The sequence below is a fragment of the Nerophis ophidion genome, linkage group LG12 (genome assembly GCF_033978795.1).
Source record: "Nerophis ophidion isolate RoL-2023_Sa linkage group LG12, RoL_Noph_v1.0, whole genome shotgun sequence".
Classification (NCBI taxonomy): Eukaryota; Metazoa; Chordata; class Actinopteri; order Syngnathiformes; family Syngnathidae; genus Nerophis; species Nerophis ophidion.
Genome location: NC_084622.1, coordinates 16,699,855 through 16,771,943, shown reverse-complemented (window position 1 = coordinate 16,771,943; position 72,089 = coordinate 16,699,855). Strand labels below are relative to the sequence as shown.

The 72,089-nt window shown below is 38.5% G+C and overlaps 2 protein-coding genes across 2 annotated transcripts; both read left to right on the top strand.

Annotated features, from left to right (window-relative positions):
• Positions 1 to 21,180: 21,180 nt before the first annotated feature.
• ice2 (interactor of little elongator complex ELL subunit 2) lies at positions 21,181 to 47,465 on the top strand. Its single transcript, XM_061916945.1, has 15 exons — positions 21,181 to 21,314; positions 26,749 to 26,850; positions 26,924 to 27,251; positions 27,340 to 27,459; positions 27,523 to 27,657; positions 27,799 to 27,915; positions 28,109 to 28,268; positions 31,829 to 32,010; positions 35,176 to 35,887; positions 37,515 to 37,681; positions 39,681 to 39,810; positions 40,536 to 40,620; positions 42,649 to 42,699; positions 44,142 to 44,385; positions 47,187 to 47,465. The coding sequence occupies exons 1-15, from the start codon at positions 21,271 to 21,273 to the stop codon at positions 47,295 to 47,297; spliced, it is 2,688 nt and encodes an 895-aa protein (XP_061772929.1). The 5' UTR covers positions 21,181 to 21,270; the 3' UTR covers positions 47,298 to 47,465.
• On the top strand, positions 47,444 to 63,968 carry LOC133563037 (annexin A2-A-like). Its single transcript, XM_061916946.1, has 14 exons — positions 47,444 to 47,467; positions 47,532 to 47,694; positions 48,115 to 48,167; positions 48,240 to 48,327; positions 50,581 to 50,681; positions 52,381 to 52,494; positions 52,615 to 52,705; positions 57,055 to 57,134; positions 57,220 to 57,279; positions 59,874 to 59,967; positions 60,032 to 60,127; positions 60,201 to 60,259; positions 62,296 to 62,418; positions 63,782 to 63,968. Exons 1-14 carry the CDS (start codon positions 47,459 to 47,461, stop codon positions 63,839 to 63,841), a joined length of 1,191 nt encoding a protein of 396 aa, XP_061772930.1. The 5' UTR covers positions 47,444 to 47,458; the 3' UTR covers positions 63,842 to 63,968.
• The last annotated feature ends 8,121 nt before the right edge of the window (positions 63,969 to 72,089 follow it).

Below are 72,089 nucleotides of genomic sequence, written 5' to 3'. Positions count from 1 at the left end.
TAGAGAAGAAAAAAAAAGTAATGTTTATAGAATCTATTTTAAATAACATGTATGATATTGGTAGTTAGATTATTCTTAATTGTTCAATTGATAAGGCACTTTTAGTTCCACCTTTGTTTCTTTTAAGACGTGTATATTTACCTAGTGATGCGTTGCATGTGCACAAATACGAGTTGAACCGCGGCCACCGAGGCTGCGAGTCCTGGGAGCTGGAGGGGGGGGGGGGGGGGGGCGGGGGGGGGGGGTCTTGTCTGGCGGGGAGGAGGTGGGCGATGTATGCATCGGGGGTGGCGGCGAGAAGGCAGATGTTGGACACTCCCATCGTTTGGTGCTGTTTCTTTAAAGCACACAAAAACGCCATAAGTATGAGATGCAAATGACAAAAAAAGCAGTCCTTTCTAGAAGATAGTATTGCTGTACTCTGGAAACAAGAGCGGACACAATATAAGCTACAAACCCCGTTTCCGTATAAGTTGGGAAATTGTGTTAGATGTAAATATAAACTGAATACAATGATTTGCAAATCATTTTCAACCCATATTCAGTTGAATATGCTACAAAGACAACATAATTGATGTTCAAACTGATAAAAAAAAAGAAAAAGTGCAAATAATCATTAATTTTAGAATTTAATGCCAGCAACACGTGACAAAGACGTTGGGAAAGGTGGCAATAGATACTGATAAAGTTGAGGAATGCTCATCCAACACTTATTTGGAACATCCCACAGGTGTGCAGGCTAATTGGGAACAGGTGGGTGCCATGATTGGGTATAAAAACAGCTTCCCAAAAAATGCTCAGTCTTTCACAAGAAAGGATGGGGCGAGGTACACCCCTTTGTCCACAACTGCGTGAGCAAATAGTCAAACTGTCATGCTTGGACATGGATTGTGTGTGCTCCTTCGACGCAGATGGATTACAGAACGAGCCAGGCGTGAATCAAGGTACATGTTTTTATTCAAACACTATAATCAAAAATAATCAAACTAAGGGCGCTCACAAAGAGGAAGAAACCTGGCTAAACAGTACAAACGTGAAACAAAAACACCTGCTCGTTGGCATGAAAGACAATTTAACTATAAACTTAAACAGCACGATGGCAAGACTAAAGACATGAAACAAAATAGTGCACTGTGGCATAAATACATAAACAACTTACACGGCATGGAACGGTGGACTAGGACGTGAAGGTTTGAACAGCATGGGTAGGGTATGTGCGAGTGTGAAGATCCCAGGACGAAGACAAGAAAAGGAGTGACTTAAATAGCTTTGATGATTAGTGAAAACAGGTGAGGCTGAGAACAGGGACGTGACAGGTGAAAACTAATGAGGTTGGCATGGAAACAAACAAAACCAGGAAGTGCAAAACGTGACTGATTGTCCAAAATCAAAAACATAACATGACAAAACAAACCATGATCCATAGGTGTGACACAAACAGTTTAAGAACAACGTTTCTCAAAGTGCAATTGCAAGAAATTTAGGGATTTCAACATCTACGGTCCATAATATCATCAAAAGGTTCAGAGAATCTGGAGAAATCACTCCACGTAAGCGGCATGGCCGGAAACCAACATTGAATGACCGTGACCTTCCATCCCTCAGACGGCACTGTATCAAAAAACTGACATCAATCTCTAAAGGATATCACCACATGGGCTCAGGAACACTTCAGAAAACCACTGTCACTAAATACAGTTTGTCGCTACATCTGTAAGTGTAAGTTACTGTAAAGCTCTACTATGCAAAGCGAAAGCCATTTATCAACAACATCCAGAAACGCCGCCGGCTTCTCTGGGCCTGAGATGATCTAAGATAGACTGATGCAAAGTGGAAAAGTGTTCTGTGGTCTGACGAGTCCACATTTCAAATTTGTTTGGGAAATATTCGACCAAAGGGGAAGCAAACCATCCAGACTGTTATCGACGCAAAGTTAATAAACTAAGCACCTGTGATGGTATGGGGGTGCATTGGTGCCCAAGGCATGGGTAACTTACACATCTGTGAAGGCACCATTAATGCTGAAAGGTACATACAGGTTTCGGAACAACATGTGTTGCAATCCAAGCGCCGTCTTTTTCATGGACGCCCCTGCTTATTTCAGCAAGACAATGCCAAGCCACATTCAGCACGTGTTACAACAGCGTGGCTTTGTAAAAAACAGACAAAAAAAAAACCAGGTACTTTCCTGGCCCGCCTGCAGTCCAGACCTGTCTCCCTTGGAAAATGTGTGGCACATTATGAAACGTAAAACAGGACAGCGGAGACTGTTGAACGACTGAAGCTCTACATAAAACAAGAATGGGAAAGAATTCCACTTTCAAAGCTTCAACAATTAGTTTTCTCAGTTCCCCAACGTTTGAGTGTTGTTAAAAGAAAAGGTGATGTAACACAGTGGAGAACATGCCCTTTCCCAACTACTTTGGCACATGTTGCAGCCATGAAATTCTAAGTTAATTTTTATTCGCAAAAAAAATTAAGTTTATCAGTTTGAACATCAAATATGTTGTCTTTGTAGCATATCCAACTGAAGATGGGTTGAAAATGATTTGCAAATCATTGTATTCCGTTTATATTTACATCTAACACAATTTCCCAACTCATATGGAAACGGGGTTTGTAGAACGACTAGATTTTAGGGAAAAAAATATGCTAAAACTGGTGAATTTAGCTGTAAGACGTCCTAACTAAAGATTGTGTATATATAGAAAGTGGCAATTGAAATAAGTATTTTCTTCTGAACTCAACTTGCACTTCTTAAATTAAACATTGCCGCAGAACAGTTCCAGTTTCGATAAATCACAATGCGAGTGCTAAATTGAGTATATTTCCATATTTTCCTCCTGCCAGTACTGCGGGCCTTCTAATAATCAGCACATATTCGCACATATTATGCTTGCCATGAATTGATTAACGTGGACCCCGACTTAAACAAGTTGAAAAACTTATTGGGGTGTTACCATTTAGTGGTCAATTGTACGGAATATGTACTGTACTGCAATCTATTGATACAAGTTTCAATCAATCAATCAATCAAAATACTTATTTTGCACATTTAAGAGACACAATTCCCCGAATCTTTTAATACAAACCCCAAAACCAGTGAACTTGTAATGTGTAAATGGTGAATAAAAACAGATAACGATGCTTTTCAACCTACAGTATATTTAATTGAATGGACTGCAAAGACAAGATATTTAACGTTCGAACTGCAAAACTGAACTTTTTGCATACATTAGGTCATTTAAAATTTGATGCCTGCAACGTGTTTCAAAAAAGCTGCCACAAGTGGCAAAAAAGACTGAGAAATTCAATGAATGCTCATCGAACGCTTGTTTGGAACATCCTACAGGTGAGCAGGCTAATTGGGAACAGGTGGGTGCCATGATTGGGTATAAAAACAGTTTCCCAAAAAATGCTCAGTCATTCACAAACAAGGACGGGGCGAGGGTCACCACTTTGTCAACAAATGCCCGAGCAAATTGTTTAAGAAGAACATTTCTCAACCAGCTATAGCAAGGAATTTAGGGATTTCACCATCTATGCTCCGGAATATCATCAAAAGGTTCAAAGAATCTGGAGAAATCACTGCACGCAAGCGATGATATCACCTTAATTGCCAACCCTCCCGAATTTCAGTGCCCCTCCCGAAAATTTCCCGGGGCAACCATTCTCCTGAATTTCTCCGATTTCCACCCGGACAACAATTTTGGGGACGTGCCTTAAAGGCACTGCCTTGAGCGTCCTCTAAAACCTGTCGTCACGTCCACTTTTTGTCCATACAATCAGCGTGTCAGCACAGTCACATAATATATGCGGCTTGTACACACACATATAAGTGAATGCCACGCATACTTGGTCAACAGCCATACAGGTCACACTGAGGGTGGCCATATAAACAACTTTAACACTGTTACAAATATGCGCCACACTGTGAAGCTACACCAAACAAAAATGACAAACACATTTCGGGAGACTATCTGCACCGTAACACAACATAAACACAACAGAACGAATATTAAGAACCCCTTGCAGCACTAACTCTTCCGGGACGCTACAATATACAAAGTTAAAAGTTAAAGTACCAATGATTGTCACACACAGACTAGGTGTGGTCGAAATTTGTCCTCTGCATTTGACCCATCCCCTTGATCACCCCCTGGGAAGTGAGGGGAGCAGTGGGCAGCAGCGGTGCCACGCCCTGGAATAATTTATGGTGATTTAACTCCCAATTCCAAACCTTGATGCTGAGTGCCAAGCAGGGAGGCAATGGGTCCCATTTTTTTTTGGGTGTGTTATGGACATTTTGGTATGACTCGGCTGGGGTTTGAACTCCCAACCTACGAATCTCAGGGTGGACACTCTACCCCCACACACACCCATCTACCGAATTCGGAGGTCTCAAGGTTGGCAAGTATGGATATTACGGACCCTCCATCCCTCAGGCGGTACTGCGTCAAAAAGCAACATCAGTGTGTAAAGGATATCACCACATGGGCTCAGGAACACTTCAGAAAACCACTGTCAGTAACTACAGTTGGTCGCTACATCTGCAAGTGCAGGTTAAAGCTTCACTATGCAAAGCGAAAGCCATTTATCAACAACACCCAGAAACGTTGGAACATTAAATATCTTGTCTTTGCAGTCTATTCAATTGAATATAGGTTGAAAAGGATTCGCAAATATTTGTATTCTGTTTTTATTTACAGACTACACGACGTGCCAACTTGTGTACTTTTGGGTGTTGTACACGCAGACTGTTAAAAGATCGTGCTAGGAGATTACGTGGACGGAAATAAAGGTGCGTTGTGTTTCTAGTGTTGTAAACGTCGTTGAAAGAGGTCAGAATTGGGATTGAAAGAAACAAAACACAAATAAATTATATTTTTATGTTATTTTCCCTCTAAGTGTGCTATTGATACGGATCGTTTTTTAGGGATGCATTGTGGTTGTCTTCAGCCGTGTATTATCTTTGTGAAAGGCAAGGTTGTTTTTTTTTTGTTTATTTGCAAAGCCAAGTCAATTGTTCCATCCCGTGGAAGGAAAAGACACAGCCGAAACCTTTTTGTGTGGGAGTGACTCAGGCCTGCCTTCTCCAGCGCTGACGTAACAATGAAGCGAAAGTGAATATTCAAAGCCTTGTCTGGTCGTAAAAAAAAAAGCTTCTATTTTTGTAACATTTCTTCCCTCTCCGTCGGTTAATGAACTCGAGAAACGAGACAGCACTTAAGTATGCTCCCGCAATAATTAGATGAGCATTTGTTGGTACAATTAGGGCAGGGGTGTCCAAAGTGCGGCCTGGGGGCCGTTTGTGGCCCTGCAGCTAATTGCTTACTGGCCCGCCACACATTCTGGAAATGCTATTTCAAAAATAAAAAAAAAACACTTAAAAAAGTGGAATGAGGTGAAATCTAACTAGAAAAAGTTGGCTGTTTTTTTTCTTTTGTCTATCTTAATTTCTTTTTTTTTGCCATTGCGCCAAAAAAAAAAATTTGAATGAATTATTGACCTATTCAAGGCTCCAATTATTTCAAATATTTCACTTTAAAATGTTTCATGTGGAAAATATTGCATGTATTGTGTGGTTGCCATACAAAACATTGTTTTCTTTGACAAAAGAGCATAAAAAACAAACAAAACAAGGTTCAAACGTAAAATCGACAGATAAATCTGAAGTTGATCTTGTAACTTAAAGGGGAACATTATCACCAAACCTATGTAAGCGTCAATATATACCTTGATGTTGCAGAAAAAACACCATGTATTTTTTTAACCAATTTCCGAACTCTAAATGGGTGAATTTTGGCAAATTAAACGCCTTTCTGTTTATCGGTCCTTTAGCGATGACATCAGAACGTGACGTCACCGAGGTAATACAACCGCCATTTTCATTTTCTAAACATTACAAAAACCGGGTCTCAGCTCTGTTATTTTCCGTTTTTTTGACTATTTTTTGGAACCTTGGAGACATCATGCCTCGTCGGTGTGTTGTCGGAGGGTGTAACAACACTGACAGGGAGGGATTCAAGTTGCACCACTGGCCCGAAGATGCGAAAGTAGACATTTTACCGGCGATGACAGACATGGCACAGAGATTTATGGATAACCTGCAGATGCATTTGCAACGATTAAGTCAACGAAATCACAAAGGTGAGTTTTGTTGATGTTGTTGACTTATGTGCTAATCAGACATATTTGGTTGCGGCATGACTGCCAGCTAATCGATGCTAACATACTACGCTAATCGATGCTAACATGCTATTTACGCTAGCTGCATGAACATTTGAAACTAGATACCCACATTTAATGCAAAACAAACACTTACCAATCGACGGATTTAAGTTGCTCCAGTGTCACAAGATGCGAAAGTCCTGATCGTTTGGTCCGCACATTTTACCGGCGATGGTAATAAGGCAGCCATGCTATGGGCCACTTCATTAGGTACACCCACGCTATGGCCGGATAGCGTCAATAGCTATTCGTTCAATATCTTCAGTTTCTTCTTCAATTTTGTTTTCGCTATCTGCCTCCATACTCCGACCATCTGTTTCAATACATGCGTAATCTGTTGAATCGCTTAAGCCGCTGAAATCCGAGTCTGAATCTGAGCTAATGTCGCTATATCTTGCTGTGGTAACCGCCATGTTGTTTGTATTGGCAGCACTGTATGATGTCACAGGGAAATGGACAGTCGCATCGCAAATAGTGAAAATCAAGAACTTTAAAGCTTTTACTAGGGATATTCCGGGATGTGTAAAATTTTGAAAAAAACTTCGAAAAATAAAACAACCCACTGGGAACTGATTTTTATTGTTTTTAACCCTTTTGAAATTGTGATAATGTTCCCCTTCAAGTTAAAAAAAATAATAATAAAAATGAATCACTTCATGAGTGGGGCACCTTTTGGATCCCAAATATATTTAATGAGATTTTAAAAAGATTAATGAATTAAAATCAATGGTGTCCTGCATTATTGATATTTTTAAGGCTGTAATTACTTCACATCAAACATTGCTTTCTGAATATTTTTGGCAGTGGGGGAAATACTGCATTTTTCAGTTTTATTATAAAAAAACTAAGTTGTCTTTGACAAAAAAGGCATAATATCAATCCGAAGTTTATATATTGTAGAGATTTACTGTAAGCGTTAAATAATTAAAAATTAAAAATAATTTGACTTGTTTTTAACATTTTAACAGGGGTCGGGAACCTTTTTAGCTGAGAGAGCCTTGAAAGCCAAATGTTTCAAAATGTATTTCCGTAAGAGCCATATAACATTTTTCAACCCTGAATACAACTAAATTCGTGCATTTTTAAGTATGACCAACATTTGTAGAGTATAATAAGTCTCTTATTCTTTTTAACAACATTGTTATTCTAATAGTTAACCAATAATAAATATAATTTAATCTTACCATTAATGCGACATCTTGAACAGGTGCGGTAGAAAACGGATGGTTGGATTAAAATGCATGAGAATGTTTTATAATTTGAACGTTATTTTTGAAACTGTGATTACCAGCGGAATTATTAATTACTTATCGTGTTAAGCAATGTCAGCTAAGATTTATGCAGTCATCTGGCTCTAGAGCCATAGGTTCCCTACCCCTGGTTTAAGCATTAGACACCTTTTTACCTGCACTCTGCCTCCCGCTGTTTCCCACAGCTACAAAGCAATTAGCTACCGACTGCCACCTACTGATATGGAAGAGTATTACACGGTTACTCGGCATAGCTCGGTTAGGAGAGTGGCCGTGCTAGCAACCTGAGGGTTCCAGGTTCGATTCCCGCTTCCGCCATCCTAGTCACTGCCGTTGTGTCCTTGGGCAAGACACTTTACCCACCTGCCCTCAGTGCCACCCACACTGGTTTAGATGTAACTTAGATATTGGGTGTCACTATGTAAAGCGCTTTGAATCACTAGAGAAAAGCGCTATATAAATATAATTATCTGAGAGCCATATGTAGTCATCAAAAGAGCCACACCTGGCTCTAAAGCCATAGGTTCCCTACCCCTGACTTAGACCCTTTATGGCCACCGGGAGCCCTAAAGGTAAAAAAAAATAATCCATATACTTTGTTATGGTTTGAAAATAAAAAATATCAAAATGGCCCCTGCATGCTTTAATATTTCTGTGTGCGGCCCTCAGTGGAAAAAGTTTGGACACCCCTGAATTATGGGAAGGGAAGCATCAAACGTGCTATTTCCAGAATGCTTTGTTGTCGTGCTTCTGTTTTTGTCCAGTGTGTCTTTCTTGTGCTCGTAAAAGTGATAGACAAAAAAAAATGTTAAAAAAGTAAAAAAATAGTACCCTCAATGTGCCAAAACAGTCCAAAACGAGTGTGAGACATTCCAGCCAACTCAAGTAGCGACTTCTTTAAATAATTTTATTTTTAAAGGCAACAACGGGAAAAAAACGAGATCCCTTTAGAACCGTGTTCCTTGTTCCTGTCTTGCTCGCACACCTCATTCCTCCGCCCCGTGCAATTTAGTGCGAGGCGTTTAGCGACCACAACCGCCTCGCTGTCACCCCTCAGGGACCTTTTCATTTCTTTTGTCTTATTCTTTGTGTTCAGGGATGCTCCGCCGCCATGTGAATACTCATTCCGGGCCTCAGAGGCCAAAGGAACAAACGTTTTTACAAAAAAAAAAAGGATTAAAAAAGGTGTTATCAGGGTCCCTCTTTTCTTAGCCCAAACCAAATAATCTTATGCAATACTAAATCCGTGGTGGTTGGGGTCGGGAGTCTGGAAGTAATCGTCTCTGTTTTGATGCACAAGCCCTGCACCGCCAGTAAGAACCTCAAGTAGAACAAACTTTCCAGTCTGGAAAAGTGCTAGACAATCCAGGAAGGACGAGGGTGTGTACGCTCAGGGAGGAGGCGGCCGTTCGACGCGCACACCAGGTGGAATTTTCCTGTTAGTATTATTATTAGTAGTAGTATTTATTTCCTGCAGGAATCTTCCTTGTCATTAATTTAAAAAAATAAAAAATAAAAATAACCACTTATAACAGGGGTCGGCAACCCACGGCTCTTTAGCGCCGCCCTAGTGGCTCTCTGGAGCTTTTTCAAAAATATATGAAGAATGGAAATGATGAGGGGGAAAAACATATTTTTTCTTTTAATTATGGTTTCTGTAGGAGGAAAAACATGACATAAACGTCTCTAATTGCTATAAAGCACACTTTTTATATCAAACAGGCTTCATTGATTCGAGTATTTGGCGAGCGCCGTTTTGTCCTACTAATTTTGGCGGTCCTTGAACTCACCCTAGTTTGTTTACAACAGGGTTCACCAACCTTTTTGAAAGCAAGAGCTACTTCTTGGGTACTAAATAATGCGAAGGGCTACCAGTTTGATACACACTTAAATAAATTGCCAGAAATAGCCCATTTGCTCAATTTACCTTTAATAAATAAATCTATATATATTAAAAAATGGGTATTTACGTCTTTCATTCCGTCGTACATTTTTTTTCCTTTTACGGAAGTTTTTTTGTAGAGAATAAATGATGAAAAAACACTTAAATGAACGGTTTAAAAGAGGAGAAAACAGGAAAAAAATTCAAATTAAATTTTAAAAAATAGTTTATCTTCAATTTCGACTCTTTAAAATTCAAAATTCAACCGAAAAAAAAAGAAGAGAAAAACTAGCTAATTCGTATCTTTTTGAAAAAATTTTAAAAATAATTTACGGAACATCATTAGTTATTTTTCTTGATTAAGATTAATTTTGGAATTTTGATGACATGTTTTAAATAGGTTAAAATCCAATCTGCACTTTGTTAGAATATATAACAAATTGGACCAAGCTATATTTCTAACAAAGACAAATCATTATTTCTTCTAGATTTTCCAGAACAGAAATTTAAAAGAAATTCAAAAGACTTTGAAATGAGATTTAAATTTGATTCTACGGATTTTCTAGATTTGCCAGAATAATTTTTTAAAATTGTAATCATAATAAACTGGAAGAAATATTTCACAAATATTCTTCGTCGAAAAAACAGAAGCTAACATGAATAATTAAATTAAAATGTATTTATTATTCTTTACAATAAAACAAATACATTTACTTGAACATTGATTTAAATTGTCAGGAAAGAAGAGGAAGGAATTTAAAAGGTAAAAAGGTATATGTATTTAAAAATCCTAAAATCGTTTTTAAGGTTGTATTTTTTTCTTTAAAATTGTCTTTCTGAACGTTATAAGAAGCAAAGTAAAAAATAAATGAATTTATTTAAACAAGTGAAGACCAAGTCTTTAAAATATTTTCTTGGATTTTCAAATTCTATTTGAGTTTTGTCTCTCTTAGAATTAAAAATGTCGAGCACAGCGAGACCAGCTTGCTAGTAAAAAAATAACATTTAAAAAATAGAGGCAGTTGACTGGTAAGTGCTGCTATTTGAGCTATTTTTAGAACAAGCTAGCGGGCGACTCATCTGGTCCTTACGGGCGACCTGGTGCCCGCGGGCACCGTGTTGGTGACCCCTGGTTTACAATTTACATGTATAACTTTCTCCGACTTTCTAAGACGTGATTTATGCCACTTCTTTTTCTGTCTCATTTTGTCCACCAAACTTGTAACGTTGTGCATGAATGCACAAAGGTGAGTTTTTTTGGTGTTATTGACTTATGTGGAGTGTGCTAATCAGACATTAGGGTTAGGGTTGTAAGCTAATCAATGCTAACATGCTATTTAGGCTAGCTGTATGTACATATTGCATTACTATGCCTCATTTGTAGCTATATTTGAGCTCATTTAGTTTCCTTTAAGTCCTCATAATTCAATTTATATCTCATGACACACTATCTGTATGTAATATGGCTTTTTAATTGTTTGCGGCTCCAGACTGATTTGTTTTTGTATTTTTGGTCCAATATGGCTCTTTCAACATTTTGGGTTGCCGACCCCTGGCTTATAAGGAGACTGTGTGAGTGTTTTTCATGTGTAAAAAGAAGCAATACGGCCCCCGCGGCGTGATTACGGGTTTGATAGAGAGTAATAAATCCGCCGTGGTCGTCAAAAAGTGTCCAAATATGAACCTGCAAAGTCTCTCTCTGCACATAAGCGAGGGATTGATGTGTGCTGTTCAATCAGTGTGTAGTCAAATGCTCCTCTGTTGTCTCTATGTACAAAGCAATAGTGTGTGTGTGCGTGAGTGTGTGTGCCTGTGTGTGTGTTTGTTGTCAGTGAATAAGTTGAAAAAACACCCAGACAAGGCTTTAATAATTACAATAGGAACAAGGTTACGTGGAAGAGAAAGTGCTTCATTATCATTATTGTTATTTTTATGCTCAATCCATCCTCCAAGTCTGACATAACACCTTCAACAATGCAACTAGATATGATGTATTTTTTAAAAACAATAATAATAGCACCCTTAATACTGTTTTAATTTGAATTTATGTATTTATTTTTGCCACACACTAAAAAATGCTGGGTTTTTCTGATAACCCAATTTATGAGTTGCTCGTGTTGGGTTGAACTTTGGAGTTATTTTCAAAAAGAGAAATCCATTTTTGGGGGTTATAAGGGTATTACTTTAACTACGTTTATTGGTTTTCAAAATGATGAACCATTTTTGGGTTGTTTTTTGGGGTAATTGTTTAATTAAAAAGTTTCTTGAAGGGAACTTTATTATGGATTAATCTCATTAACATTATTAACAATCACCCAACATTGAGTTAAAATAACTCAAATTTGGGTTATATAATTCAACCCAATAGTTTGGTTGGGAATAACCCAACATTAAATTATCATAACTCAACTTCTGGGTTAAATAATTCAACCCAATAATTTGGTTGGGAGAAACCCAACATTAAATGATCATAACTCAACTTTTGGGTTATATAATTCAACCCAATAGTTTGGTTGGGAATAAGCCAACATTAAGTTATCATAACTCAAAGTTTAGGTTAAATAATTCAACCCAACAGTTTGGCTGGAAGAAACCCAACTTTAAGTTATCATAACTCGACTTTTGGGTAAAATAATTCAACCCGATAGTTTGGTTGGGAATAACCCAACATTAAGTTATCATAACTCAACCTTTAAGTTAAATAATTTAACCCAACAGTTTGGTTGGGAGAAACCCAACATTAAGTTATCATAACTCGACTTTTGGGTAAAATAATTCAACCCAATAGTTTGGTTGGGAATAACCCGACGTTAAGTTATCATAACTCAACTTTTGGGTTAAATAATTCAACCCAATAGTTTGGTTAAGAATAACCCAACATTAAGTTATCATAACTCAACGTTTAGGTTAAATAATTCAAACCAATAGTTTGGTTGGGAATAACCCAACATTAAGTTATCATAACTCAACTTCTGGGTTAAATAATTCAACCCAATAGTTTAGTTGGGAATAACCTAACATTAAATGATCATAACTCAACTTTTGGGTTGTATAATTCAGCCCATTAGTTTGGTTGGGAATAAACCAACATTAAGTTATCATAACTCAACGTTTAGGTTAAATAATTCAACCCAACAGTTTGCCCGGGAGAAACCCAACATTAAGTTATCATAACTCGACTTTTGGGTAAAATAATTCAACCCAATAGTTTGGTTGGGAATAACCCAACATTAAGTTATCATATCTCACCGTTTTGATTAAATATTTTAACCCAAAATGTTGAGTTAAAACTCATATATAACTCAAATAAGGGGTTCGTCTTTTTCTGAACCAGCAGGTGGGTTAAAGTTGAGTTATTTTCTAACCCAACATTTTTTAGTGTGCAAAAAGAGTGCTAAGTGATTATATTTGCATCTCCTTATCCTCTTCTTTAAGGTCAGCTCTTATGGTTCAATGCTCCACAATGGCGAGCGTTCCTGATGATACATTGTGTAGATCAGGGGTCTCCAAACTACGGTCTGCGGGTAGTCCAGAGTAAAAAAATAATAATTATTATTATTATTTTATTAAAGCACAAGTTGTAGAAAATGGATGGAAAGATGGATTTTATTAGTTTTTTTTTGTTTTTTTAATCTGTCCTTTCTAGCCCATCCATCAATCCATTTTCAACTGTTTGTTACTTTCGGGGTCTCCGAGCCGCTCAGGCAACTGCATTTTCCCATCGATAACAATGGTATATCCGTTAGAAAGTGCTCAATACTGGGGTAGGGCGGAATATTCGTTAGGTCAGGAAAAACACAGAGGCTATTTTATCCCTGCGAGCCTGTTTTGCAGGTTTCCCTGCTCTTCAGTGGAGGAAGAGGGACACCTGTGAAACAGGCTTGTGTGTGTGTATATATATATATATATATATATATATATATATATATATATATATATATATATATATATATATATATATATATATATATATATATATATATGTATATATATATATATATGTATATGTATATATATATACATATATATGTATATATGTATATATATATATACATATATATGTGTATATGTATATATATATATATATATTGTTATATATATATGTATTGTTTTATATATGTATATATGAATATATATGTGTATATATATGTATATATATGTGTATATATATGTATATATATGTATGTATATATGTGTATATATATATATGTATGTATATATATATATATATTGTTATATATATATATATATATATGTATATGTATATATATATAGTTATATATATATATATATATGTATATATATGTACATATATATATACATATATATATGTATATATATATACATATATATATGTATATATATATATATATATATATATATATATATATATATATGTATATATATATATATATATATATATATGTATATACATATATACATATATATATATATATATATATATATATATATACATATATATGTATATATATGTATATATATATATATATATGTATATATATATATATATATATATATATGTATATATATATATATATATATATATATATATATATATATATATATATATATATATATATATATATATATATATGTATTGTATGCTGAACAGGCTTGTAGGGATGACATAGCCTCCATGTTTTTGTTTTTCCTCCCCTAACGAATTACAAATTTTTTTATTTTTTTTTTATTCAAATTTTTTATTTTTTAACCCAATGCGGCCCCCGGGTCAAAAAGTTTGAGGACCCCTGGTATAGATGTTGCGTCACCCTTAAGAGACAAAAATAATTCCAAAGCACACCTAAAAAGGACTGGAGTAGGAAAATTGTTGTTTCTATCTGTAACTTTTAGCCATAATTGAATGTCAAGCAATAATACCCGTCTTTTTCCCCCCCTTTTTATTTGTGTTTATCTGCATGTAAATACACCTTATTTATCACATTTTGGGTTGTTTTTTTTGTATGTTGCATCTGGATAGTAAGTAGCTCCCAGGTGGAGAACACGGCTTGTCAAGATGGTTCTCTCACTCTTATCCTTCGCGCTCATCCTCACCATATTTGGAATTATTGATCACCTGTATAAAGGTAGCTTCCGTCTGCATAGGTAAGGGAACAAAAAAAATAAAATAAAATAACCGCGACCTACTAAAGCCAATGAGAATATTTTACGTGTTAATCAGCAGCGCCGTTTTGTACGACGACTCTAGTTTGCTTCCCCGATTTAGGATCAAGTAGGATTTAGGGTGGTTTATTTTGTGTGGTGCTAAGTAAGTTTGTAAACAAAGCAACATGTTGATTAGGCCGCCCTATTAGTTGGTTCATTTCCCAGTATTTGCCATTAGGACTCAATAGTTACCAAGGCAGTACCTGTATCAGCGTGCTGGTCTTGGGATAAATAAGGCACTTATTTCTTTCCGGCTTGTAGCAAAAACCGAGTGTCTGCTATTTAGCGAGCTATTTAAGGAGAAGAAAACAGCTGACGCAGCAGTGTTGTGTTTAATTTCACTCCCAGGGTGCGGTTTCTTTAAGGGTGCTCGTTGTCCGCTCATGTTTTGTCGCCCATTTTTGAAGGAATGCAGGCACGCACGGAAGGTCAACGTTTTCTCTCCACTCGGTAGCAATGTTCGCAATAATACACACTGAGTGCCTCTCGGTGTAGCAATGTTTTTTTTCAATTGTCCTTTTGGGGGGTTTTACACAATATGTACTGAAGTGACAATGTATTTTGTAGGATCAAACCTCACACACACACACACACACACACACTTTTATCTGTTTTTCTTTATGTGTGAAACATGTTAAATAGTTTCATTGTACAGACTTCACCTTGTTTGAGTGACACAACTCAGACAAATAAATGCTCATTTCACACTTTTTTTATGTTCTGGTGTTTTTCCACATGCTGTACATCAGGGGTGTCCAACCAAAGTGCGGCCCGGGGGCCATTTGCGGCCCGAAGGTCATTTTTAACGGCGCCATGGTACATTTTAAGAATACAATTGACAAAAATTTAAAACATAAAAAGTGGTATAAAAGAGCAAACAGGTGAAATGTAACAAGAAAATGTTGCAATGCTTTAATAACACAAAGCTGCCATGCAGGCTGTTGTTATTTCTTTAAAAAATGATCAATGTCATTTTGAATTATTGACTTATTCAAGGCTTCAATTACGTCACATTAAATATTGCACTTTGAGATATTTTTTGGGGAAAATGTTGCATATTTTGTGTTTTGCCATATACAAAACTGAGTTGTTTTTTTCAAAGAAGGGCCTAAAACAAACAAACAAAAACATAAACAACAATAAAACTTAAAATTGACGGATATATCTGAAGTTGATCTCGAGATTATTGTGCTAAAAGTAAACAGTAAAAAAAAGTATAATTTATTTTTTAACACTTTAATTAGTAGGACACTTTCGGATCCCCAATTATTTTAGTGTGATTTGTTTTTAAGTGTTATTTCTCAAAAAATAATAATGAATCAAAATCCAAAAATAAGGCTCCAATTATTATATAATCTCAAATATTCCACCTAAAAAAGTTATTGGGTGAGAATATTGCATATTTTGTGTTTTTTCCATTTTTTCCCTAATGTTGATCTAGAGATTTAAAACTTGAATAATAATGAAAATAATAATACTGAATAATGTCGTTTTTTTTTTTTTTTTATGACCAAAACCCTTTGGGGTCCCCAGGTTCATAACTGAGTGGAAGCCTAAATGTATATATATTTTTTTACATATATTGCATTGGTTTTTAAAATAAAAAATATGAAAATGGCCCCCGCCTGCTTTGATTTTTTAGTGTGCGGCCCTCTGTGGAAAAAGTTTGGACACCCCTGTTGTACATGAAGTATTTGTATCTTTTTTTTTGTGTTTCCGTTTCGTGTTCAGTGTCGGCTGTGTAATCGGGAGGATGGTTCAAGCAGAGGTGGAGAAACCGCGGGGGGCGGGTGGGGGAGAAAAAAAAAATGGGCGCCATTTTTAAAGTCGCGTGTTTGCTACTGATGTTCAATTTGGGGATGGATGCTCATGTACCTTTTTAATCCAGCTCTTTTCAACTATCTCCTTATAGCAAGTAGTCAATTCACACATGTAGTTTTTTGCTCCTTCTCGTCGGACGATTCTTAAATATGAAAAATAAGTATTTTGACTCATTTTTTGTAAATACGTCTGTAAAGAAAAATAAGAAGATTTAATGTTGTCTTTTAAATACTTTTCATTCTAATATGAATGTTGTTATATTGTACTTAGAAGCTGTACCTTTAATATTACCTTTATTAAAAGTGCATTGGACACATCGGTTTTAGATGTGCTTTATGTGCTGTTATCCCATAATAAAATTGACCGCTTGTAATGGGCTTTTCTTTCTTGTCTGCTTATTTTGTGGTGTCTCTTGCACATGCACATTGTTTAATTATATTCTCTATCACACACAAATTACACAATTTATCATTTCGACCAGGGATGTGAAACGGATCGGGCCGGCGAACAGCTTTTATCCGGTTTGCCAAGTATAAAAATGAGCCGAAATTTAAAAAAAAAAAAAAAAATTGCTGTTCTAAATGTGTCCACTAGATGTCACAATAGCAATTCTTTGTATCTTTATAGATGGCGCAACATACATATGTAGAAAATAAACCACATGATGTTGGTGCACCAGTCAAGGAAACTGATCAAACTACACAAATAACATCCTGTAATTTAATTTGGACATTTTTTTTCTATTTTGTGAGATTGAAAATTAACACCAATGAGTTGACTGATGAACATTGTCACACATTGTCACGTATTCAGGGAATGTAAATAACGACAAGTAAAGATAGAATACTATTAATCAATCAATGTTTATTTATATAGTCCTAAGTCACAAGTGTCTCAAAGGGCTGCACAAGCCACAATAACATCCTCGCTTCAGATCCCACATCAGGGGGATGTGGGATCTAACAGTCTCCCCTTCTAGGGGAGACTGGATGCCTTGGACGTCGAGTGGGTCTAGCATAATATTGTGAAAGTCCAGTCCATAGTGGATTTAACATAATAGTGAGAGTCCATTCCATAGTGGATCTAACATAGTAGTGAGAGTCCAGTCCATAGTGGATCTAACATAATAGTGAGAGTCCAGTCCATAGTGGAGCTAACATAATAGTGAGAGTCCAGTCCACAGTGGATTTAACATAATAGTGTGAGAGTCCAGTCTATAGTGGATCTAACATAGAAGGGTCAGAGTCTAGTCCATAGTGGATCTAACATAATAGTGTGAGAGTCCAGTCCATAGTGGATCTAACATAATAGTGTGAGAGTCTAGTCCATAGTGGATCTAACATAATAGTGAGAGTCCAGTCCATAGTGGATCTAACATAATAGTGTGAGAGTCCAGTCCATACTGGATCTAACATAATAGTGAGAGTCCAGTCCATAGTGGATTTAACATAATAGTGTGAGAGTCGTCCATAGTGGATCTAACATAGAAGGGTCAGAGTCTAGTCCATAGTGGATCTAACATAATAGTGAGAGTCCAGTCCATAGTGGATCTAACATAATAGTGTGAGAGTCTAGTCCATAGTGGATCTAACATAATAGTGAGAGTCCAGTCCATAGTGGATCTAACATAATAGTGTGAGAGTCCAGTCCATAGTGGATCTAACATAATATTGTGAGAGTCCAGTCCATAGTGGAGCTAGCATAATAGGGAGAGTCCAGTCCATAGTGGATCTAACATAATAGCGAGAGTACAGTCCATAGTGGATCTAACATAATATTACGAGAGTCCAGTCTATAGTGGATCTAGCATAATAGTGAGAGTCCAGGCCATAGTGGATCTAACATAATAGTGTGAGAGTCCAGTCCATAGTGGATCTAACATAATAGAGTGAGAGTCCAGTCCATCGTGGATCTAACATAATAGTGTGAGTCCAGTCCATAGTGGATCTAACATAATATTGTGAGAGTCCAGTCTATAGTGGATCTAACATAATATTGTTAGAGTCCAGTCCATAGTGGATCTAACATAATAGTGTGAGAGTCCAGTCCATAGTGGATCTAACATAATAGTGAGAGTCCAGTCCATAGTGGATCTAACATAATAGAGTGAGAGTCCAGTCCATAGTGGATCTAACATAATAGTGTGAGAGTCCAGTCCATAGTGGATCTAACATTATAGTGTGAGAGTCCAGTCCATAGTGGATCCAACATAATAGTGAGAGTCCAGTCCATAGTGGATCTAACATAATAGTGAGAGTTCAGTCCATAGTGGATCTAACATAGAAGGGTGAGAGTCTAATCCATAGTGGATCTAACATAATAGTGAGAGTCCAGTCTATAGTGGATCTAACATAATAGAGTGAGAGTCCAGTCCATGGTGGATCTAACATAATAAAGTGAGAGTCCAGTCCATAGTGGATCTAACATTATAGTGTGAGAGTCCAGTCCATAGTGGATCTAACATAATAGTGAGAGTCCAGTCCATAGTGGATCTAACATAATAGTGTGAGAGTCCAGTCCCTAGTGGATCTAACATAATATTGTGAGAGGCCAGTCCATAGTGGATCTAGCATAATAGGGGGAGTCCAGTCCATAGTGGATCTAACATAATAGCGAGAGTTCAGTCCATAGTGGATCTAACATAATAGTGAGAGTTCAATCCATAGTAGATCTAACATAATAGTGAGAGTCCAGTCCATAGTGGATCTAACATAATAGTGAGAGTCCAGTCCATAGTGGATTTTAACATAATAGTGTGAGAGTCGTCCATAGTGGATCTAACATAGTAGTGAGAGTCCAGTCCATAGTGGATCTAACATAATAGTGAGAGTCCAGTCCATAGTGGATCTAACATAATAGTGTGAGAGTCCAGTCCATAGTGGATCTAACATAATATTGTGAGAGTCCAGTCCATAGTGGATCTAGCATAATAGGGAGAGTCCAGTCCATAGTGGATCTAACATAATAGCGAGAGTACAGTCCATAGTGGATCTAACATAATAGTCTGAGTCCAGTCCATAGTGGATCTAACATAATAGTGTGAGAGTCCAGTCCATAGTGGATCTAACATAATAGAGTGAGAGTCCAGTCCATCGTGGATCTAACATAATAGTGTGAGTCCAGTCCATAGTGGATCCAACATAATATTGTGAGAGTCCAGTCTATAGTGGATCTAACATAATATTGTTAGAGTCCAGTCCATAGTGGATCTGACATAATAGTGTGAGAGTCCAGTCCATAGTGGATCTAACATAATAGTGAGAGTCCAGTCCATAGTGGATCTAACATAATAGAGTGAGAGTCCAGTCCATAGTGGATCTAACATAATAGTGTGAGAGTCCAGTCCATAGTGGATCTAACATTATAGTGTGAGAGTCCAGTCCCTAGTGGATCCAACATAATAGTGAGAGTCCAGTCCATAGTGGATCTAACATAATAGCGAGAGTTCAGTCCATAGTGGATCTAACATAGAAGGGTGAGAGTCTAGTCCATAGTGGATCCAACATAATAGTGAGAGTCCAGTCCATAGTGGATCTAACATAGAAGGGTGAGAGTCTAGTCCATAGTGGATCTAACATAATAGTGAGAGTCCAGTCTATAGTGGATCTAACATAATAGAGTGAGAGTCCAGTCCATAGTGGATCTAACATAATAGAGTGAGAGTCCAGTCCATAGTGGATCTAACATTATAGTGTGAGAGTCCAGTCCATAGTGGATCTAACCTAATAGTGAGAGTCCAGTCCATAGCGGATCTAACATAATAGTGTGAGAGTCCAGTCCCTAGTGGATCTAACATAATATTGTGAGAGTCCAGTCCATAGTGGATCTAGCATAATAGGGGGAGTCCAGTCCATAGTGGATCTAACATAATAGCGAGAGTTCAGTCCATAGTGGATCTAACATAGTAGTGAGAGAGTCCAGTCCATAGTGGATCCAACATAATAGTGAGAGTCCAGTCCGTAGTGGATCTAACATAATAGCGAGAGTTCAGTCCATAGTGGATCTAACATAATAGTGTGAGAGTCCAGTCCATAGTGGATCCAACATAATAGTGAGAGTCCAGTCCATAGTGGATTTAACATAATAGCGAGAGTTCAGTCCATAGTGGATCTAACATAGAAGGGTGAGCGTCTAGTCCATAGTGGATCTAACATAATAGTGAGAGTCCAGTCTATAGTGGATCTAACATAATAGTGAGAGTCCAGTCCATAGTGGATCTAACATAATAGAGTGAGAGTCGAGTCCATAGTGGATCTAACATTATAGTGTGAGAGTCCAGTCCATAGTGGATCTAACATAATAGTGAGAGTCCAGTCCATAGTGGATCTAACATAATAGTGTGAGAGTCCAGTCCCTAGTGGATCTAACATAATATTGTGAGAGTCCAGTCCATAGTGGATCTAGCATAATAGGGAGAGTTCAGTCCATAGTGGATCTAACATAATAGTGAGAGTTCAGTCCATAGTAGATCTAACATAATAGCGAGAGTTCAGTCCATAGTGGATCTAACATAATAGTGTGAGAGTCCAGTCCATAGTGGATCTAACATAATAGTGTGAGAGTCAAGTCCATAGTGGATCTAACATAATAGTGTGAGAGTCCAGTCCATAGTGGATCTCACATAGTAGTGGGAGTCCAGTACATAGTGGATCTAACATAATAGTGTGAGAGTCCTGTCCATAGTGGATCTAACATAATAGTGAGTGTCCAGTCCATAGTGGATTGTGCCTACGGATTTTGTCAACACCCAAAATGTGCCTTGGCTAAAAAACAGTTGAAAAACATTGGAACAGGGAATGGGAGTCGATGATATGACAATCCAACAGCAGGGGGCAGCACTACCATGAAAAGCCATGAAAGCCAACATCCATCCTTCAGCAGCAGAAGAAGAACGTCACCCGGATGTTGACGTCCTTCATATCCGAGACGACCATGGAGCTAGTTTGGTGAGTAACATATTTTAGGAAACATTTAACCAACAATAAAAGCGACTTTTTAGTCCAACTATTGCAAGTGTTTGTAGGCGAAATATATACACCACTTTAACTTAGTTTGTGTTTCGCTAACAAGCTGGTGTGTACGTGACAATGTTGTGCTGTAAACTACTTTACTGACATAATGTTCGTCACACCATGTCGCGACTACTTGAATTAGTCAATATAGTTGCTGATAAATGTTCACATTGTGTATTTTTTCAACACGTTAAGAAGCCAGTGGTGCACGAGGTAAAGGTAGGTCACGTGCAACTCGAGTCAGGTCACGCGGTCCATCCATCCAATTTCCTACCGCTTATTCCCTTTGGGGTCGCAGGGGGCTCTGGTGCCTATCTCAGTCAATCAATGTTATTTATATAGCCCTAAATCACCAGTTTCTCAAGGGCTGAACAAATCACAACGACATCCTCGGTAGAGGCCACATAAGGGCAAGGAAAAACTCACCCCAGTGGGACGTCGACAATGATGACTATGAGAAACCTTGGAGAGGACCGCATATCTGGGCACCCTCCCCCCCAGGGAACCGAAAGCAATGGATGTTGAGCGGGTCTAACATAATACTGTGAAAGTTCAATCCATAGTGGATCCAACACAGTAGCGAGAGTCCCGTCCATAGTGGAACCAGACCATCCCAAGCGGAGGCGCATCAGCAGTGCAGAGATTGTCCCAGCGGGTCCATCCTGGGTCCCGACTCTGGACGAGTGGTCTATCCTGGGTCCCGACTCTGGACGAGCGGTCCATCCTGGGTCCCGACTCTGGACGAGCGGTCCATCCTGGGTCCCGACTTCGGACCAGCGGTCCATCCTAGGTCCCGACTCTGGACGAGTGGTCCATCCTGGGTCCTGAGTCTGGACGAGCGGTCCATCCTGGGTCCCGACTCTGGACGAGCGGTCTATCCTGGGTCCCGACTCTGGACGAGCGGTCCATCCTGGGTCCCGACTCTGGACGAGCGGTCCATCCTGGGTCCCGACTCTGGACGAGCGGTCCATCCTGGGTCCCGACTCTGGACGAGCGGTCCATCCTGGGTCCCGACTCTGGACAGCCAGTACTTCATCCATGGCCACCGGACCAGACCCCCTGCATAAGCTACAATCGGGCGGAAGGCCGGTACACCCCGGACAAGTTGCTACCTCATCGCAGAGGTCACATGGTGCGCTTTAAATATAGTCAATTTAGTTCACTGCTGCCACAATTCTCCCAAATTTATTTTTCATTTTATTTAGCCTTTATTGAACCAGGTAAAATCCCATTGAGATCAAAGATCTCTTTTCCAAGGGAGACCTGGCCAAGAGGGCAGCAGCAAGGTTACATTAAAAACAGTAAACAACACATAAAACATCACATTTACAACATTAAAGGCCTACTGAAACCCACTACTACCGACCACGCAGTAGTCCGCTTTAATCGCATGATTACACAGTATTCTAGACATCTGTGTTGTTGAATATTTTGCAATTTGTTCAATTAATAATGGAGACGTCAAAGTAGAAAGATGGAGGTGGGAAGCTTTTAGCCTTTAGCCACACAAACACAGCCGGTGTTTCCTTATTTAAAATTTCCGAAGGTGAAGCTTTACTATGGATCAGAGCGGTCAAGCGAACACGGATCCCGACCACTTGTCAACCGGCAGGTTTCGGTGAGTAAATTGTGGTAATAAGTGGGCTCTTACCATAGTTATGAGCGGAGCGGGCGTCCTGCTGCTGCTACGGCGACTATTACCTCCTCCCACGGAGACAGCGGTCACTACACCCGTGGCCACACCCCTCCAACTTTCAGGTATGACTTTATAATCTCACTAAAACACTAGCAACACAATAGGCAGATAAGAGATTTTCCAAAATTATCCTAGCAAATGTGTCTAATAACATCTGAATCGCTCCCACTGCAATCGCCTTTTTTTTTTTTCTCTTCCAAGTGCTTCATTCTAACTTTCCTCATCCACGAATCTTTCATCCTCGCTCAAATTAATGGGGAAATCGTCGCTTTCTCGGTCGGAATCGCTCTTGCTGCTGGTGGCTATGATTATAAACAATGTTCAGATGTGAGGAGCCCTACAACCCGTGACATCACGCGCACATCGTCTGCTATTTCCGGTACAGGCAAGGCTTTTTTATCAGCACCAAAAGTTGCGAACTTTATCGTCAATGTTCTGTACTAAATCCTTTCAGCAAAAATGCGGCAAAATCGCGAAATTATCAAGTATGACACATAGAATGGACCTGCTATCCCCGTTTGAATATGAATCTCATTTCAGTAGGCCTTTAAAACTTGCTCGTATGACACATTGGTAGACTGCAATCCTTTCACAGAAGCTTTAAACTCATTTAACGTAACAAGGGTTTGAAGTTGAATATTCGATTGTAGGTTATTCCAAGCGTTCGATGCTGAAAACCTAAATGCTTTCTTGCCCAGTTCAGTTCTTACTTTGGGGATGACAAATTGAAGAACATTCATTGAACGAAGATTGTGACTTCCTTGGTTTTTTTTTAAGACAAGATAGATAAGATGGAGTTATACAAAGATAGGTTTTGTAGATGAAAACATACCAATGTGCACATAAAGATGTCCAGTTAACCATTGAGTATAGCACACAATGCTGAGTAAGGGGAGCGCAGTTGGTGATGAATCTCAGTGACCCATGGTACACACTCTCCAGCTTGTGGAGACAACCAGCATTAGCATCACCTAAAATCATGGGAAAACTATTTAAATACCCGATTACGTCAATTTATCAACATTTTTGCTCCTGGCTTGCTGACAACAAGCTATTCATACGCTTGGGTAAAACGGAATCCATCCTATTTGTGTCCCAAATCAACCTTAAAAAAAGTCAGTGACTTCACTATAAAAGTGGGTGACATTGTTATCTCCAGGAAAGATAACATCACCTACCTAGGTTCCATTCTAATATTTCCTGTGATAAAATGGCAACCAAGGTAATCAAAAAGTTCAACTATCCATTTCTTACCGCTTATTCCCCTTTGGGATCGCGGGGGGCACTGGTGCCTATCTCAGTTACAATCGGGCGAAAGGTGGTGTACACCCTGGACAAGTCGCCACCTCATCACAGGACCAACACGGATAGAAAGACAAAACTCACACTCACATTCACACACTAAGGCCAATTTAGCATTGCCAATCAACCTATCCCCAGGTGCATGTTTTTGGAAGTGGGAGGAAGCCGGAGTACCCGGAGGGAACCCACACATTTACGGGGAGGACATGCAAACTCCACACAGAAAGATCCCGAGCCCGGGATTGAACCCTGACTACTCAGGACCTTCGTATTGTGAGGCAGACTCACTAACCCCTCCGCCACCGCAGAGGGGTTAGTGAATATTCTGGGAATATTCAAAGTTGGAAACTTCCCATGGGAATTATTGGGAATAAACATTGAATGCAACATGCTAGATCTTGCAGCATGATTATTAGCTAAAACAACCGGATTTATTGCGAGTTCAGATTAATTTCAACCCTGCACTGTGCATTCCTCCATCACATGTGCAGTGCATTCTTCCATCACATGCACAGATAATTCCCAGCATGCTTCACACTACATCAAGGCTATTGAGGCCACACTAGTATTTGAGCCCAAATGATTTTGGGGGCAAAATCTCTAAATAGCTAGGTTTATGTACCACCACAGTCTCATAATTAACCTAAAATATTTCTCCGTTAGCCGTGATGCTAATTTTCTCTATGTTAAATCCCATTCATTTATACTAACAACGTTGGCGATCTGAATGGACCTTTTTTGTGATCTGTAAAGTTCAACTAGCAAATACTAAATCAAAAGTTGTAGTTTCCTCTGCCTTCTGTTCTGCTACCCATTCTGTTGTCATACAAGAATGTAGGTTATATTGTATTTCCTTGAATTGCCGCCGGGGCGCTAATTAATTTAAAACCTCTTCTCACTCCGGCAAGCATGCGCTAATTATTTTAAAACCTCTTCTCACTCCGGCAAGCATGCGCTAATAATTTTAAAACCTCTTCTCACTCCGGCGTTTACCAAAGGCATGCGGTAAAGGCAAGCATGCGCTAATTATTTTAAAACCTCTTCTTACTCCGGCGCTTACCAAAGGCATGCGTTAAATTTAGGCATGCGCTTATAAATTTGAGTGTGATGTAAGGATACCATCATGAAAAGCACACTTAATAATAAAAAAAAAACTTTATTATGGTCTTACCTTTACTTATAAATGAAGTCCATGCGCCGCTCCTTCGGATCAAAAGCATCGATAACTTTTTTATAGAAGTCTTCCTTATCTTACTTCAGTTTTAAAAGTCTCTCTGTCTCGATGGAGATCTTCTTTTACTACCTCCTGCTTCAATTGAAAGTCCAGTTTAGAAAACTGTTTTATTTTAGATATGGAATCCTCCATGTTAAAAGTGCAAGCGAGAGGAAAAAATAAACAATCACTGCTCACTCTTGCTGTTTGTTGTCACTTCTTCTGCAGCCGAGTAGTCGCAAGAAGGATCACTAGCGCCCTCTACCACCAGGAGGCGGGAGTCATTTAATGACTCACATTTGACACACGCAAGCTACGGTATATTAATAAAACATAGCTGCATACTGTTCATTTTAGCACATTCAATAGCTTGGACCTTAAATTCTACTGAATAGCTCTTAATCTTCTTCCCTTTATGCTATTTCAAATGATTGAAATCAGCGTCCTTCATTTTGAAAATGATGACAGGTGAAGTGTCACTTGAGACGTGACAGTAATTCTAGGCAGGCGCATACTATATACCCGGTGGCAATTCAAGGAAATACGGTAGTCTGATTTAGCATACTGATTGAGTGTTCATTTAATAATCTAGCCTATTTGTATTCATTTGTCAATCAGTAAAATATTTTTAAAGACTACTCCAATTGTTTAGCTGACTATTTATATCTGTGTTTAGCATTGCATCAGTGTTTTACAAGAAAAAAAATAGAATAATGCCACGTACACCATCTGATGTGTGGAGACATTTCACCCCAACCAATGTAGGTGAAAAGGCTGTGTAAATTTGCAAATACTGTGCAAAAAGCTATGTCAAAAAAAATGCCACAAAGATCCAGCAGCATATAGACAAGTGCCAAATATTATAACATTATTGTAATTCTCCATTCATTCCCATGGACGATGTCCAACTTCGAATACTCAAAAAATGGTTAATATTTCCAAAATTCCCGAGCTTAACTTCCCTGGTAAATTTCCGGAAAGTTCCCGGAAACTCCACCCCTTTGCAACCCTAGTCTCCACCTACCATACTTGTTTTTAAGATGCTCGCAAGACACCGATGTTTCAACGCAAATCTCCTGACTCAGGCAAACATACACAGTGAAGATGCTAAATTTAAGTCCTGGTGTTTTTATGAATGTTTTCTTCTTTATTGCAAGGGAGGACCCTCCTATCTCAGACGCACCATTCTTCACCAAAGACATCTATGATCGTTATTCCCTTGCTCCTAATATTAGGGAATTGTGGGCCTCTCTCCAAAGGTATGTCAATAGTTAAAGAAAGGCTATTTCTGTAACATGTCTATTCACCAAATTGTATCATTTTACATCCAAGCCCGGCAGAAAATGTCAACGTAAAACAAGAGTGTGCTGCTCAAGCTGGACAAAACTCCACAATCAAAGAATCTGCAGAGTTCAAAGATGGCACCTCCATCAGGAAAGATTACTCCTGCTGGGACTCCATTGACACCAACAATTCCCTCACCGATGGTGTTGAGGCGGCCGAGGGATGTAAGAAAACCAAAAAAGCAAGACCGACTGAGGAAAATGATGCTTATCCTCAACCAAGACTGCCCTTCCCACGCATGTCCAGTTTGACCCGCAAACAGCAGAGTATATATGTTGGATTTTTGATGAATGAAACGTTCAGACCTCCTCCCCAGGTTTTTATAAACATGTTCTTCTTTATCACTATTCTTATCCGGCACGTCCTTGTGTTGACTGACCAAAAGGGATATGCTCACGTTTCAGTACCTCCGGGCCCAAATAGATCACGAAATTATGCAATTCCAGAGGTATTTACAAGATGTGTCCAAAATATGTGCCGAGGACTACGGCTTCATCACACAAGGAGCATTGCAATATGCAGAGGTAATATCAGTATATTGTTTTTGTTCTTAAACATATTAAGGCAAAACTTTTGTTTTCGAACAGGATTTTTTGAGGGCCCGATTGGAGTGCGCTAAAAGGCTTCCTCAACTTTATCAGATCCACGAGATGACCAGTTTGACTGGCGGGACATTTAACCCAGGACTGTGTCTCGTATTTGAGAAACAGCTCGTTGTCATAGTAATGTATTCACACTGAAGCCATTCTGTATAATGTGGCTGTGGCTATAAATACAACTTGAATTGGTTGAGTCGCAAAATCGTTCTTTTTATGTCGGTTCTTTAGTTCCGTATTTGGAACCTCTTTTTTTAATCTCCCCAGGGCAGTGTGGATATCACGACCCTCATGATAGCGCCTTATGATGCACAGCTTGCAACGGATTATCAGAGTGTTTCATCAGAAAATCCTCCAGCCAAAAAAGCTAAGGACATGCACGCTGTAAGCAATTGTTTCACTTTTTTTTTTAATGACTCAAAGTAAGTCACCGAGATTCTTTTCTTTTGTTACCGCTTGAAAATAATATTCATGACCGCGGGACTTTTTTGATGTAATTTTGGCTGTTGCAGTTTTAAAGGGAGACATCGGAGGGCGATCAAACCTGCGTAACTTCTGCTTCTGTTTTGCTCCCCAGGCAATTAGCAGTGATGATAATGCTGAGAAGCTGTGTGCGTATTACAGCCCACATGTGTGTGTCACCAAAGAGGCGCTGGTCACGCTGTTAGACAACCATGGCCCTGACTTTGCGCAGAGTTGGGAACTTCCTGTTTGCGTCAAAGTGTCCAAAGGCAAAGGTGCACAACTTTTATGTTGACATTGTGTGACCTAGTGTGATCAGAGGTGGTTTCCTGGAAACCAACATACTTGCCAACCCTCCCCATTTTCCCGGGAGACTCCCGAATTTCAGTGCCCCTCCCGAAAATCTCCCGGGCCAACCTTTCTCCCGAAGTTCTCCCGATTTCCACCCGGACAGCAATATTGGGGGCGTGCCTTAAAGGCACTGCCTTTAAGTTAAAGTACCAATGATTGTAACACACACACTAGGTGTGTTGAGGGCGGTTTAGCTCGGTTGGTAGAGCGGCCGTGCCAGCAACTTGAGGGTTGCAGGTTCGATTCCCGCTTCTGCCATCCTAGTCACTGCCGTTGTGTCCATGGGCAAGACACTTTACCCACCTGCTCCCAGTGCCACCCACACTGGTTTGAATGTAACTTAGATATTGGGTTTCACTATGTAAAGCGCTTTGAGTCACTAGAGAAAAAGCGCTATATAAATATAATTCACTTCACTTCATTTGTCCTCTGCATTTGACCCATTCCCTTGTTCACCCCCTGGAGGTGAGGGGAGCAGTGGGCAGCAGCGGTGCCGCGCCCGGGAATCATTTTTGGTGATTTAACCCCCAATTACAACCCTTGATTCTAAGTGCCAAGCAGGGAGGTAATGGGTCCCATTTTTATAGTCTTTGTTATGACTCGGCCAGGATTTGAACTCACGACCTACCGATCTCAGGGCGGACACTCTACCCACTAGGTCAGTGGTTCTCAAATGGGGGTATGTGTGCCCCTGGGGGTACTTGAAGGTATGCCAAGTGGTATGTGAGATTTTTGAAAAATATTCTAAAAATAGCAACAATTCGAAAATCCTTTATATATAAATATTTATTGAATAATACGTCAACAAAATATGAATGTAAGTTCATAAACTGTGAAAAGAAATGCAACCGTGCAATATTCAGTGTTGACAGCTAGATTTTTTGTGGACATGTTCCATAAATATTGATGGTAAAGATTTATTTTTTTGTGAAGAAATGTTTAGAATTAGGTTCATCAATCCAGATGGATCTCTATTACTTTCCCCAAAGAGGGCACTTTGAGTTGATGATTACTTCTATGTGAAGAAATCTTTATTCATAATTGAAACACTTTTTTATTTTTCAACAAGTTTTATATATATTTTTTCCAAACAGTTTAAGAAAGACCACTAAAAATGAAGTTAAAGTTAAAATGAGCAATATTTTGCACTGTTATACAATTTAATAAAGTTTTTAGTTATGTTTATATTGTTTTTTTCCAAATAGTTCAAGAAAGACCACTACAAATGAGCAATATTTTGCTCATTTGTAGTGGTCATCAGTTTCTGATTTAACAAATCAGAAACTGATGACATAGTGCTGATTTTACTTCTTTATCTCTTTTTTTCAACCAAAAAATGCTTTGCTTTGATTACAGGGTGCTTGAATTAAAAAAATGTTCACAGGGGGTACATCACTGAAAAAAGGTTGAGAACCACTGCACTAGGCCACTGAGTAGCGTCCTCTACAAGCTGTCGTCACGGCCACTTTTCCTCCTCAGCGCGCCGGCTCAGCCACATAATAGATGGGGCTGTTACACACACTTAAGTGAATGCAAGGCATACTTGATCAACAGCCATACAGGTCACACTGAGGGTGGCCGTATAAACATCTTTAACACTGTTACAAATATGCGCCACACTGTGAACCCGCACCAAACAAGAATGACAAACACATTTCGGGAGAACAGCCGCACCGTAACACAACATAAACACAACAGAACAAATACCCAGAACCCCTTGCAGCACTTACTCTTCCGGGATGCTACAATATACACCCTGCCCATCTCCCGAATTCGGAATTCTCAAGGTTGGCTAGCATGGAAATCAACCCCAGAATAATTACAATATTTATTGTATTGTGTGTTTTATGATTTCTGCATTTTACTTAGGGACCCCCTTATAAATGAGATGCTGCATCTACAGGAGCTATTCTAAATACAATTTTACGAATATTTGTCTTAGCTCATTGAAATTAAAGATGTTCGATAATATCTTATCGGCCGATAAATGATTTAAAATCGGAAATTATCGGTATCGGTTTCAAAAAGTAAAACTTGTTTTTTAAAACGCCGCTGTGTACTCGGACGTAGGTAGAAGTAAAGAGCGCCAATAAACCTTAACCTGCCGGCCCAATCATACAATATCTATGGCTTTTCACACACACAAGTGAATGCAATGCATACTAGGTCAACAGCCATACAGAGCAAACTGAGGGTGGCCGTATAAAAAAATTTAACACTGTTACAAATATGAGCCACACTGTGAACCCACACCAAACAAGAATGACAAACACATTTCGGGAGAACAGCCGCACCGTAACACAACAGAACAAATACCAAGAATCCATTGCAGCACTAACTCTTCCAGGATGCTACAATATACACACTCCGCTACCACCAAACCCTGCACCCACAACCCCGCCCACCTCACCCCCTCATCTCCCGAATTCGGAGGTCTCAAGTTTGGCAAGTATGGAAATCAACCCCAGAATAATTACGCAGAGCAGTGTGTTTTTTTGTTTTATTGTATTGTGGGTTTTATGATTTCTGCATTTACTTAGGGACCCCTTTGAAAATGAGCTGCTGCATCTCAAGGGACTATTCTAAATACAATTTTACGAATACTTTTCATAGCTCATTGAAATTAGAGATGTCTGGTAATATCGGGATGCCGATATTATTGGCCTATAAATGCTTTAAAATGTAATATCGGAAATTATTGGTATCTGTTTTAAAAAGTAAAATGTATGTTTTTTTAAAAAACTGCGCTGTGTCCACGGACGTAGGGAGAAGTAAAGAGCGCCAATTAACCTTCAAGGCACTGCCTTTGCATGCCGGCCCAATCACATAATATCTACGGCTTTTCACACATGTGAATGCAACGCATACTTGGTCAACAGCCATACAGGTCACACTGAGGGTGGCCGTATAAACAACTTTAACACTGTTACAAATATGCGCCACACTGTGAACCCACACCAAACAAGAATGACAAACACATTTGGGGAGAACATCCGCACCGTACCACAACAGAACAAATACCCAGAACCCCTTGCAGCACTAACTCTTCCGGGACGCTACAATATACACCCACCAATCCCCCCGCTACCCCCTACCCGCCCACCTCATCCTCCTCATGCATGTCCCGAATTCCAATTTGCTGTTTTGAGGCATGTTAAAACAAAATAATGCTCTTTTTGACTTCATTAATAAATATGGCAGTGCCATGTTGGCATTTTCTTTCCATAACTTGAGTTGATTTATTTTGAAAAACCTTGTTACATTGTTTAATGCATCCAGCGGGGCATCACAACAAAGTTAGGCACAATAATGTGTTAATTCCACGACTGTGTATATCGGTATCGGTTGATATCGGAATCGGTGATTAGGAGTTGGACAATATTGGATATTGGCAAAAAAGCCATTATCGGACATCTCTAATTGAAATATGTAGTGTCACGGTTAGACAGCCTCATAAATTCATTTATGTAACGTCTACCTACAGGTGGTGCTCAGAAGAAGACAGTTTTTATAGAATCACCCCTGATAAAGGACGAGATAACCGTGAGAGAGAAGAGCCACATCTACCACGAGGAAAGTTTAAAGCTCTCAATCATAAAGGAAGAAAACAGAAATGTGTTCCATTTAATGACGGAACTTCCTGCTGAAGACCAGAACTTCTCACAGGTATTTTTATTTATTGCACAACGGTAAAACAAACATTCAATTACCAAGTACAAACTTAATTATGGAGGAGGGGAACATTATCACAATTAACTTATATGAAATGTTCCCCTTCTATACAAAATCTACATGTCACCCAACAAAAAAAGAAAATATTTAAAAGATACAATGAATAATTAGAACAACATAGACAAAGATTGGCAAAATCACATAATACTTTTGAAAAAGGCCTGGAGTGACTTGTTTACAACGATTGTACTTAAACATAAACACACATGTTTGAATCATATTAAAAACAAACATTTGACAAAAGTCTAAATGTAATAAATAATGGTGCAGACGGTGCTTGATAATTACATTTAGGCCATGTCCACACGAACACAGAGAGTTTGATAAACACGTTTGGGGTTAAAACAATCTCCGTCCACACAAGTGTAGGGATGGGTATCGTTTAAATTCAAACGATTCCTATTCTTTGTTTCGATTCCGATTCCTGACAATTCTCGATTCCGATTCTTCTTGTACCTGTCAATGTGTTTGACAGGTAGTCCCTGGAAGGTGGTATGTATTTTGGGTTGAGAGTTTTCACCATGTCCCTGCAAACATAAACAAACATGTAATGCTGCTGTTACTGTTTAGCCCAGTATCAATTAGCTTAGCTCTAACATTATTGCTAAACTAACCTAAATGTTGCAGATTCCACCTCTGAAAAGGGATGCAGTCTTTTGACTATGTGTGCAGTGACCTTTCTGTGGCACTCTTCCGTCTGTGGCACCGACATCTTCCCCATTGCCGCTATGGTGAACGGAGTACGCTGAGCACATAGCGGAGCCTGGCTAGAAGGTTGTAAATTGTCTATGAAAAAATACGCGAGCTAATTTGTTAGCTGCCTCAACGTTGGCGCAAAACACATTATTTATTGCATATATATTGTTTTACTTACGAGATTCGGACTGCAGTGCAGTCACCAAGGTGCCAGGCTGGGCGTCGTAACCGGAGGCAGAGGAAGATGCAGAGGAGGACGGGACGGGACACGCATTTATTTGTACTCCATGAACTCGGAGGTGCTTCATCATGTTCGACGTGCACCCCCTAAGCACAAAACAGTCCTGTCGCACGTGTTACATTTTGCTCATATTAATTTTTTTATAGTAAAATAAAGCCACACTTTCGACCGCCGACGCTCGGCTACATAGGCTCGGCTATGCTAACACTTCCGGCGGTGGGCGCCTCTTTGTTGGTGTTTAGCGGCTTCTTCTTCCGGTCGGCGGACTTATTTTTTTACGGTCGGCGGACTGGGTATCGAAACTAGGAATCGAAATTGAAACTTTTGAACGATTCCGGGAGAATCGGAAAGTTAGTACCGGTTCCAATCGATACTCGATACCCAACCCTACACAAGTGTAGTTTCAAAAGTGTCTATGTATACACACAAACGCCTACACTTGCTGTCATGCACATTTTGTCCAATCAGAAGCCTGAAAAAAGCAGCAATATCTGACTTGGTGGCATTACACCTCCTATTGTGTTTATTTTGATCGACTTTAAATGTTCAATGACACATATATTATCTTTAAAAGCAGCCTGCAAGTACACAGAGCCCTAGGAACATTATTAAAGAGTGAATGCACGCCTGTGCTGCTGAAACCCAACACTCAAAGAATTATAACATGTTTTTGATTGATTGATTGATACTTTTATTAGTATATTGCACAGTTCAGTACATATTCCGTACAATTGACCACTAAATGGTAACACCCGAATAAGTTTTTCAACTTGTTTAAGTCGGGGTCCACGTTGATCAATTCATGGTACAAATATATACTATCAGCATAATACAGTCATCACACAAGTTAATCATCATAGTATGTACAAAGAATTATTTACAATCCAGGGGGTGGGATGAGGAGCTTTGGTTGATATCAGTACTTCAGTCAACAATTGCATCAACAGAGAAATGTGGACATTGAAACAGTGTAGGTGTGACTTAGTAGGATATGTACAGCCAGCAGAGAACATAGTGAGTTCACATAGCATAAGAACAAGTATATACATTAGAAGTACATTTGAGTTGTTTACAATCCGGGGAGATGGGATGTGAATGGAGGAGGGTATTAGTAAAGTGTTGAAGTTGCCTGGAGGTGTTGTTTTAGAGCGGTTTTGAAGGAGGATAGAGATGCACTTACTTTTATACCTGTTGGGAGTGCATTCCACATTGATGTGGCATAGAAAGAGAATGAGTTAAGACCTTTGTTAGATCGGAATCTGCGTTTAACGTGGTTTGTGGAGCTCCCCCTGGTGTTGTGGTTTAGCAACATGGTGATGTTACATGTGCAGTGAAGTGTGCATTATTTCTAAAATCAACACGCACTAACAAGCCAAGGAAACCCTTTTGCATGTTTAAGTGCTTATATAAAGTCTCCATATAAAGTGTCGATATAAAGCACACAGACGTGCGTGTGCCGCTGCAAAAGTCTTGTGAAATTATAAAGCATTTAATCATGGATATAGTGATTATAGTACATGTGTAATAAAGTGTATATAGTCTTTAACATGAGTACACACTAGAGCTAGACAATATGACCTTTTTTAATATCACAATATTTTTTTTAGGCCAGATTGCAATACATGATATATATCTGGGTATTTTGCCTTAGCCTTGAATGAACACTTGATATATATAATCACACTGGTATGATGATTCTATGTGTCTACATTAAAACATTTTTGTAATGCATTAATATATGCTACTTTTAAACGTTCATGCAGAGAGGGAAATCACAACTCAGTCAATTTAGCAAAAGTGTATTTATTAAACAGTTATTAAGCAGTGGCTCAAACATTCATGTCTTTTCCAAAACAGTGCAAGATTGTCAGAGACATTTTAAAACAAGCTACGAGTGTACTTTTGTGCATGATGACACTAAGATGACATATCAAAACAACACTAAATTGAAGTGCACTTTTTGTACAGAATGCCACTACAATAGTTAAAAATAAGCATGATGTCACACAAGCTATTTCAATAAGTGTCATCTAAAAATGTGACAAGGGATAAGTATGCGTTTAATAAGTATCTGTGTTCGTGTGGACATGGCCTTAGTTCAACTTTATTTAATTTTCCTTTCTTTTGACTCATTTGAGACCTGTCGTCTGTTTTTACATCAGAGGAGCCACCAAAGAGATGAGATGCCCTGCGACAGCGATATGCTCAGTATAGGGGACCTGACCGAGCTGGAGACCTTCGGAGAGCCATCGGCCCCCAAAACCCCAAAAGTGCAGAAGACACAGGATGAGCAAATTGCTTGTGTTGAAAGTGCAAGTTCACCACTGTCACGTAAGCTCATTGAGTCAGTCTGCCGTAGTCCCAAGCGTTCCCTGGCAACGGAGGAGACAACTCTGACGGTTGCCAGGGAGGCTGATGAGGCACGTACTGCTAAATTGGAGGGTGTGTCTGATGAAGAAAGCACTGAAGACTGTTCAGGACCAGGAGACTCTGACGATGAGAGGCTCGTCATCGATGATACTTCATCAAAGTCTCAAACTACGCCCCTTAAAATGCATCCTTCATCTGAGTCCACATCAGATCCGTCCCCTAAAAACGATGCAGCACACAGGCGAAAGTCCAAAGTGAGAAAGGCCCCCGCCGACCATCTTGGTGAGATCTTGCGCATGCAGACAGCCATGTTCAGCTCGGCCAATAATACACCAAAATGCCAGGAGACTGTGTCGCCCTCACCATGTCCCATACCTGCACAACACTGCTTCCCGCTGTCCCTGGTGAAGCCATGCGTGACCGCCTACTTGGAGAGAAGCCAGCACGGGACTGAACAGGTCTCCGTCACTCCTGTGGTCCACAGCAGCACCGCAGAGCAGAAAAGTCAGTGTGTAGATAAGGCAGTGTTTTTCTTTGTCCATATGCTCGTTATGTCTTCGACCAGGGTTCCCCGACATTTTTTCTACCAGGGACCGGTTTTAATGTGTGGATTATTTTCACGAACCGGCTTTCTACGTGTAGCTGATAAAAACAGCAAAAAAAAAAACAATTTGCCTTTAGCTACAATCTGGCACATCAACATTTTATGTCTATTCATGTGCCTCATAATACAAAGGTCCTGGGTTCCATCCCAGGCTCGGGGTCTTTTTGTGTGGGTTTGCATGTTCTCCCCGTGACTGCGTGGGTTTCGTCCGGGTACTCCGGCTTCCTCCCACTTCCAAAGACATGCACTTGAGGATAGGTTGATTGGCAACACTAAATGGTCCCTAGTGTGTGAATGTGAGTGTGAATGTCTGTCTGTGTTGGCCCAGCGATGGGGTAGCGACTTGTCCAGGGTGTACGCCGTCTTCCGCCTGAATGCAGCTAAGATAGGCTCCAGCACCACCCCAAAAGGGACAAGCGGTAGAAAATGGATTGATGGATATTGATGTGCATTGTCCCATGTACTACAACAAAGGAGTTGTAATATACATCTATTAACAAGATTTTTTTAGTGAAGAGGTGTCAAAGTCGTTTTGACTGACGGCCACATAGCAGTTGTGTTTGGCCCCAGAGGGCCGCTTCGAACAATCAATACTATTATTATTAAATTTTTTAATGCATTTTATTAGTAGATTTTTATAAAATGTAAATGTTAAAAAAATCTGTTATGTTGCAATAATTTCACCTCAAAATGTAGTGTATATTACTGTAAATGGAAAAACAGTACTGTTGTATTTATGGTAAAAAAAAAAAAAGGCAGCTCAGTTGCCAGAATTTTACTGTAAAATGTACATTTGTTTTTTTTTACTGTAATTAAAAAAAAAAAAAAAATTACAGGAACAGTTTGGCACCTGAGCTGCGGGTGACTTTTCAAAATGATGCTGCATATTAGCAGTAATGCTACTTTTTTGTAGCAACGCTTTTACCCCACACTTGACATATTACGGTTGTCTGTTCGACATCTTCCCGCTTGAAGCCAAACCACCGACAGAGGAGGGACCCCCTGCTGTTTTTCTTGGGAATAAATTGTTCCTTCATTTGTTGCCAGATTCACACCTTCTTTTCCTTGTATTATTATTATAGCACCACAGCTAACGTTACCCATGCCGCTGCCTCTCTGCTCTGCGAAGGCGTATACATATGTGACGTATGTAAGAAGGTGCGCTTGTTCTAAGTCTCTGTGAGAAGGAGAGACAAAGAGTGGGAAGAGCCTGTAGTGTAATGCCCGCAGCTAAAAGCAACGACGTGAGGATGTATACTTGAATATCACGATATAGTCATTTTATATATCGCACAAAGACAAACCCGCGATATATCGAGTGTATCGATATATCGCCAGCTCTAAAATATATATATAAATGAGGTAGAGCCCCTCGACTTGGTCAATTGAAAAGTAGCTTCCCTGCAGAAAAAGTGTGGCCATCCCGTTGCTTTAACGTGTAATGCTGGTCCTCGCCCAGCATATCACAAACATGTTGGGTTACTCCTGTTAATTTTTATTACACCATATTTCCCCCGACCTGTGCAGAGATATTGTCTCCAGAGCTGCTGGCTAGCACTGCGGACGATCAGGACTTCACAGGCCCAGAGAGAGGCAACCTGCTGTACAAGCTCTACAGCCTTCAGGATTTACTCATCATGGTGCGCACTTCGGTCTCGCTGGCCCAGCACAGGAAAGTCGCAAATGCAAGCCAGGTGTGCATATCATTTTACTGACATTGTGTTTTTTCTAGGGGTGTAACGGTTTGTGTATTTGTATTGAACTGTTTCGATACGGGGGTTTCGGTTCGGTTCAGAGGTGTACCGAACGAGTTTCCACACGGACATATTAAGTAGCCTACCGCACGTTGATTTAGTAGAGAGCATCAACGATAAAGTTCGCAAGTTTTGGTCGCTAATAAAAAAGCTGTGCCTGTACCGGAAGTAGCAGACGATGTGTGTGTGACATCACAGGTTGGGGAGCTCCTCACATCCGCACATTGTTACAATCATGGCCACCAGCAGCGAGAGCGATTCGGACCGGGAAAGCGACGATTTCCCCATTAATTTGAGAAAGGATGAAAGATTCGTGGATGAGGAAAGTGAGAGTGAAGGACTAAAAAAAAAAAAAAAAAAACTAGACGGCAGAGCGATTCAGATATTAGACAAATTTACTAGGATAATTCTGGAAAATCCCTTATCTGCTTATTGTGTTACTAGTGTTTTAGTGAGATTATATGGTCGTACCTGTACAACCTGAAAGTCGGAGGGGTGTGGCCAAGGGTGTGGTGACCGCCAGTGTCTCCGAGGGAAGCCACGTTTCTCGACGAGGCAAAGGCGGCTGGTGGGGCCGGGCCGAGATTTTTTATTTTTTTCCCCTCCTCCACGGTGGAAGCATCCGACGGTTGGGGGAGGCCGGTGGGAGTAGGCAAGAGAGTCCGCAGCTGCCTCTTTTGACAGGCGCAGGAGGAACAACGCAAGCTCTTAGCTCATGTCTACGGTAAGAGCCGACTTATTACCACCATTTTCTCACTGAAACCTGCCGGCTGACATGTGATAGGGAACCATGTTCGCTTGACCGCTCTGTTCCATAGTAAAGCTTCACCGTCATCTTTCGGCAATGTAAACAAGGAAACGCCGGCTGTGTTTGTGTTGCTAAAGCCGGCCGCAATACACCGCTTCCCACCTACAGCTTTCTTCTTTGACGTCACCATTATTAATTGAACGAATTGCAAAAGATTCAGCAACACAGAAGTCCATAATACTGTGGAATTATGCGATGAAAACAGACAACTTATAGCTGGGAACGGTGCTGGAACAAAATGCCCTCTACAATGTGTGACGTCACGCGCACGCATCATCATACCGCGACGTTTTAGCATGATACTTCCGCGCGAAATTTAAAATTGCGATTTATTAAACTAAACCGGCCATACTGGCATGTGTTGCAATGTTAAGATTTCATCATTGATATATAAACTATCAGTAGTAGTGGGTTTCAATAGGCCTTTAAATGCCTCAAATGCCCAGCATTTTGAGTTAGGGTTGCGTTTATTTTCAATGTACGTTCAGGGTTGAGAAGGGGTTAAAAACAAAACAAATTGTGCACGCAGCAGCATTCGTGAGGGAGGGGCACAGACAGACAGAGAGAGCGAGAGAGTTATGATAAACGCATGCTTTTTACCCATAGATTTATCAGATTTTATTTTTTATTATCTATAGCAGGGGTGTCAAAACTGTGCCCCGGAAGCCATTTGCGGCCCACAGCTAATGTTTTAAAGGCCCACGGCACATTCTAAAAATACTATTAAAATAAACAAAAGTGAAATAAAAAGGCTTAAAGGCTAAATGTAATTTAGAAAAAAGTTGCAACGTTGACTAATAAACCAAAGCTGTTTTTTTTTTCTTTCAAACTCTCATTGCTCAAAACATAATAATGAATCAAAATCAATGTTATTATGAATTATTGACCTATCTAAGGTTCTGATTACTTCACATCAAATATTCCACTAAGAAAAATATTTTGGGTGGAAGATTTTACAAATTTGGTAAATAAATAACCAAAAAAATGTATATTTTGTTTTCTTACTAAACCGAAAATGAACCCAACTGTTACCTCTGAACCGAGGTAATTTTTGTATACCGTTACACCTCTAGTTTTTTCATTTTTAAAATAAGGAGGTACTATTTCTTTGTTTTACCGTTGCCTCACTAGTTAGTTCCAGTGCATGTGTTGCCCAAGCTGGAATACCAGCTGTGTCACGGGGTCGAGTGTCTGAGCAGCAGCGAGGCGTGCCAGTTGTGGACAGAGACTGCACTCCACTCCAGCAATGTTTCCTTCGTAGGTAAATATGTCATGTTTTTAGTCGTATACTGACCTGCTTTGTACAAACACTTTAAGTTGCATTTCTAAGGTTTGAGCAGAGATTTTACCCCTAGTGAAGGAGGCAGAGCAAACCTACCCACACAAACCAATGAAATAGTCTTGAGATGACTCACAGCCTCCACCCCCAAGCAGACTGATTTAAGTTTACTCTGTTGCCATAACAACAGCCACAGCCTTAAAATGACCTCAGAGCTTAGCTTTCTCACTTAAAACGTTTCAAATTGTAATTTCAGGCTTAATTTTCGTTGTTTCTGGTTCCTCACGGCCACTGTTATCACTTCCATTGCCAAAACATTGTATCTGATAGCACGTCATAATTTTAGAAAAAGCTTTCTTGTGTGGTTTCATGCCGACAATGCGCCAGAGTGCATGAGCTAAATGCGGAAAAGAAAGAATTTCGCAACACGCCCAGCTGATTCGCGACTCCCCCTCTTTACTTTACGGTTCAGCATGTGGTCATCTTCAATTTATATTTGTGTCTGTGGTTCTAACGTGCTGGAGGACGTGGTTGAAACGTATAAGAGGCAGGAGAGGCGACTGCTAGTCTTTCCTGACAACAGCTCAAGCAAATCATCAGAGACGTCGCACTCCTCTTTTCAGCGTTGGCGATGGCGCTGTTGATGGTGGGAAGCTCTTGTTGTCTGCACTCATTAGCTCGCCTTGTCTCCCCTTCTTTCTCCGTAGCTCACATCAATCCACACACTTCTAAAGTAAAGCTGCTCAGAAAGCTGCCAGACACGTGGATACACAACCTCTCCTGCGGGTTCAAGTGAGTCTTCTGGCGCACACGTAGTTGACAGGCTGATCACGGTGAGACTAATCACCTCCACGTGATCGTGATTCCACCCATGATTGAATAATAATGAGGTCAGCCGCTTGGTCATTGTTTTTTTTAATTTTTCTGAGGGAACTCTCCTGAAGGAATCAATAAAGTACAAACCCCGTTTCCATATGATTTGGGAAATTGTGTTAGATGTAAATATAAACGGAATACAATGATTTGCAAATCATTTTCAACCCATATTCAGTTGAATGCACTACAAAGACAAGATATTTGATGTTCAAACTCATAAACTTATTTTTTTTTTTGCAAATAATAATTAACTTAGAATTTCATGGCTGCAACACGTGCCAAAGTAGTTGGTAAAGGGCATGTTCACCACTGTGTTACATCACCTTTTCTTTTAACAACACTCAATAAACGTTCGGGAACTGAGGAAACTAATTGTTCAAGCTTTGAAAGTGGAATTCTTTCCCATTCTTGTTTTATGTAGAGCTTCAGTCGTTTAACAGTCCGGGGTCTCCGCTGTCGTATTTTACGCTTCATAATGCACCACACATTTTCCATGGTCTGGACTGCAGGCGGGGCAGGAAAGTACCCGCACTCTTTTTTTTACGAAGCCACGCTGTTGTAACACGTGCTGAATGTGGCTTGGCATTGTCTTGCTGAAATAAGCAGGGGCGTCCATGAAAAAGACAGCACTTAGATGGCAGCATTTGTTGTTCCAAAACCTGTATATACCTTTCAGCATTAATGGTGCCTTCACAGATGTGTAAGTTACCCATGCCTTGGGCACTAATGCACCCCCATACCATCACAGATGCCAGCTTTTGAACTTTGCTTCGATAACAGTCTGGATTGTTCGCTTCCCCTTTGGTCTGGATGAAACAATGTGGAATATTTTTCTAAAAACAACTTGAAATGTGGACTCGTCAGAACACATTTCCACTTTGCATCAGTCCACCTTAGATGATCTTGGGCCCAGAGAAGCCGGCGTTTCTGGATGTTGATAAATGGCTTTTGCTTTGCATAGTAGAGCTTTAACTTGCACTTACAGATGTAGCAACAAACTGTATTTAGTGACAGTGGTATTCTGAAGTGTTCCTGAGCCTATGTGTTGATATCCTTTAGAGATTGATGTCGGTTTTTGATACAGTGCCGTCTGAGGGATTGAAGGTCATGGTCATTCAATGTTGGTTTCCGGCCATGACGCATACGTGGAGTGACTTCTCCAGATTCTCTCAACTTTTTGATGATATTATGGACCGTAGATGTTGAAATCCCTAAATTTCTTGCAATTGGACTTTGAGAAACGTTGTTCTTAAATTGTTTGACTATTTGCTCACGCAGTTGTGAACAAAGGGGTGTACCTCGCCCCATCCTTTCTTGTGAAAGACTGAGCATTTTTTGGGAAGCTGTTTTCATACCCAATCATGGCACCCACCTGTTCCCAATTAGCCTGCACACCTGTGGGATGTTCCAAATAAGTGTTTGATGAGCATTCCTCAACTTAATCAGTATTTATTGCCACCTTTCCCAACTTCTTTGTCACGTGGTCCTGGCATGAAATTCCAAAGTTAATGATTATTTGCAAAAAAAAATGTTTTTATCAGTTTGAACATCAAATATGTTGTCTTTGTAGCATATTTAACTGAATATGGGTTGAAAAGGATTTGCAAAGCATTGTATTCCATTTATATTTACATCTAACACAATTTCCCAACTCATATGGAAATAGTGTTTGTACTATCTATCTATATATCTATATATCTATCTATCTATCTATCTATCTATATATCTATCCATCTATCTATCTATCTATCTATCTATCTATCTATCTATCTATCTATCTATCTATCTATCTATCTATCTATCTATCTATCTATCTATCTATCTATCTATCCATCTATTTATTTTAACAATATCGGAGCCTTTTGTTGTGGTTTTGTTTTGTTTTTGACCTCCTAATGAGTACTGGTGTCCATCAAGACAGTAAAGCCTGATTTCTGTTCACAGGCCGGCAAAGTCACTGAACATTCTGCACCACCTTGTGAAAAAGCTGACAAAGTAAGTTGCTAACTATGCACAAGGTTGTAAAGACTAACATTTCCGTGTAAGTTATCAGCTCGCCATTCTACAAATTAGTTTTAAGTGTCTTATTTGGGCAATACTCAAGTTATTCATCTTAAAATTGTTAGTGCAAGGACATCACCTGAAAAATAGCACTGTTAGCACTGACACGTAGTGCTATATATACATCTAGATATAAAGAAAAATATGTAGCTATACCGGCCCTCGCTGCTGCTCACTGCTCCCCTGACCTCCCAGGGGGTGATCAAGGGTGATGGGTCGAACGCAGAGAATAATTTCGCCACACCTAGTGTGTGTGTGACAATCATTGGTACTTTAACTTTTAACTTTAAGTAGCCTATCTAAGTAGCCAGATGTTAACAAGACAGTGATTGGATACTCACTTGTCGCTCCAAAGTGAGTATCCAATCACAAGTTTCAATTTAACAGGAAGTGTTGCGCCGTAGCCAGACCGGGCTAGCAGAGAAGGAGAACAAAACATCGATTAGGTAGCAGATATATATTTGCAAGGCCATTTTCAAGAAGGATATTTAAAGAGAAACTACATCTTGTGAGACCATGTCGGTGATGAAATGGGGAAATGGCCGCCACTTCCACTCGAATCAAGCGACTAGGAGCGGTACCGCTGGCTTATACGCCGTCGAATGGGTCCTAAAAATTGTGAGTTCAAATATTTTATTTCTTTATATTTTCACGTTCAATATGTTTTTGGCAATTTTCAGTTTTGACAGTACCACATACGATATGTTTTAATTGCGTCAGAAAATAATCTGTTTTGTACACTGTTGATGTGTCTCAATGCGCAGTGGTGCGTAAATGTGTTTCTGTGTAGTATTTCTCCAGCAATGGTCATGTGGGGACATAAATGATGGTATTTTGAGAGGTAATCATTGAAGTCGGACATCTCTAAAGACCTAGGTGGGAAACGCACGGCCCGCCACTGATATTGATACTATATTAGAATAACTTTTATTGTCATTGCACTTTATAAACAATGATTTTTTTTAATACTGATGGCGGAAGAACCATAACCAATCCGGAGGAGTTAAGGGTTCAATGGATTGCTCAAGGACTTCTACGCCCAACTCTACTCACTGAACCATGCCGCCCTGACAAGTCGGTGATTTGACGTTGCCATGGCAATGACAGAGACACTCTACTCATCATGACCAAACAGTTTACTAACAGAATTATTTTCATGCTGTTCTTTTAGGAAACAATAAGGAAAAATCATCCAGACGTTTGCTTGAAATAGTGCCCTTCGCCTGCCTGTGTTTTTTGTTGGACTTGCACAACAACGTCACACAATAGCTGTCTCACATTCTATATTTAACATTCCAGTCACTCAATATATTGCCACACTTGGGATGTTTGTATTCTGCCGACCACGCCCCTAAGGACGCAATGTGTGTTTGTAGGTTGGAAGAAGGGCAGTACCTGATCACTCACAAACCTGGCGAGCCCATTGTGACTTTTTTAAAAGCAGCCGACGGTAAAGCATGTCGAGAGGCTTACGACCTGCAGCAAGTCCACGGCGATCTCCCCCAGGAACCGGCTTCTGGCGCGGTACCCTGGATAGCTGTGGATCCCACCGTGTTGCTGCCTTTCCACAAGAAGCACGGACGTGTCCCCTGCACCTTCCCACCGCCACCCACACTGCAGGTTTGCTTGGTTTATGTCACAACAACTGCATAAATACAGGCCCATTGAATGTGACTCTTTCTAGGCTTTTGATTCTCAGAACGGCAGAACCAGTGTCAGAGCTGCATGCCTGCAGATGCAAAACTCACAAGCAGGACAAAAAAGGGCTTTAGACTATGATGCACTCAGTTCACTGACGTCATCTCTGTGATGTTTGTTAAATGCCGGACTAATAAGTCCACACACTAAACACAAACATATTAACTGCTTTCATCACAAATACTCACTAGTCACCACATATCTGCAATTTATTGAGACGTGAAAAAAATGGTTCAAGTGGATGATGGGCCTCAAAAAAGTGGAAAGGTTATCATAAAAGGCATTTCTTTTTTTCTCGGTAAAATTTGGCCTGCAAAATCCTAGCGCTTTTTAAAGTTTGCCACATGGAGGTTTTCAAATATGAACTGAAAATGTTCAGTTTAGTTTAAAAGGGTCATACTACGATACTTTGACTTTCTTGTGGTCTACATCAGGGTTTTTCAACCTTTTCTGAGCCAAGGCACATTTTGTTTTTCATTGAAAAAATTCTGAGGCACACCACCAGCTGAAAACAAAAAATGAAAGTCAGTAGCCGATATTGACAGTAAAAAGTAGTTCTCGCAATTGTTTGATATGAACTCAAACCACAACCAAGCATGCATCACTATAGCTCTTGTCTCAAAGTAGGTGTACTTTCACCACCACTGTCAGATTTTTGGTGTTTTCCTGTATGTAGTGTTTCAGTTCTTGTCTTGCGCTCCTATTTTGGTGGCTTTTCCTCTTTTGTTGGTATTTTCCTGTAGCAGTTTTATGTCTTCCTTGAACACTACTCCCCGCACCTGCTTTCTTTTCGCAATCAAAACTATTTAAGTGGTGCGGACGCTATCCTTTGTGTGGACATTGTTGATTGTCATCTCATGTATGGATGTACTTTGTGGACGCCGTCTGCTCCACACGCTGTAAGTTTTTGCTGTCGTCCAGCATTCTTTTTTTGTTTACTTTTTCAGCCTGTTCAGTTTTAGTTTCGTTTTACATAGCCTTCCCTAAGCTTCAACGCCTTTTCTTAGCGGCATTTGCCTTTTGTTTATTTTTGGTTTAAGTGTTAGATACCTTTTTACCTGCACACTGCCTCCCGCATATTGTGATCACGACAAACCATGTTGACATCTACAAAGCAATTAGGTACCTGCTGCCACCTACTGATGTGGAAGAGTATTACACGGTTACTCTGCCAAGCTCTAGACAGCACAGACACTCAACACCGGCACATAATTTACTGGTTTGCAAAAAATATTTTTAACCCTATTAGGTGAAATTACATAATCTCCCACAGCACACCAAACTGTTTCTTACGGCACAGGCAAAGTGGTTGAAAAACACTGGTCTACATAACATGTGATGGTGGTTCTTTGGGCAAAATGTTGCATAGATTTTGAAGACCATTTTCAAGACGCTTTCTGACTGTCTCTTCAGGATGCGCTGTTTTTTGAACAGTCTTATTTACAAAGCCCTCCTCCCGGTCAAGCCCCCTTTGACAGCGTCTTTTCCACGTCAGCCACCTAGTTTTTAGCGCTGCCATAATGTGTCTACTGACCGATCGGCTAGAACTAAATGCTACTTTGTATTGGAAATGGCAAGAGCAGAGGATTTCAGCATGCATGTACAGGACAGTCTGCCCCACACCAAGAGCAGAGAGAAATAGAATGAACTTACTGACTACAATGTCGGACGACAACTGAACAAAAAGGGCAGACTTGCCTAAAGCTCTCCACCATATATGAAGATATCCGTTAACGTAATTAAGGCAAAATACAGCACTAGTACAACAGTTCTCTTAAATATTACAACTGTTGTATTTTATTTATTTATATTGTGTTACAAAATAAGAAGAGGAAGTCAATATCTGTTACTAAATTGCTATGAATTGGAAAAGGAGTAGGATTAAATAAGTTTGGCTTCTTCCTACTCCTTTTCGAACATGTAAAGAGAAATGTAGACGTATAAACTTTACGACGTAAGTTTAGTAGAAAGCAAGATTGTTTTATGAATATCTGTTGTACCTCCATGGTTTGATTTAACATGTTCAGGACTTATGTGGATCCCAAATACTGTACACCAAAACACATAGGACCCTTTAACACATGGTACTAGGAATGTGTTGCAAAAAGTAGATGTATTACAAATTTAGTGACATATTTCCACTACGTGGTGTGCATAGAATATCAGTTTTCAGGATATATTTTCCTTCATACAGATTGTATGAATTACTCCAAATTTTAATTTCAAACACTCATTTGCAGATTCTCCATATGTTCATGGATAAATATTTGCCGTTTATTGACTCATTCTGCTTTAGTATGGTGCAGACTAGCAGCGATACGCTACACGCTCTCATGTTTTTGACCATTTTTTTTCAATGTATATTATCTGCTTCAGCATTCATCTTCATACTCACTTTATTTGTTCCAATGGTTCGAAAACAAAGTTATTAAAGTTATTAAACTCTAGTGTTAAGCTATTCCTGACAAGTAAGACTGTTTTTTTTAGACTGCTGTATGTGGTTTATACTGACAATTCTTAACTACAATTTTTGCTCAAAACAGTCTTAGGTTTGGTTCCTCAGATCGTATGTCATGATGTTATTGTATAACAATGTTTATTATTGTGGTCTTAGTTTGCATTGGTGTAGAACAGCAGAAATATAACATACATTTGCTAGTTATTATCCCCTCATTTCTGAGATTATTTTTTTATGTTTTACCTCTTTGTTTTTATTGCAACAGGGTGCAAAACACAGAGCCTCGAAGCCTAAAAACAACGCAGATGAGACATCCCAATCAAAAAAGAAGAAAAAAAAGAAGAAAAAAAACAAGCAGCAGAAGAAAATAGGCTAAATATTTTTTTTAAACTACCCGCAATTTGTGTTTTTTTTTTTAAGATATGAGCCTACAAAACAATGTACAACTGCTGAAATACTTACAGCAATGTTCTTTGTATATTTTGTAAATTATTTTGTTTTTGTATGTTAATGAAAGAACAATAAAGTGTCCATATAATGACAATGGTGATTATATGTTTGTGACTCAGAATCACGCGTAATGTGAGTATTGAACAAAATATTTCCTCAGAGCAACTCTGCAGGGGCTGCTGGACTGGGTGGAGTCAGGAATGAGTGGAAAGAGGAGGAGGAGGTGAAAGGGGAAGTCCTCTCAGTCGCAGTAGCGTTAAATCTCCACACCCTTTTACCCGGAAACAACAGGGCTCAGCTGCGTGTCAACTTGTACAAGTTTGGTAAGTTTCCCTTTGCAATATTATGTAGAAATATAATTATACATTTTATATACAACACAAATGTTTTAGACATTCATAAAAAAAAAAATGCTGATTCATGACTTGTTTGTACTAATGTATATGTAAGTTGCTGCTGTCATGTTTAGTACCAACACAGTCCTGCTCTACCACCTCACACATTGTCTCCACATGCATGGGTTTGGTGTGCTTTACAGCAAACTGCAGCAGGGTGTGTCCCCTCATGGAAGAGTTGGCACACTATAGCATTATTCCTGACCAGGGGAGTAATGAAGACACACGAGGGAGCTTTTTAATGTGTCTTTATTTATGATGTGCTGGCAGAGGAATGTGATTGTTTAAGCAGAGCAAACAAAAGTGGCCTCACTGATTCACAATCACATGATGTGTCATTTATTGCAGTCCAAATGGCGATGATTTCAGAGTTCCTGGGACAACTGACCCTCACTACTGGGGTAAAATCAAACATTTAAACTCCTGCACTGTTAACTTTTACATTAAGAGTCATATTTTGTTTTGCCTTGCAGGCCGAGGAGCCCAAATACCCAACAGTTTTGCCTGCTGTGGACTTTGACCCCGACAAGGATGCTGCAAGGATAGAGACAGCCATCAAAACTAAAGGCAAGATACTTTGCACTTTTCTATCAAACAAATATGGCTTAGGCCGCGCTGCATATAGTGGTGGTTGGTATTTCTGAGTCAGCATCCTGGCTTCGAGGGGGAAAAAAAAAAAAATTTTGGGAAGTGGTCCAGGTTTGTCTCAGTGCTGCCAGTGAGTTGAACAAAAAAACTGACTGGAAGCTCCTGGTAACAGCAAACAGCCCTCCATTTTGTTACAATCACACTCGTTTGTTCCTCTGAAAGTTCTGATGGCGCTGCATTTTCATCAAAGAAGAGAAAGACTTGGAGGGTGCAGCAGGATTCTCATTTTAGAGGGGGGGGGTTGCTTTGTCAGTCACTTTAAAGATTTCCAATTATACCTTGACAGCACATGATTGTGTGGGGGGGAAAAACTACTATGAGAATAAATTATGCTTTTACTATTGTGTAAAGTATTTAATGATTCAAGCCCCACTTTTAATGTCATAACTAGAGCTGTCTAATGTATTTGTTTTAAACTCATGTGATTCATCAAAAAAAGGGTTTGCAATAATCATGTATTAAAACAGATTATTTTGTTCACTGTGGATGGTTACCTAAAAGGTTTGTGTTGTTGTACGGTCAGAGAAAAAAAAAAAGAAGGACGAAGAAGAGACACCGCTTTGTGAAAAAAATGTGTGAAGGAAATTGTTTAAGAACAACATTTCTCAACCAGCTATTGCAAGGAATTTAGAAGGTTCAGAGGATCTGGAGAAATCACTGCGTGCAAGCGATGATATTACGGACCTCCGATACCTCAGGCGGCGCCGCGTCAAAAAAGAGACGTCTGTGTAAAGGATATCACCACATGGGCTCTGGAAAACTTCAGAAAACCACTGTCAGTAATTACAGTTGGTCGCTACATCTGTAAGTGCAAGTTAAAACTATACTATGCCAAGCGAAAGTTATTTATCAACAACACTAGTACAGGCCAAACGTTTGGACACACCTTTTCATTCAATCGTTATTTTCATGACTATTTACATTGTAGATTGTCACATCAAAACTATGAATGAACACACGTGGAGTTATGTACTTGACATACAAAGGTGAAATAGCTGAAAACAGGTTTTATATTTTAGTTTCTTCAACATAGCCACCCTTTGCTCTGATTACTGCTTTGCACACTCGTGGCATTCTCTCTTTGTGTCCAAACTTTTGGCCTGTACTGTATGACTTTTTTTTTAATCATGTAAATAAATGTTCTATCATGTACATCAGTGGTCCCTAACCACCGGGCCACGGCTCGATTGGTACCGGGCTGCAGAAGAGTTTTTTATCAATTTTTTAATTTATTTTTATTTTTTTTTACATTTATTAAATCAACATATAAAACACTGGATACACTTACAATTAGTGCACCAACCCAAAAAAAACTCCCTTTTTCATGACCAAAAAATAAATAAATAAAAAACTATAACATATAGTACATGCTATACGTTCACCAAACAATCTGTCACTTCTAATCGCTAAATCCCATGAAATCTTCTTCCTCGATGTCATTTCTAAACAACTCTGCCAACTCCAAAGGTATGCGCCGCTTCCTCTTGTCGTTTTCTGCTGCATAAGTCCATCTTGTAATCTGCAGTACATGATTTCCTTTTCGGTGCCATTTTTGTTCAGCCCTTCCCAGTTTTTATAAGTTACTGTCAACGTTGAAATGATCCATTTTAATAGCTACGGTAGTAGCATATAGCAGTTTGCATTCCATGACCCACAATGCACTTCTGCCACGACCCTCCCCCGCCGAATTCTTATTGGCTGACGTGTGAGTGACGATTGCTGACATTTTCTTTGTCTCTTCCGCAAATGAGATAAATAATATTATTTGATATTTTACGGTAATGTGTTAATAATTACACACATAAGTTGCTCCGGAGCATATGTCGCACCGCCGGCCAAACTATGAAAAAAAACTGCGACTTATCGTCCGAAAAATACGGTAAATTTGCTTTGTGTGAAAATATTGGGCTCTTTTTTAAGTTAAATTATGCAAGTGTTTAATTTACAGTGATTAATCGCAATGTAATTTTAAAAATTACAAAATATTTGACAACACTAGTTGGAACACATTCAAAGCATGTCCAGATGATTATTGCAATAACTATTTGTTCATATAAGGACTCTTACTGTGACACAGTGCAAACTATAGCCACCATATTAGACGTCAAAATAAAACCGTCCTCTCAGCATGATCTTTTTAGGTGTGCCTAATAAAGTGTCTTTGACTTAAAGGTGTGGACGAGCAGACCATCATCAACGTTCTGACAAAGCGGACCTACTCTCAGAGGAGGGAGATAGCGTTTGCTTATGAAAAGAGAGCAAAGAAGGTAAATCTTCCATTTTTTTAAGGCATTTTAATTTGGAACTCCGAGCAGACGTTTAAAGTGTGGCCCACGACACGTTGTAAAAAAATTATAAAGAAGTACACGATGAAACTGCCAAACAGAAAACACTGAGCCAAAATGCACACTGTTTGGACAAATATCTTCAATGTTGACATCATATTTGGTACTTTTAAAGGGTACCGACCAAAGTCTGTAGGCTTTACCGGGTATCGATTCACGTAAACTACAACGGTGCCATATTTCAATACTTTCTGCTGCACGTGATGTCACGTGTGGCTAAATTAAACACCGGCTCGAGCACTTGGCCTGGAAACAAGCAGTCAAGCACTCAGCTGTGTTAGTTTTAGCTATTGTTACAATTTTCAGTGGTAATCCATCCATCCATCCATCTTCTGCTTATCCGAGGTCGGGTCACGGGGGCAGCTGTCTAAGCAGGGAAACCCAGAATTCCCTCTCCCCAGCCACTTCGTCCAGCTCCTCCCAGGGGATCCCGAGGCGTTCCCAGGCCAATTGGGAGACATAGTCATCCAGACGTGTCCTGGGTCTTCCCCGTGGCCTCCAACTGGTCGGATGTGCCCGAAATACCTCCCAAGGGAGCTCATTTGGGTGGCATCCTGACCAGATGCCCGAGCCACCTCATCTGGCTCCTCTCCATGTGGAGGAGAAGCGGCTTTACTTTGAGCTCCTCCCGGATGGCAGAACTTCTCACCCTATCTCTAATTTGGGCCGCTTGTACCCGTGATCTTGTCCTTTCGGTCATAACCCAAAGCTCATGACCATAGGTGTGTATGGGAACGTAGATCGAACGGTAAATTGAGAGCTTTGCCTTCCGGCTCAGCTCCTTCTTCACCACAACGGATCGATACACCGTCCGCATTACTGAAGACGCCGCACCGATCCGCCTGTCCATCTCATGATCCACTCGTCCCTTACTTATGAACAAGACTCCGAGGTACTTGAACTCCTCCACTTGGGGCAGGGTCTCCTCCCCATTTTCAATGTCAACAAAGTAAAAAGACGCTCAAACCTAAACAAAAGCTCCCGTCTTCAAAGTGCGCTAACTCGATGCTAATTTACGTCGGATTTACCATAGAAATGCTACCGATTAGCATTAGCGATGTTACATGGCAATTTCAACACCTCCAAATTTGGTAATGAAAAAAACGAAGATGCACGTTACAATAATAAATACAATACTTACATGTTGAACACTTTGTAGGCCTCAACCAAAGGAAAGACCGTCACATGCAACTTAATGGCAAAGACTATTTTCTAGCGAGGCAATGCGTCGTAGCCTATACACTACTGCCATCTAACGTCTTGGAATCGCAACTGCATGCAAAGTCTACTGTGAATGAGACACCGAAGAGTAAGAAAACAAGATAACTGGACAGCACATCTCAATATCATCAGAATCATAAATACTTTATTAATACTCGAGTGGAAATTTAAATTTTCAGCACAATCCCATTCAAGATCAGACAACATTACAGACAACATTATATACTGGGAATTGGTACCGTATTAATTCAAATGTGAAAGGTACCCAGGCCTAGTTGATAATAATAACACAACATTGTTTCTTGAAATAAATATAACTTGTTTTAACCTCAAACACAGGTTTGGACAGCCCTGACTTTTAGGACGTGAACAGACAATTCACTTCAACTTTATCTTGTAGGACATGATCTCAGCCCTGAAGGGGGCACTTTCTGGCTCTCTGGAGTCTGTCATACTGGGCCTGATGAAGAGCACGTCCCAGTACGACGCCTCAGAGATCCGAGGATCCATCAAGGTAGACTTTTGTGCAGCAAGCCACAGGACTCTTGTGAAAGGCGACACTGCCCTCTGGTGGACAAACGATAGAATGCAACACTTTTGTCTTTCCGCTCTAAAATGTTGACGTCTCTTTTAGGGGCTGGGGACTGACGAAGAAACGCTGATAGAGATTCTGTGCTCACGCAGCAACTCTGAGCTGCAGGATATCAAGCAAGTCTACAAGGAGTGTGAGTGTTAACACCATCATCACATCAATGAGGAGCTTCCTCATCCCTGTCTGGATCCTGAAAGAGTACATGATTGATTGGAGGTTTTATTAGTAGATAGTACAGTACATATTCCGTACAATTGACCACTAAAAGGTAACACCCAGATAAGTTTTTCAACTTGTTTAAGTCGCAGTCCACGTTAATCAATTCATGGTAACCTCTACTGATAATACGTGTTGTAGTAGATGTCACTTCTAAAGCCGAACTTCTGAAGAGCAAAGTAATGGATTACATTTAGGCCAGTTAGTAGGGGTGTCAAAAAAAATAGATTTTCGAATTAATGGCAAACTTTATTTATAACAATTCTTAATCGATTGAAAAAAACTATCAAATTAATTTAAAATATATTTATATGTTTGTTGATTTATTTATTTTTAATGTGTCCTGTCCAGACACTCAGGCAAATCCTATTGTTGATGTAAATCAGGGGTGTCAAACCTGTATTCTTTGAGACAGAGGGCCATTAACTATTCATTTAAATTAGGCATGCAGTTAATAACCTGTGTTTACTGTTGAACTCTAACTCTAACTTATAATAATAATAATTCACCCCTGTACAATATCATGCCCTAATACCCTACTGTGCAAATACTACCCTTTGAGTGCAATACGTCCGACACTGATTATTTATTACTTCGGTGCTCTTGTCTTGTTCTGTATATTGTACAGTATTTTGTATTTTTATAGTGTTTTGTATATTGTACAGGATTGCTTATTATTTTTATTGGATAGTAGTCTGTTTATTTCAATTGTTAGTTTTTTTTCCTTCATTACCTCTTGTGTTATTTATTTCACCCCATATTTGTTCCACCTTAAGTTGGAGTCTTTAATCTCGTTATATGCAAATATAATGACAATAAAGTCCATTCTATTCTATTCTTCTATTCTTAATCATGATACGTCCAAATTCAAGTGAGATGCATCAGATTAAAAAAATATTTATACAAACCCCGTTGTAAATATAAACGGAATACAATGATTTGCAAATCATTTTCAACCCATATTCAGTTGAATGCACTACAAAGACAAGATATTTGATTTTCAAACTCATAAACTTTATTGTTTTTGCTGCAAATAAGTTACCCATGCCTTGGGCACTAATGCACCCCCATACCATCACAGATGCTGGCTTTTGAACTTTGCGTCGATAACAGTCTGGATGGCTCGCTTCCCCTTTGGTCCGGATGACACGATGTCGAATATTTCCAAAAACAATTTGAAATGTGGACTCGTCAGACCACAGAACACTTTTCCCCTTTGCATCAGTCCATCTTAAATGATCTCGGGCCCAGAGAAGCCGGCGGCGTTTCTGGATGTTGTTGATAAATGGCTTTCGCTATGCATAGTAGAGCTTTAACTTGCACTTAAAGATGTAGCGACAAACTGTATTTAGTGACAGTGGTTTTCTGAAGTGTTCCTGGGCCAATGTGGTGATATCCTTTAGAGATTGATGTCGGTTTTCGATACAGTGCCGCCTGAGGGATCAAGGGTCACGGTCAGTCAACGTTGGTTTCCGGCCATGCCGTTTATGTGGAGTGATTTCTCCAGATTCTCTCAACCTTTTGATGATATTATGGAGCGTAGATGTTGAAATCCCTAAATTTCTTGCAATTGCACTTTGAGAATCGTTCTTCTTAAACTGTTTGACTATTTGCTCACGCAGTTGTGGACAAAGGGGTGTACCTCGCCCCATCCTTTCTTGTGAAAGACTGAACAGTTTTTATACCCAATCATGGCATCCACCTGTTCCCAATTAGCCTGCACACCTGTGGGATGTTCCAAATAAGTGTTTGATGAGCATTCCTCAACTTAATCAGTATTTATTGCCACCTTTCCCAACTTCTTTGTCACGTGTTGCTGGCATCAAATTCTCAAGTTAATGATTATTTGCAAAAAAAAAAAAAAAGTTTATCAGTTTGAACGTCAAATATGTTGTCTTTGTAGCATATTCAAATGAATATGGGTTGAAAAGGATTTGGAAATCATTGTATTCCGTTTGTATTTACATCTAACACAATTTCCCAACTCATATGAAAACGGGGTTTGTATTCCACGATTGCCTATGCATCTGATTATTAGATTTTCTTATGCATAGATTGGAGTATAACTTGCTTTAATATCATAAGTAAAGTTGAAAGGTAGATATTTAACTATTTATAAAAAATTCAAAAAAAGCTAATTATATAAGATATAATACAATATTTGACATGATCAGATAATATAAAATGTTCTTTGCTAATTATATAGATAGTACAATTTTTGACATGGTCAGATAATGTCAAAATTGAAAGAACGAATGTGTATATTAAAAAAAAAACAATTGACACACATTTTTCCAGGCTTTCGCAGGCCAAATAAGATGATGTAACAGGCCAGGTCTAGCCCCCAGACCTTGAGTTTGACACCTGTGATGTAGATCAGATCTGCTGTATACATTTACTTAAGGCTGGGTGATATGGCATTTTTTTAATATCGCAATATTTTTAGGCCATGTGACGATACATCATATATATCAGGATATTTTGCCTTAGCCTTGAATGAACGCTTGATGCATATAATCACAGCAGTATGATGATTCTATGTGTCTACATTAAAACGTTGTTCTTCATACTGCATTAATATATGCTACTTTTAAACTTTCATGCAGAGAGGGAAACCACAACTGAGTCAATTGACCAAAAGTGTATTTATTAAACCGTTATTAAGCAGTGGCACAAACATTCATGTCATTTCAAAACAGAAAGTGCAAGATTGTCAGAGACATTTTAAAACAAGCTATGAGTGCACTTTTGTGCATGATGTCACTAAGAAGACATATCAAAACAACACTAAATTAAAGTGCACTTTTTGTACAGAACGCCACTACAATAGTTGAAAACAAATAAAGTGCACTTTTGTGCATGATGTCACACAAGATATTTCAATAAGTGTCAAATAAAAATGAGCTGCATAATAAGAAACCAAATCGCTATGTGGTAGGTTACTGCGTACGTTATCTCCTTATGTTGTTCACTATTTTTTTCATACGGTGTTGATGTGGAAACGGTTGCCTCTGCATTTTGTTGGTGTGGCACCAAATGGAGATGTTGACATGCGCATTAAGCACTCTTCATTCTCTAACGGGTGACTTTTCAAATGATTCTACATATTAGCAGTAATACTACTTTTCGTAGCAACGCTTTTGCCCCACACTTGACAACTTACGGTTGTCTGTTGGACATACTCCCGCTTGAAGCCAAACCACCGCCAGACTGCGGTTTTACTTGTGAATTCATTCTTCCTTCATTTGTTACCAGATTCGGACCTTCTTTCTCTCGTATTACCACTCGCACGGCTCCGCTAGCATCACAGCTAACGTTTCCCATGCTGCTACATCTCTGCTCCGCGAGGGCGTATTTGTATGTGACTTATGACGTGACAGTATGTGACGTATGTAAGAAGGTGCGCTTGCTGTTTGAGAGCAGGGACAAGAAAGAGTGGGAAGAACCTGTAGTGTAATGCCTACAGCTAAAATCAACTGTGTGAGAACATAAACTCGAATATCACAATATAGTCAAACCCGCGATATATCGCCCAGCCCTAACTTGACAGCACTTATGTAAATGGATAATCACCTCTAATTATTGCACGATTGCCTATGCATCTGATTATTAATTTTTTCTATGCACAGATTGGAGTATAACTTTGCTTTAAAATCATAAGTAAATGGGACAAGCCAATATTTAACTCTTTTTTTTTTCTTTTACAACTTTTTCTTTGCTAATTATATAGATAATACATTATTTGAAATGATCAGATCAAATTAAAGTTCTGTCAAAATTGAAAGAACAAATGTGTTTATTGAAAAAACAATTGACACCCATTTTTCCAGGCTTTCGCAGGCCACATAAGATGATGTAACAAGCCAAGGCTTGAGTTTGACATCTGTGATGTAGATGATCATATCTGCTGTAGATAAGAGAAGCGTGGAACACTTTTCCTGTTGCCTCATTTGTATTTGACTTTATTAAATGTTTGGGTAGAATATTATTACACAAAACCAGTTTTGTGTACAATTTGCAGAGTTGTTTATCCATCTTATGAATGTAGTTAATCACAGAACTGGCACCCAATGTTATTAGGAAAGTATTGATTTAGAATGGGGAATAGTTTTGAATCGAATCGTTACTCCCAGGAATTAAGTCAAATCGTGTGGTGCTTAAAGAGTCACAGTCCTACCAGTTTGTGTCCTTTGTTAGATTAGAGTTAGAAACCATTGTTCTTGTTTACTTATTGATGTCTAAAAGTGATGTTTTGATTCCCCTCAGTGTTCAAGAAGGACCTGGACAAAGACGTTGCAGGGGACACGTCTGGGAACTTTGCAAAGCTGCTGCTGGCACTGGTGCAGGTGTGCTGTGTCAACACTGTGAAATCTGAATAACATTCTAATACTTGTCAATATTTGAGTCCTGGTAAATCTCTGCTGTGTGCAGACCAAGCGGGAGGAGCCGTCCTCCTTGATAGACAACGAGAAGATAGATCAAGACGCCAAAGTAAGTCTGGCCTCAGTTGTTTTTTATTTAAAACTCCTTGCGTGGTATTCACCTTCTTAGTGACTTAAAACCATTCTAATAAAGTCAATGTTAGTCCTTAAAAGAGTACCGCACTTTTTTTAACGAGAGACAAGAACACACGTCTTTTGTTGTCTTATTTGGATTTTAAAGATGGTAAAAAAACACTTAGAACCCTCCATCAACGTTTTATATACACACTGCAAGTATATATATATATAATGTAGCAACAGACACCTTCATAACAATATGTAATATGTACAATATACACACTGCCAGTATATACATAATGTAGTAGGAGACACCTTCATAACAATATGTAATATACAATATACACACTGCAAGTATACATATAATGTAGTAACAGACACCTTCATGACAATATGTAATAGGTACAATATACACTCTGCAAGTATATATATAATGTAGTAAGAGACACCTTCATAACAATATGTAATATACAATATACACTCGGCAAGTATATATATAATGTAGTAAGAGACACCTTCATAACAATATGTAATATACAATATACACACTGCAAGTATATATATAATGTAGTAACAGACACCTTCATAACAATATGTAATAGGTACAATATACACACTAACAGTATATACATAATGTAGTAAGAGACACCTTCATAACAATATGTAATATACAATATACACACTGCAAGTATATATATGATGTAGTGACAGACATGTTCATAACAATATGTAATATACAATATACACATTGCAAGTATATACATAATGTAGTAAGAGACACCTTCATAACAATATGTAATAGGTACAATATACACACTGAAAGTATATATATATATAATGTAGTAACAGACATGTTCATAACAATATGCAATATGTTCAATATTTACCATAGTTTGGTCATTTTAATCGTTGCCTGAACTAATTCTTCGGCCAATTAATTTCTGTTTCCATAGTAGCGTGCGCCCGACAATGTGTGTTCCTACTTCTGGATACAAAACGCTTGTGTGTGCTCTAATCATGACAGACTGATTTGCCAATCATTTTCAACCCATATTCAATTGAATGCACTACAAAGACAACATATTTATGTTCAAACTCATAAACTTAATTTTCTTTTTGCAAATAATAATTAACTTGAAATTTTATGAGTGCAATACTTGCCAAAGTAGTTGGGAAAGGGCATGTTCACCACTGTGTTACGTCACCTTTTCTTTTAACAACAGTCAATAAATGTTTGGGAACTGAGGAAACTAATTGTTGAAGCTTTGAAAGTGGAATTCTTTCCCATTTTTGTTTTATGTAGAGCGTCAGTCGTTCAACAGTCTGGGGTCGTATTTTACGCTTCATAATGCGCCACACATTTTCCATGGGAGACAGGTCTGGACTGCAGGCGGGCCAGGAAAGTAACGGCACTCTTTTTTTTTACGAAGCCACGCTGTTGTAACACGTGCTGAATGTGCCTTGGCATTGTTTTTCTGAAAGATGCTGGCTTTTGAACTTTGCGTCGATAACAGTCTGGATGGTTTGCTTCCCCTTTGGTTCGGATGACACGATGTCTAATATTTCCAAAAACAATTTGAAATGTGGACTCGTTGGACTGATGCAAAGTGGAAAAGTGTTCTGTGGTCCATCTTAGATGATCTCGGGCACAGAGAAGCCGGGGGCGTTTCTGGATGTTGTGGAAAAATGGCTTGTGCTTTGCATAGTACAGCTTTAACCTGCACTTACCGATGTAGCAACGAAAAGTATTTAGTGACACTGGTTTTCTGAAGTGTTCCTGAGCCCATGTGGTGATATCCTTTAGACATTGATGTCAGTTTTTGATACAGGGCCGTCTGAGGGTGCGAAGGTCACGGTCATTCAATGTTGGTTTCTGGCCTTGCCGCTTGCGTGGAGTGATTTTTCCAGATTCTCTCAAACTTTTGATGATATTATGGAGCGTAGATGTTAAAATCCCTAAATTTGTTGCAATTGCACTTTGAGAAACGTTGTTCTTAAACTGTTTGACTATTTGCTCACGCAGTTGTGGACAAAGGGGTGTACCTCGCCTCATCCTTTCTCGTGAAAGACTGAGCATTTTTTGGGAAGCTGTTTTTATACCCAATCATGGCAGCCACCTGTTCCCAATTAGCCTGCACACCTGTGGGATGTTCCAAATAAGTGTTTGATGAGCATTCCTCAACTTTATCAGCATTTATTGCCACCTTTCCCAACTTCTTTGTCACGTGTTGCTGGCATCAAATTCTAAAGTTAATGATCATTTGCAAAAAATGTCTATCAGTTTGAACATCAAATATGTTGTCTTTGTAGCATATTCAACTGAATATGGGTTGATAATGATTTGGAAATCATTGTATTCCGTTTATATTTACATCTAACACAATTTCCCAACTCATATGGAAACAGGGTTTGTAGAAAGAGACAATTTTTATATGTTGCAAAGCGGGAAAAAAACAAAACGTTTGTCTTCTTGTCTCTCATCATGATTGTAAAGGACAGGCAGATCCCAAAACACGTGCAGTTCCCCTTGAATGAGTAAGCAAGCAGAGACAATGTTGTCATCAATGTCTCAATGATGCCTCCTAGAAACTCTACGACGCCGGCGTGAAGGTGAAAGGAACCGACGTGGCCACTTGGATCTCCATCATGACGGAGAGGAGCGTCCCACACCTGCAGAGAGGTTCTGCACACCTTTACCTGTTTGAATGTTGAGTAGTAATAATGCTAGCTTGTTGCTTTCTTAGTGTTCCAGCGCTACAAGAGTTATAGTCCCTACGACATGCAGGAGAGCATCATGAAGGAAGTCAAAGGAGATCTACAGAAGTCATTCCTGGTTCTAGGTTGGTATCTTTATTAAACTCTGCATCATCACTAGTATCTCATTTATTTATTCTACTCTCCTCCTTTTTTTAGTGCAGAGCTTTGAAAACAAACAGTTGTTCTTTGCCAACAGACTGCACGATGCCATGAAGGTAACATACTCATGTACATCATACTCATGAACATTATACTCCTGTACATTATACTTGTGTAAATTATACATGTGTACACTATACTTGTGTACATGATACTTGTGTAAATTATACTTGTGTACATTATACTTGTGTACATCATACTCATGTACATTATACACGTACACCAAACTCATGTATATCATACTCATGAACATCACACTCGTGCATTATACACAAGTACATTATGCACATGTACAGTATACTCATGCACATTATGCATATGTATATCATACACATGGGCATTATACTCATGCGCATCATAGACATGTACATTACACTCATGTACAGTGTACACATGTACATTATACACGTACATCATACTCATGTACATCATACTCATGAACATCACACTCATGTGCATTATACACATGTACATTATACTCATATACATTGTGCACATGTATATCATACACATGAGCATTATACTCATGCGCATCATACACATGTACATTATACTAGTGTACATTATAAACATGTACATTATACTCATGTACATCATACTCATGAACATCACACTCATGTGCATTATACACATGTACTGTACATTATGCACATGGGCATTATACTCATGCACATCATACTCATGTACATTTTACACATGTACATTATACTAGTGTACATTATAAACATGTACATTATACTCATGTACATCACACTCATGTGCATTATACACATGTACATTATACACATGTACTGTACATTATGCACAGGTACATTATGCACATGGGCATTATACTCATGCACATCATACTCATGTACATTTTACACATGTACATTATAAACATGTACATTATACTCATGTACATCATACTCATGTATATCATACTCAAGTACATTCTACTCATTTACATCATACACATGTACATTATACCCGTGTACAGTATACATGTGTACATCATAATCGTGTACAATATACACATATACATTATTCTCGTGTACATTATAGACATGTACATTATACACATATAATGAGGGACGGCGTGGCGCGGTGGGGGAGTGGCCGTGCGTAACCTGAGGGTCCCTGGTTCAATCCCCACCTAGTACTAGCCTCGTCACGTCCGTTGTGTCCTGAGCAAGACACTTCACCCTTGTTCCTGATGGGTGCTGGTTAGCGCCTTGCATGGCAGCTCCCTCCATCAGTGTGTGAATGTGTAAATGTGGAAGTAGTGTCAAAGCGCTTTGAGTACCTTGAAGGTAGAAAAGCGCTATACAAGTACAACCCATTTACCATATACATTATAGACATGTACACCAATATGTAAACTGTGGTGGTACGTGGGCTCCATCTAGTGGTACGCCAAAGAATGACTAAAATATTCACTGTAATGATACAGAGGCCAAAAATATTAAACACACTTTTTTAAATAAAACCTCTGCCTTGTTTGCAATTAATATTTGGAGCTACTACGCTCCTGTATTGTAATGTGTACATCAAACACAAAACTCCCAGTACAACATTGCAGGTCATAGTTATGATTTGACAATCTACAATGTAAATAGTCATGAAAATAAAGAAAACACTCTGAATGAGAAGCTGTCTTCAAACTTTTGGCCTGTACTGTATGTATGTATGTATGTATGTGTATATATATATATATATGCAGTATTTTTGTGATGTATAAGGAGACAATAGATTGTTTCATTGATAGTTTTTTATTTAATTATTGCATCTATTGTTTGTATAACATGTAATGAATGGTTGCATTATTGCCCTTATGCACACATATAAAGTGCAACATGTTTGTCCTTTGGTTGATGGGGTTGATTGAGGTCAGGGTTTTGATTTCTTCCACACCAAATTTATCCACTCCGGCCTAAAAAGTTCCTTCCCAAAACAGTTACCACAAAGAGTTGTCAAAGTCTTGTGAGGTTAAAGAAGTTTGGTAGTCCAACACTTGATTCAAGTACATAGAGAGGTGTGTGTTGCAGTAAAAGGCAGTGGAGTAATCTGACAGCAGTTGGAGTAAGAAGTGTTGCTGTGTTGCTTTGCTCAGAGTAAAGGAGCCAAGGAGAAGGTGGTGACCAGAATCATTGTATCGCGCTGTGAGGTGGACCTGAAGAAGATCTGCTCGGAATACAAAGCACACCATGGCCAGTCTCTTCACAAGACCATCATGGTGAGAAGGCGTCTACCTTTCACACGTTCAACTAACTCACTTCTTCAAGCCAGCGTCCAATATTTCTTGTTTTTGTATTGGACTTTGGATGAAAAGCTCTATACAAAATAGTTAAACGCCGTAGAGCAGGGGTCACCAACACAGTGCCCGCGGGGCACCAGGTCGCTCGTAAGGACCAGATGAGTTGCCCCCTGGCCTGTTCTAAAAATAGCTCAAATAGCAGCACTTACCAGTGAGCTGCCTCTATTTTTTAAATTGTATTTATTTACTAGCAAGCTGGTCTCGCTTTGCTCGACATTTTTAATTCTAAGAGAGACAAAACTCAAATAGAATTTGATGAAAATCCAAGAAAATATGTTAAAGACTTGGTCTTCACTTGTTTAAATAAATTCATTAATTTTTTTACTTTGCTTCTTATAACTTTGAGAAAGACAATTTTAGAGAAAAAATACAACCTTAAAAATGATTTCAGGATTTTTAAACACATATACCTTTTTACCTTTTAAATTCCTTCCTCTTCTTTCCTGACAATTTAAATCAATGTTCAAGTATTTTTTTTTCTTTATTGTAAAGAATAATAAATACATTTTAATTTAATTCATTTTAGCTTCTGTTTTTTCGACAAAGAATATTTGTGAAATATTTCTTCAAACTTATGATTAAAAAAAAAAAATAGTCTGGCACATCTAGAAAATCTGTAGAATCAAATTTAAATCTTATTTAAAGTCTTTTGAATTTCTTTTAAAATTTTTGTTCTGGAAAATCTAGAAGAAATAATGATTTGTCTTTGTTAGAAATATAGCTTGGTCCAATTTGTTATATATTCTAACAAAGTGCAGATTGGATTTTAACCTGTTTATAACATGTCATTAAAATTTAAATATTAATCTTAATCAGAAAAAATTACTAATGTTCCATAAATTATTTTTGTAATATTTTCAAAAAGATTCGAATTAGCTATGTTTCAATCCTTTTTTTCGGTTGAATTTTGAATTTTAAAGAGTCGAAATTGAAGATAAACTATGTTTCAAAATTAAATAAAAAATTTTCCTGTTTTCTCCTCTTTTAAACTGTTCAATTAAGTGTTTTTTTAAATCATTTATCCCTTCAAAAAACCTTCCGTAAAAGGAAAAAAAAATGTACGACAGAATGACCGACAGAAATACCCATTTTTTATATATATATAGATTTATTTATTAAAGGTAAATTGAGCAAATTGGCTATTTCTGGCAATTTATTTAAGTGTGTATCAAACTGGTAGCCCTGCGCATTAATCAGTACCCAAGAAGGAGCTCTTGGTTTTAAAAAGGTTGCTGACCCCTGCACTAGAAGCATCATTTCATGGCGTGTGCTCCCTCTGCAGGAACACACCAAAGGAGACTACCAGAAGGTTCTACTCAGCCTCTGCGGACCGGACGAGTAAATGACCAAATCAGTGGTCAGCATCACTTTCCACTCGTGAAGATAACTGGAACTAAAATATTCCAACATCTATATGAAGAATCTGTATATGTTTTATTGCAGCAATAAAGTGACACGCCTTAAGATTCTTCCTGTAGTTACTACTTGCGTCCAGTAGAGGGCAGTCTAGTAGCATTTAAGATGAGTTTTAGTCTGCGAAATAAATATTTTTTAAATTTTCTTTTATCAACACGTAGAATAATTAACATTTTATTAATGTCCAAGAAAAGGTTCATTAGGAAATTAATCCTCTTTTTTTTTTCATTTGAGAATAAAATTAAATCATTTTTGTTTACATTCAACTTTCCATTTCCACTCCCAAGTATAAACTGAAGATGATTTAATCATTAGTGTGTTTTTCCGTGTTTGTTTGGCGCTAATATTTTAATTAAAAATGTTAATTTGACCTGGGGCGGCAGCCATCATTTGCATATGACTAAACAAGCGTGTGTATAATCTGCTTCTTTCTGCTGTTTAGTTTGTGCTCTCTCAGGAAGGATCCAGCAGCACAATGTTGTCCACAAGGCATGGACAAAAAAAAAAGAAGCCCAAAAGGCAACAAGAGGAAGCGGAAGCTAATGAAAATAAGTCCTGAAGATCAAACACAGAATATGGTTTTATCCATCATCGACAAAAGAAATTGGTTTACATTTTTTTCTTACAAAACATTGGATTTATGGCAGGGGTGTCCAAACTTTTTCCACGGAAATTTAAGCATGCGGGGGCTATTTTCATATTTTTCATTTTCAAACCATAACAAAATATATGGATTTTTTTTTTTTTTTTAATCCTTAGGGGTCCTGGGGAGCATAGAGGGTCTCAGTCGCTAAAATGTTAAAAATAAGTCCAATTATTATTATTATTTTTTTTAATTTAATGCTTATAGTAAATCTCTATATCAACTTGAGGTTGATATAAAGTAAAACAAATAAGGTTTTATGCCTTTTCTGTCAAAGACAACATTGTTTTTTATAGTAAAACTGAAATATGCAGTATTTAGATAGATAGATAAAACTTTGTGGATTCCTTCAGGAGAGTTCCTTAATTTTGCAATTAAGGCCTTCAAAGATCAATAATAATTTAATATTTTTGAGTAATCACAGTGAAAAGTTAAATAAAATCCCACTAAATATATTTGAGATCTGAAAGGTTCCCCACTCATAAAGTGATGCATTTTTATTAGTTTTTATTTTATTTTAACACTTAAATTTCAAGATCAACTTCCGATATATCTGTCGATTTTGAGTTTGAACTATTATTTTGTTTGTTTTATGATCTTTTGTCAAAACTTTGATGTTTTTATATGGCAACCACACAACATATGCAATATTTTTTCCACATAAAACATTTTAAAGTGATAATCTTTAAGTAATAATTCATTATAACAGATTTTTTTGTCCTTTTTTTTGCACTATGAAAAAAGAAAGAAAATAAAGACAAAAGGAACAAAAATAAAACTGCCTGCATGGCAGCTTTGTGTCAACATTACCACTTTTTCTCATTAGATTTCACCTCATTCCACTTTTTAAAAAAAAAATGTTTTTATTTTTATTTTTGCAATACTATCAATTTTGCAATTTTTGCAGAATGTGTGGCGCGTCGCACTTTGGACACCCCTGATTTATGGTTATTTTTTAATAATGCTGATGAGAACATTAGCACCCTTTTGTAAAGCTTTACGTTTATAGGCAATAGAAAAATATAAAATATAGCATAAAATCAGCCAAAACACTATTTTGCTAACAGGAAGAGAGGATTTATGCAGCAATATGCTTGACAGATTAATCACTTCATCATAAAGATGAAAGTACCGCCATATTTCCTCCTTTTTTCCCCCTTTTTATAGGGATGTACAACATGCTGTTCTGCTGAAAGTGGGCCCTTGGGGACCAGCAGCCTGCAGACCCCAGAGGAAGTCTCTCCTCCATTGAAAACATGCAATTTACTGTCCTTCATCATTCACAGGAGCTTTCACCCCATCAATGTCAAACAGCTGCAGGGTTACCATAACAACCACACTTTAGGGACTCGCACCCTAAAAAAAAAGGCTTAAACGACGATCGTAATAATCATAGTAATCAATTATTTTATGCTGCCTTCAAAACGTTTCAGTTGTTGCTGCTGACGGAAGCAACATGTATATTTGATATATAATTTCAATAATGATAAAGCTGCAAGCAGCGATGGACGGGACCGACTTTTGCTGGTGTTTTCTGCCTTTACCCATTCAACATATCTTTACCTGCACATTACCTACATTCCCTGCACCCTGGGGTCACACTGGTGCTTCTTTCTTTCACCCATACATGCTGCTGCTTCCTGCCATCACCCAGACAACATATCTTTACCTGCACATTACCTACCTTCTCTGTATCCTGGAGTCAAACTGGTGCCTCCTTCTGTCACCCAGTCAACATATCTTTACCCGCACAGTACCTACCTTCTCTGCATTGTGTGGTCACGCTGGTACTACCTGCTTTTAAGCGGCCATCTTGAAACGGCAGCAGCGCAGCGGTTCTTTGAAGGCTCGTAAAATCAAAACCGGAGCAGTTAGAAAAACTCTGTGCGCAAATTTTTATCAAAAGGGTTCAATCTCTTTCCTGTGCGAGTTTTAAGCCGAGACAACAAACGCTCTCAGAGGAGATAATGTTTGAAAAAAGGTGACGGGTTTTTACAAAACTTTGTTTTGAGGGGGTAATTGCCATCTTCCTGTTGATTTTTGCTGAAGGATGTCAACTAATGAAATGTAGGTCTAAGTGAGACCTACATAGAGGTTTTTGTTTCATGTCTCCACGACATTCCTACCGGAAGTTACAAGCAGTTGTGTCTGTGTTTTCTTCCCAAGAGCAGTTTTGTAAGTGTTCCATTCCTAGGGGAGGCTAGAGCGCAATTTTGAGTTTTTTTATTTTTTATTAGAAAGTAATTTTCACCAGTGTGTCCAGTTTGGTGAGTTTTGAAGCATTTTAAGGGGGTCAAATTACAGCTCAAAGAGGCAAAAATGTCATTTTTTAGGAAACTTTTGTTTTGAAGGGGATCTGGCCAACTTCCTGTTGATTTTTGCTGAAGGGTGTAAGTGTATGAAATGTAGGTCTAAGTCAGACCTACATAGAGGTTTTTGTTTCATGTCTCTGCGAAATTCCTAACGGAAGTTACAAGCAGTTTTGTCTGTGTTTTTCCTAGGGGGCGTTAGAGCGCAATTTTGAGTTTTGTTTTTTGTTTCTTTGACTAGATCGCAATTTTCGCCAGTCCTGATGTGTGTGTTAAATTTGGTGAGTTTTGAAGCATGTTAAGGGGGTCAAATTACAGCTCAAAGAGGCGGCAGTATAATAATAATAAAACCTTAGAAATACAATAGGGTCCTCTGTCCCAAAGGGACATTCGGTCCCTAATAAATAAACAATGCATAAATATAAGTTCATATTGCACAGATAACGTGATTAAAAATGTATATCCTTGGGTCAATTCATGCAAGTTTATGTTCACTTTATTTTTATTACAAACCTAAATTGAGAGGGGGATCTATTTTTTTGTTTCGGTTTGGTCACGTTGTTGGGGGGACAATTAAAATGTGACGGACTTAAAGAAGTGGTTTGAGACGGCAAAGTGTTTCCCAATGATTATTTCTGATGTTTCTTTTTTGGATGTCAGACTAATTTTTAGTGTTGTTTGCTTCTTTTTGTAGTTCTGACGGGATTATATTGGGTATCGAATGCGTGGCTAAAATACAAATAAATAAATGTCCGTGAGAAAAACGAAAGACTTGAGCCCTGTAAATGTCCATTGTTATTATGTATTTTACAATGTACTGCTTTTATAGTTCCTGTATTTTATGTTATTACTTTGAACTGTTTTATATTTAATTTTTTTTATCCTGTAAAACGTCTTTGAGTACTCTGAAAAGCGCTATACCAAATATAATGTATTATCATTATTATTAGAGACCAAGGACCCTATTGTATTTGTAAGGCTTTATTATTATTATACCGCCGCCTCTTTGAGCTGTAATTTGGCCCTCTTAACATGCTTCAAAACTCACCAAATTTGACACACACATCAGGACTGGCGAAAATTGCCATCTAATCAAACAACCAAAACCCAAACCTCAAAATTGCGCTCTAGCGCCCCCTAGGTAAAAACACAGACAAAACTGCGTGTAACTTCCGTTAAGAACGTCGTAGAGACATGAAACAAAAACTTCTATGTAGGTCTGACTTAGACGTAGATTTCATACACTGACCTCCTTCAGCAAAAATCAACAGGAAGTTGGCAAAAACCCCTTCAAAACAAACGTTTTCTAAAAAATTTAATTTTTGCCTATTTGAGCTGTAATTTGACCCCTTTAAAATGCTTCAAAACTCACAAAACGAGACACACACATCAGGACTAGCAAAAAATGCGATCTAATAGAAAAAAAAAACCAAAACTTAAATGTGTACTCTAGCGCCCCCTAGGAATAAAACACTGACAAAACTGCTCTTGGGAAGAAAACACAGACAAAACTGCTTGTAACTTCCGGTAGGAATGTCGCAGAGACATGAAACAAAAACCTCTATGTAGGTCTAACTTAAACCTACATTTCATTAATTGACATCCTTGAGCAAAAATCAACAGGAAGTTGGAAATCACCCCTTCAAAACAAAAGTTTTGTAAAAACCTGTCACCTTTTTTCAAACATTATCTCCCCTGAGCGCGTTTGTTGTGTTGGCTTCAAACTTGCGCAGGAAAGAGATTGAACCCTTCTGATTAAAAGTAGACTGCTCCGGTTTTGATTTTTACGAGCCTTCAAAGAACCGCTGCGCTGCTGCCGTCTCAAAATGGCCGCTTAAAAGCAGGAAGCACCAGCGTGACCACACAATGCAGAGAAGGTAGGTACTGTGCAGGTAAAGATATGTTGACTGGGTGAAAGAAAGAAGCACCAGTGTGACCCCAGGATAAAGAGAAGGTAGGTAATGTGCAGGTAAAGATATGTTGTCTGAGTGAGGGCAGGAAGCAGCAGCGTGTATGGGTGAAAGAAAGAAGCACCAGTGTGACCCCAGGATGCAGGGAAGGTAGGTAATGTGCAGGTAAAGATATGTTGAATGGGTAAAGGCAGGAAACACCAGCAAAAGTTGGTCCCGTCCATCGCTGCTTGCAGCTTCAATTATTATTATTATTATTATTATTAAGACCTCTGAGGGAGTTACATGAGTAGTGAACTTAAAATGTGAAAGTTATTAAAAAATGATAACTGATATATGTTTTTTTATCCAAAATGAATCAATATAATTAGTGTTATACACATTCCATTTGTTCTTAGGCAGAATTTGTACATATATTTGTAAAAAGCCGATTTAATGAGCGTTGGCGCATGCGCAGAAATGGCAACTTCCTACTGCTTTAGGGTTTTAAATGGTAAAAAAATAAAAATTACACAAATAAAAACGTATGAACCTATTTAAAAGTGTTCAAATAGCGATGATTATGTAACCTATTTTTCTGGACTTGCTTCTGTGTGATGTTAACTTCCTGTTATAAGATGTTATAAATTATGTTTATTAATGTGGACCCCAAATTAAACAAGTTGAAATACTTATTGGGGTGTTACCATTTAGTGGTCAATTGTACGGAATATGTACTGTACTATGCAATCTACTAATAAAAGCCTTGAGCTCTTATTTTGAAGGCGCTAAGAGCGGAAGTAGAGTTTTGGGGAAAAAAAACAAATAAAGTGGTCCTGGTGTAAAAGTTGTGACTCCGTGTTTGTTATTTTGTAGTTTTATAACAGGGGTCAGCAACCTTTTTGAAAGCAAGAGCTACTTCTTGGGTACTGATTAATGCGAAGGGCTACCAGTTTGATACACACTTAAATAAATTGCCAGAAATAGCCAATTTGCTCAATTTACCTTTAATAAATAAATCTATATTTATATATATATAAAAAATGGGTATTTCTTTCTGTCATTCCGTCGTACATTTTTTTTCCTTTTACGTAAAGTTTTTTGTAGAAAATAAATGATGAAAAAAACACTTAATTGAACGATTTAAAAGAGGAGAAAACATGAAAAAAATTAAAATAACATTTTGAAACATAGTTTATCTTCAATTTCGACTCTTTAAAATTCAAAATTCAACCGGAAAAAATTAAGAGAAAAACTAGCTAATGTGGAATGTTTTTGAAAAAATAAAAAAAAAGAATTTATGGAACATCATTAGTAATTTTTTCTGATTAAGATTAATTTTAGAATTTTGATGACATGTTTTAAATAGTTTAAAATCCAATCCGCACTTTGTTAGAATATATAACAAATTGGATCAAGCTATATTTCTAACAAAAACAAACTATTATTTCTTCTATATTTTCCAGAACAAAAATTTTAAAAGAAATGCAAAAGACTTTGAAATGGGATTTAAATTTGATTCTGCAGATTTTCTAGATTTGCCAGAATATTTTAATTTTATTATAATCATAAGTTTGAAGAAATAATTCACAAATATTCTTCGTCGAAAAAACTGAAGCTAAAATGAAGAATTAAATTAAAATGTATTTATTATTCTTTTAATAAAAAAAAAAATACTTGAACATTGATTTAAATTGTCAGGAAAGAAGGGGAAGGAATTTAAAAGGTGTTTAAAAATCCCCAAATCATTTTTAAGGTTGTATTTTTTATCGAAAATTAACTTTCTGAAAGTTATAAGAAGCAAAGTAAAAAAATAAATGAATTTATTTAAACAAGTGAAGACTAAGTCTTTAAAATATTTTCTTGGATTTTCAAATTCTATTTGAGTTTTGTCTCTCTTAGAATTAAAAATGTCGAGCAAAGCGAGACCAGCTTGCTAGTAAATAAATACAATTTAAAAAAATAGAGGCAGCTCACTGGTAAGTGCTGCTATTTGAGCTATTTTTAGAACAGGCCAGCGGGCGACTTATCTGGTCCTTACGGGCGACCTGGTGCCTGCGGGCATCACGTTGGTGACCCCTGGTGTAAGCGACATATATAAACCCTCAGTTACAATAATTTTCAAAAAATTGAGTACTATAATTAACGAGCGTGAGAAGCGTATTTATGTATTTACCAAATAATGTCATGGGAATTCAAAGCTAAGATGAAAAGGGCAGCTTCAAAACTTCAATAATAAACGAGCTGGATGGATAAAAGTTACTTTATTTTTTTAAAGTGTGGCTTTTTGTTATTTGAGGTTATGAATATATACTTCGGCGAACCTTTGTTAAAAAAAAAATAGTTACTTTTTTTAAAAACTGTCAAGTAGTAAAAGGAAGTCACCGACCTTTAGATCAGGGAGTGACAATGCATTTATCCAATTATATCATATATAATTATGGCACTAAAATGTTCAGAGTTATAACGATCTTAATGCATGAAATATAGTTTCTAAGTCTGTTTTAAAAGTGTTAAAAACATGAAAAAATAAAAAAAAAATTGTGTCAAGTTTGTGCTGGACTATAATAAAAGATGAACTCATGTTTACACTTCACAAAGTCCAAAAGAGTCATCTGTCACGACCATTTTGGACTCTTTTGTTTCTTCCTGTGCAACGCTCTTATTTTGTGTCCACTTCCTGTTTTAGGTTTGTTTTGATAAGACTTTACTTCGGGCTTCTGCAGGCTGTTCTTCTCCACTGTTCCTGTTCACTTAACTCTGTACCTGACACTTGTTAACTGCTAGCGTGCTAACGTTAGCATGCTAGCACACTTACATTAAAGTGCTAACTTTTTTGTGTGCAAATTTTACTGTCTTTACTCTAGTTTCGCAGCCATACACCTTACAGTCGTATGACTTGGTATGCGAAACATGTTACCTGTTAGCATGTGCCCGCGGGCACCAGGTCGCCCGTAAGGACCAGATTAGTCGCCCGCTGGCCTGGTCTAAAAGTAGCTCAAATAGCAGCACTTACCAGTGAGCTGCCTCTATTTTTTATTTTATTTTATTTGTTTACTAGCAAGCTGGTCTCGCTTTGCTCGACATTTTTAATTCTAAGAGAGGCAAAACTCAAATAGAATTTAAAAACCCCCCCAAAATTTTTTAAAGACTTAGTCTTCATTTGTTTAAATAAATTCATTTATTTTTTTACTTTGCTTCTTGTAATTTTCAGAAAGACCATTTTAGAGAAAAAATACAACCTTAAAAATTATTTTAGGATTTTTAAACACATATACCTTTTTACCTTTTAAATTCCTTCCTCTTCTTTTCTGACGATTTAAATCAATGTTC

Excerpts from the sequence above, each read along its gene's own strand:
- ice2 (XM_061916945.1), top strand. The coding sequence starts at position 21,271 with ATGTTGACGTCCTTCATATCCGAGACGACCATGGAGCTAGTTTG. Across the intron at positions 27,916-28,108 it reads AAGCTAAGGACATGCACGCT|GCAATTAGCAGTGATGATAA; the intron begins GTAAGCAATTGT and ends TTTGCTCCCCAG. Across the intron at positions 40,621-42,648 it reads AACCTCTCCTGCGGGTTCAA|GCCGGCAAAGTCACTGAACA; the intron begins GTGAGTCTTCTG and ends TTCTGTTCACAG.
- LOC133563037 (XM_061916946.1), top strand. Across the intron at positions 52,706-57,054 it reads CAAGCAAGTCTACAAGGAGT|TGTTCAAGAAGGACCTGGAC; the intron begins GTGAGTGTTAAC and ends GATTCCCCTCAG. Across the intron at positions 60,260-62,295 it reads GACTGCACGATGCCATGAAG|AGTAAAGGAGCCAAGGAGAA; the intron begins GTAACATACTCA and ends TGCTTTGCTCAG.